The following is a 72,089-nucleotide window of genomic DNA, read 5'->3' on the forward strand; positions in this document are numbered from 1 at the left end:
CGGATCCTGCACAAACAACATCATATCGTCTGCATGTAATGCCAGCTGTTGGGGGGCTCCTCCTATGTCGATACCTGGCAAGATTTGGCGCAGCTTTACTGCCAGTGGCTCTAGGGCCATATTGAATAGGAGCGGCGACAGGGGGCAGCCTTGTCTAGTGCCTCGCCCCAGAGTCACATTGGGAGAAAATGTGTTGTTTACACATATGTTCGCAACGGGAGAGGAGTATAGGTTTTTGAGGAAGGCCGTGAAGGGGCCTGAGATATTGAACTTGGTCATAGTGTGGAACAGGTGACTCCATTCCACCCTATCAAAGGCCTTCTCTGCGTCCAGGGACAGCAGGAAGGCCTCTGGAAGCGGCTTGTTCACTACATTGTGATTTCCATCCCAGATATACAGGAGCAAGTGTAGCACTCGTCGGATATTAACTACTGATGATCTTGCATGCATAAAGCCGGTTTGGTCTTCATGTATCACCTCTGGCAGGATGAATTTGAGGCGCTCTGCAAGTAGTTTCGTAAGAATCTTATAGTCTGCATTAAGCAGCGATATCGGTCTATACGATTCAGGGAGGAGAGTGTCTTTTCCCGCTTTAGGGATAAGGGTAATATAAGCCGCCGAAAACTAACTGGACGGAGTGTCGGCCGCCGAAAAGTATGTCGTGAACAGGTCTGTCAACACTGGGACTATCTGTGGCTTCAGAATGCGATAAAACGCGATGGGCAGTCCATCAGGGCCAGCTGCTTTGCCCAATGCTAGTGATGCTATCATTTTACCTACTTCCTCCCTAGAGATGGGCGCATTCAGCTTGTCCAACTGATCGTCTGAGATCCGTGGTAAATGGATTGAGCTCCAGAAGTTTCTCAGGACCTCTTCAGAACAGTTTTGGTCACTGGTGTACAGCCGGGAGTAGTAGGAGGCAAATGCCTCTGCTGTTCTCTTGGGTTCCCTGACCACTTTGTCCCCGTCTCTGAAGGCAGGTATAAAGCGTTTTGAGGTTTTTAGATTGACCAAGGAGGCCAAAAACCTACCCGACCTGTCACCGTACCTGTAATATTTACCTCTGGTCCTTAAAAGGGTCTGAGATGCCTGATAAGCCAGGAGTGCATCATATTCATTTTTGACAGCAATGTATTTCTGATGGTGCGACCTCGTAGGTCCATTACGATAAGTTGAGTAGGCGGCAGCTAAGCTGGTTCTAAGTGCTTCCAGTCTCTCTGCATGTACTTTTCTTTTGCGGGAGAGAAAAGCCAAAATGTCCCCTGCTAGCACCACCTTCGCAGTTTGCCAAAAAAGTTCAGGTGTTGCCAGATGTTGCGCATTGGTCGAGTGGAAATCATCCCAGCACTTGACCATGTACTGCTGGAATTCCTGAGATGTGATTAGGTATTGTGGGAACCTGAGAGTTCGCCTCTCATTTGGTGGATCTACCGCATCAAGGAAGAGTCCCACAGGGGCATGGTCAGACACCATCACCTCTCCTATCTTGGCGTCTATGATCCGCAGGATCAAAGAGTTAGAGGTCAGAAACATGTCAATGCGGGACATTGTGGGCAAAGCCCGGGAGACACATGTATAGTCTCTTCCGTCTGGATAGAGTTTGCGCCAAATGTCAACAACATCCAGAGAGGAGGTTAGAGCTTGAAAAATTTCAGATTCAAATTTACCATCCGATTGAACTTTCGTTCCAGGGGCAGCCCTGGAGGCGTCCCTGAGCCTGTCACACCGCGGGTTGGGAGCCAAGTTGAAATCCCCTCCGATGATAAGGGCAGAGCCCAGAAAAGGAGTCAGGACTCCAATCAGGTTTTCCCAAAACATCCTATCCCTCTGGTTGGGGGCATAAACATTACATAGAACATATTTTTTATTGGCTATTGTGGTTTGTACAACAAGGTACCGGCCCTCTGGGTCTTTAGTCACTACTGTGTCCATGAGGTCTAGTTTCATCCCGAATAAAATTGCTACACCTCGGCTGGCACTCTTATATGAGGCAAACTCAGCTTTACCCACCCAGTCTCTCTCTAACTTAGAGTGTTCGATATCAGTCAGGTGCGTCTCTTGCAAGAACGCAACATCAGTTCTTTTTTTCCTCAGTTGAGTAAGTATGGTCTTTCTCTTTATAGGGGAGTGAATACCTCCCACGTTCCAGGAGTATATATTAAATTATAGTATTAAGTAAGATACCTCGTGAGAGAGAGACAAAAAAAAAAAAAAAAAGGAGGAGGGGGGAGGGATAGGGAATCTTCACGCTGTCACATACCTCTTGATAGATTTCAGTTTTCCAGTGTAAGACAGGGTCTTGTGAGCTACAAAAGGACAGCAAGATACAGAATGTCAAACAAACATCAACCTAGCTTATATCAGTGAGTAACTTATTACAACCTAATTTGCTGAACAAACATTCTACACCAGGTCCTAAGAGTCCCCGCTGCAGGACCAGGGGAAGGCTATTCCAGCCCCTTGGTAGCAGTTGTAAATGCAATATAGAAAGACCAGTGGATAGACCACCGTTGTCTAACATACAATATTCAGCGATCTCAGGAGACATAAATATAAGCAGGGTAAGCATCAACAGGTTAAACCTTGCATAAGAAAGTAAGCCCATGTTGTTGGGCCTTGGTCTCGGTGTTATTACTATAAGCAATTTCAGGAACTCAAACATTAAACTTATAAACAATCTAAACTTATACAATATCAACCTGGGTGTCCCAAGATTGGGCAACCACTTTCTAGTTTCGGCTGTTGCAGCCATTTAACGCATTATAATGGAGAAAATGTAAGCCTTGCGAATGTGCCAAAGTCTTCATCCCTCCCCACCTCTTGCTCTCCCTGGGCTCATTCCTCCATGTTCTACCTCTAGAAAAGCTTGCGCTGTCTCTGGTGAGTCAAAAAATTTGGGTCCCCTCGGGGTCGAGATTTTCAATTTGGCCGGGTACAGCAAGTAAGCCTGTCTACCCTCACGGTGTAATCTAGAGCATAGCGCGGAGAATTCCCTACGCCTTTTCATCAAGTCTACAGAGTAGTCCTGAAACAGTAGGAGCCTGGAGTTATCATAGGTTAGGTCCTACACTCTTCTATATGCCCTCAAAATGGTGAGTTTAGTTTGGAAATGGAGGAATTTTATCATTACTGGGTGAGCCTGAGCATCGCGATCCATGGCGGGTCTTTCTGGGCCTACTCTATGTGCCCTCTCAACACTCCCCAACAACCTTTCAGATGGGATATCTAGCAGTGTCGGGAGAACAGTTTCTACAAATTTTAATATTTCTGTTGGTTTAATCGATTCAGGGAGCCCTAGAAGGCAGACATTGTTGCGCCTCGAGCGATTCTCAAGGTCATCAATTTTTTGCTGCAAAGCCAGAGAGTGTTTTTCTAGGGCCTCTAATTTACTAGTGGTAGCAACCTGCGTGTCCTCGAGATCACAGATCCTGGTCTCTGCCTCAGTTACTCTAGTGGAGAATTGTTTCACCTCCTCCGCCAGGGTATCTACTCCCTTCTGGAGGTTCTCTATTTTGGGCAAAAACAGGGTGGAGATCTGCTTGACTATAGGGTGTGGATCAAGTAAAGTGTGGTCTTGCTGAACCTCATAAGAAGGTCCTTGGGCTACAGCCTCCGATCCCTGTCTGGCTCTGCGCTCTGCATTCTTATTGCGGTTTGCCATTGGGTCAGGTATAAGATATTTCTCCATGCACACACACAGCTATGTTTTAAGGTACACCATACATCAGACTTCTTACCAAGAAAGTAATGAATTCGTGAAGGTCACAACAAATGTACCTATATGACCACAAATATAAGGACCAGCAAAATACAATTCCTATTAAATATTGTACACCATAGCACACTTATTACAGGATATGATCGGTATATTTATCAGACCAAGACCTAGAAACAAAATTCAGCAGTGTGGTTAACAATTAGGTTACAAGATATACCTTTCAGTTGGTGCACTCTCCTTGAGTATAGATTATAGCCGTTACACAATGTATCACACACATTCATTCCATTCAGTTACAGCCACTCCCAACTGACCCAGCCACACACCATTCACAGACTTAATTATAGGCCTTCTAAAATCTTTCGGATTAGGCCACTATGTACTAGTATCACAGTGTTCGTGACAAGTCAGGTCAGATATCCTGCATAAATACGGCTACCAGTGAGGCAAAGTGCTGCAGTACGGGTCTCCCAGCCCCAGGTGTTAGTGTCCTTTTGCCCGTTATGTGAGGTTAGTTAAGAGGCCTCAAAGCTTGAGTAGTATAGGTGATAGTCCCAGTTGTCACCGAGCAAAAGAAGCAGTGAGAAGCGCTCAGCCTGGGTTCAGTGCTAGCCACGAGGTATCCTGCTAAGTGTTGGTGGTAAGTCCTGTAATTCTGTTAGGGAAGTATGGATGTCTTTGATACCTGATTCAGTACACTCAGTGGCAGCTTAGTTATAGTCCTTTCAATGCCTTCAGGGCCAAACCGCCAAATGCCACCCGCCTAACACCAAGAGGAAAAGAGTCAAAAGGCCCTGCAGATGCAAAACTGTATGCGGGACAAGGTGCTGTAGCAAGGGCCTCAGCGTGAGTAAGGCCCGTATCACCTTGTGTATGCTCTGCCAGATTTGCAGCCCTGAGTATCCCAGATGTATAGGAGTTGGGGACCGGGTCAACTCTGGGTGCAGGGATGGCCACAAGGTATTTTATTGAATGGTGTGTAACAAAAGCCCCAGTAGTTCCTCTAATGGGACCGGAGTGACTCCGTGTAGGGCAGAGGCTGAATGGCAAAACTTTCAGTGGCAGTCCGTATTTATAGTTCTGTGCAGCTTATTGCTTTTGCCACGGCCTTGCAAAATGGTGTGGGAGAATAAGAGGGGGCGACTGCCAGGGGCCTGGGAGTATTACTTTAGGCCCGGTATCAGCGTGTGTCGTGAGTGTTCCTCTCCCTCAGCCACCCAACATCCCAGGCAGTGTGCCTCAGTCAGTTCTTACCCTCCGATCTCGGCTCTGTGGATTTCACCTGACCGTCACCAAAGATGGCGCCGGCTTTCGCGCCAAAGGGGATTTCACTGCCTGAGAAGACCCGGAGCCCCCTCCGTTGGCGTCTGTTTCTTCAAGATCCTCGCACCAAGTCCCGCCGATCTTGCAAAGGATCCCACAGCTGAAGTGGAGGCTTGGGGAGCCCGGTGGCAGGTTTCATGGGACAGCGGTACTCCGGGTCTCTCACCCGCCTCTCTCTGCCTTTAACAAAGGCCGATCCAATCTCTTGCGTGTGCGGCACTCCAATCCCCTTCTCACAGGAAAGTGAAAACCTTTTATGCCTGCTCCAGGTGCGTTCTCATGTAGTCAGGGTTCACTGTGAGTCTCCGGTGGTGGAGCGTTGTCTTGCTCATGCAATCTATGTGGGGTCCAGTTAAGTTCTAGTCCCCCACTCCAGGCAGCAACTTCTACCAAGGAAAGATCGCTGGGCGCAGGGTCTATCAGCTTTTCAGTTATTTAGTATAAATTTTATGTTCCAAGCTGATTATAGTCCTTAATTGTGATATAGAAGCACGGAGCTCTCTGCTTCTGCTGCTTACCCTCAAGCCCGCCCACCGGAAGTCGGGCCTGGGGTTTTTATTCAAATCTGTTCATTGTATCAAAGAAGAGATTTTTTTCAGTCCAGTTCTGGATCTAAAAATATCTAAAAAAGTACTATTCTGCCTTTTGTTCAGCAAGGGCATTATATGTCTACAATAGACTTACAGGATGCATATCTTCATATTCCAATTCATCCGGACCACTATCAGTTCCTGAGATTCTCTTTTTTAGACAAGCATTACCAATTTGTTGCTCTTCCTTTTGGCCTAGCAACAGCTCCAAGGATCTTTTCAAAGGTTCTCGGTGCCCTTCTCTCTGTAATCAGGGAGCAGGGTATTGCGGTATTTCCTTATTTGGATGATATCTTGGTACTTGCTCAGTCTTTACATTCTGCAGAATCTCACACGAATCAACTTGTGTTGTTTCTTCAAAGACGTGGTTGGAGGATCAATTTACCAAAGAGTTTCTTGATTCCCCAGACAAGGGTAACCTTTTTGGGATTCCAAATAGATTCAGTGTCCATGGCTTTGTCTCTAACAGAAAAGAGATGTCTGAAAAAGGTTTCAGCTTGTCGAAACCTTCAGTCTCAATTATTCCCTTCGGTAGCTTTGTGCATGGAAATTTTAGGTCTCATGACTGCAGCATCGGACGCAATCCCCTTTGCTCGTTTTCACATGAGACCTCTACAGCTTTGTATGCTGAACCAATGGTGCAGGGATTATACAAAGATATCACAATTAATATCCTTAAATCCCAATGTTCGATCTTCTCTGACTTGGTGGTTGGATCACCATTGTTTAGTTCAAGGGGCCTCCTTTGTTCGTCCAACCTGGACTGTGATCTCAACAGATGCGAGTCAGGTTGGGGAGCTGTATAGGGATCTCTGACAGCGCAGGGGGTTTGGGAATCTCAGGAGGCGAGATTACCAATCAACATTTTGGAACTCCGTGCGATTTTCAGAGCTCTTCAGTTCTGGCCTCTTCTGAAGAGAGAATCATTTATTTCTTTTCAGACAGACAATGTCACAACCGTGGCATATGTCAATCATCAAGGGGGGACTCACAGTCCTCAGGCTATGAGAAATGTATCCCGGATACTTGCATGGGCGGAATCCAGCTCCTGTCTAATTTCTGCGGTTCACATCCCAGGTATAGACAATTGGGAAGCGGATTATCTCAGTCGCCAGACGTTACATCCAGGCGAATGGTCTCTTCCCAGAGGTTTTTCTTCAGATTGTTCAAATCTGGAGACTTCCAGAAATAGATCTGATGGCTTCTCATCTAAACAAGAAACTTCCCAGGTATCTGTCCAGATCCAGGGATCCTCAAGCGGAAGCGGTGGACGCGTTGTCACTTCCTTTGAATTTTCAACCTGCTTATATCTTTCCGCCTCTAGTTCTTCTTCCAAAAGTGATTTCCAAAATCCTAATGGAGCGTTCATTTGTATTGCTGGTAGCTCCAGCATGGCCACACAGGTTTTGGTATGCGGATCTCGTTTGGGTGGCAAGTTGCCAACCTTGGACACTTCCGTTAAGGTCTGACCTTCTGTCTCAAGGCCCATTTTTCCATCAGGATCTCAAATCATTAAATTTGGAAGTATGGAGATTGAACGCCTAATACTTAGTCATAGAGGTTTCTCTGACTCAGTGATTAATACTATGTTACAGGCTCGTTAATCTATGTCTAGAAAGATCTATTACCGAATCTGAAAGACTTACATTTCATGGTGTTCTTCTCATAAATTTTCTTGGCATTCTTTTAGAATTCCTAGAATTTTACAATTTTTTCAAGATGGTTTGGATAAGGGTTTATCTGCAAGTTCTTTGGAAGGACAAATCTCTGCTCTTTCTGTTCTTTTTCACAGAAAGATTGCTAATCATCCTGATATTCATTGTTTTGTACAGGCTTTGGTTCGTATCAAGCCTGTCATTAAGGGCTCCATTTATCATTGCAATTCTCCTACATTTACGCCTATGAATACGCCGGCGTAAATTCTCTCCTATTTATTAAAACAAAATACGACCAAAAAAACTGATTTACGACCGAAAAATCCGACCACTCTATTCTATCTCGCCAAGGCGCACATGTGCGCCGATTGAAGCTTAAAACAGCGCTTTTTCGGTCGTATTTTCAGCAAATCGACTAGCAGATCGGCAAATTTCATATTTATCATTATTTTGCACCATGGGAGAACCTAATATTCTCCTACAATTATGCCCTCCAAAGTTCTCCATATCCACTGAGGAGAACATTTCATTTACTTCATTTTTTGCGAGAGAGAAGTTGGAATATTTTCTACTGTTGGCTGCTATTTCTTTGGCAAGGGACCGTCTTGCTGATGGTAATATGCTTTTACGGAGACGCCAAAGAGTGCCTAGAGTTTTTTTACCCCGGTGTGGACTACAGGCATTGTCTGATAAAGCAAAGATTTTGTATAAATAGGGAGAGTATAATAAATCTTTACTCTCTGATCCAAAATGACATTGACCCTAGGACAAGAAGAACAAGGGCGATACCTGGACTTTTAAAATTATTAGCAGTTTTGCATTTCTTGTCAACTGGTTCATTTCAGGCAGTCTCTAGTGCTGTGGCAGGCATCTAAGAATTGTTTTAAAAGCAGTTTTAAAACATCTAAATAAGTTTATTTTTGTGCCCAGGAATGTGCAAGAATGGCACACAGTTAAGGCATCATTTTATCAAATAGCTGGTATGCCTAATGTTCTTGGTGCAATTGATTGCACCCACATAGCTTTAAGACCACCAGCTTTAAGGGAGGAGCAATATAGGAATCGCAAAAGCTTCCATTCACTGAATGTTCAGGCTGTTTGTGATGCCAACTTAAAAATTTGGGCTGTGCGTTCAGGATTTCCTGGTTCCTGCCACGATTACCATATCCTCAAACAATCAGCATTATTTACATTGTTTGAACGTGGAGACATGCCCCATGGTTGGCTATTGGGTGAGTTTAACTTTATATTTTTTAGTGTTATTGTGTTATGTTTAATTTTGGTTTTCAACTTTGAAGGACATTGATTTTTTGTTATATGTATATACCCTTTAGACAATTTTTTTTTGTTTTTTTGAAAAATAATTTTATTATCTTTTCATTTATTTTATTTAATTTCTGTATTGCTAAAAGTGCATATAGATTTCCGACTAATTGTTTTCCAATGTAATAATTTTTTTTATTTTTTATTTGTAGGTGACAGTGGTTATCCGTGTAGGCCTTGGCTTTTGACACCAGTACCATCGCCTCATACACGTGCAGAGATCAAATTCAATGAGTCACACCGTAGTACAAGAAGTGCTATCAAGAGAACCTTCGGTGTGTTGAAGATGAGATTTTGTGTGTTGGACAGGTCAGGGGGAGACTTGCAATACTCACCAGAGAAGTGCAATGACATTATTCTAGTATGCTGCATGTTACATAATATTGCAATATCTCAAGGAAACCAAGATGAATTGTGTCCTGAGGATCAAACAGATGACATCTATGTCCCCCAAGACATATTAAACAGGCACACTACTAGGGCCGGTGTTCAAAACCGTATGGAAATTATTAAGAGATATTTTTCATGTAAGTTATTTGTTTTTGTTTTTTTGGGCAAAGAATTAGTATTATATTTCTTAATTTCTAATTACCATTGTATTACAGAAACCATGGATAACACAGGAGTTGTTTGAAAATTGGACAATAATAATCCTCACTACTGTTATATAATCATACAGATGAAAAAAAAAGTTGTGTTTATTTGTTAATAAAAGAATTTAATTTTTATTCTTTTAATAAAAAATTTTTGAACAAACCAACAGCTTTAATTTATTTCTGAAATTTAAATACAATTTTTATTATTTTAATAACAAATACTTATTGAACACTTTGAAACATGTAAAACATTTTAAAATCGAACTTAAACTGTAACAAAATATGAGTGCTTAACTTTTCAACATGAAAAAATTTGAACATTAAAGTGCAAAAACAAAAAATATTAATAATTAATTATTGAGTAGGAAATCTTCGATTCAAAATTTCTAATTTCTTTTTGGAATAATACCTCTTAAATTCGGAATCAGCTTTTAAAATTGCATTTCTTTCTTCTTGTAATCTTATCATTACTTTAAAAAATGCACTTTGCTCATTCCTGAACCCCAATGCCATGTCTGTGAGGTTTTGTATATCATTTCCCCTGCCTGTTACATCTTCTGGGTTTATCAATTGTTCTGGTCTTTCATCTTCCTCAGAGTCATTGACCATGATATTCTGAGGAGTTTCTAGATTAGGTGGTGTTGGTCCCTCTGGTGTGTGTCCCTCAATCTGAGTCTCATCCTCATCTTCTGGACATACAGAATCCTCAACCAGAGGTTCCAAATTGATTTCAACATGATCTTCTGTATGACATGGAAAATATGTATTATTAATATGTTACATTCATTAATTAAAAAAAAAAAAATGAACATTACAATTAGAAGACAACCTACCCTCGAATAATAATATAGAAGTGTCCTGCATGGTTTGTAGTAATGCACGAACACCTACAACAACATAAAAATAACATTAGAATATCAACAGCATAGATTATACAATCAAAATATACATTACCCAACAATTTATCATCACTGCTCATCTGGTTGTTAATTATTTGCATACATATTGCATTAATATATATAACTATTGGTTGTTTTTTAAAAAATCACTTACTCTCCCCTTCTCTTTGTACTGTGGAGGTGGAGGGTTCTTGGTCTTGTGAGGTAAATTCATTTCCAAAAGGTTGATCCTCTTGTGCATCAATCTCCTCTTCCTGACGTCCCGAATCTTCTTGCTCTAATAATATAAATATACTTGTATTAAATTTGAATAATTATTGATAAAAACAAAATTTAAAATATACAAATGTTATCATAGCCCTCCAAAATCAAAATTTCTATTTCAAGATTTAGATAGACAATAGATATTTATAAAACAGACTAAATTACTTTTTTTTTTTTTTTTCAACTTTCCTGCATGTTTTATTATTAACACAGTCACAGACCACCCCACATCTGATGGTGAACACTGGGGTTTCCATTTTTTTTTTATTAATTTTTTTATTGAGGTAATTTCAAACATACATCATATGAAACATGCTCTTTCAGGTATAGAAAACAAGCACAAAATCTAAACAACCATATAACATTCCAGGGGCTGCTATACATTGTTGACAATCTATAGCTATGCATCTAGAGCAAATTTAGTACAAACACAAAAGTTAGCATATAGATAATTGCGTTCAATTGTCCTATAATATATTACTGTTCCTCGTTAGTCATAAACATTGCTTTTGCAATCGCCCTAGTCTTGTATGAAAGAACTTATGTAATTAGTACCTCATATTAATGTAAGGATTGGGGAAGAGTTAACAAGATCTTCAACATGTACACACATATATGTATGGGTTTTAAGGAATCACAAGAGGGATCTGTGTCCCATGGCTTGGCAAATAAACTATATAGGAAGGAATCGGGACCTGCAACACTCACAAAGACTGATAATTCTCATATATCTCGCTATCCTTAGGGGAAATGCATAGGAAATAAACTAAACTCAGCTGCTATCTTTTTACTCTATACAGGACTCTCTGAATCCTTTAATATTCTCTAACACTGACATATGTATCCTTATAGGCCTATACTCAAAAGCTTTGAGTGGCTATTACAATTATGGAATAACAATAGAGAAGGCTGTGCCATCTCGGCCGCGGATGGCACATCAGCAATTATAAAGAATAGTGAGTGTATTATCTAATATATTAAGAACAAAACTAGCCGCTATATAGCTCAGGATAACATGGTTGTACGCTTCATGAACTGCAAACTATTATATCTAACCTATATATATAGCGGAACAAACATGAGTGTATATTAGTCAGTAACCACATATCCTGTTGAGTACAGTCTAGGACTAAAAAAAAATGAAATATAATGAGTATCACTTCTAATAAAAGTAAACTATAAGGTTGGGGGTGCACGTAAGGCCTAATGACTGGCATGGGACTTCTCAAGTACAACAAGCTGGATAATAATATCCAGAGGGAACAACAAATAATGATCAAAGCAACATTGCAAGAGTAAACTACAGTGCCAATTTTTTACAGCCAATGCAAGATCATATCTTAAGACACAGACTAGTATGCTTTGTGGTTTCAATAAAACTGTACATTTGAACCCCAAAGTCACTGCCCAGTACCCAAGTAGGCAGCTAACTATAGTTAAGTGAGTGTCCCACATGTAGTCACAGATCCATGCTCCAAAACATCTCTGTCTTCATTAAGAACGTCAGTGGTTAATAGGTTACCATTATGAAGATAGGCACACAAGTCACCAAGTTCAAGAGATGATGCAGTTTCTTCCACATGGGGCAAATGCTCTCACGGCAGTAAAAACATAAACATATATTAAACATCATAATATATACATACAGTCTTGTAGCCCAAAACATCCAGCACACAAAGTAGAGCCATAGTTCTTTTGTCAGCATAAAGTCATCAGGCCCCTTGTTGCGTGGAGAACAATTTTTTAACCATTAGCGAAATAGGTAAAATTCCACTACGCCAAAACATGCTCCCCACTTGACTTTCAACCTATACCAGTTTTGAAGTGGGAGGGGAAAATGGGGTCCGTGTCCCACTTCGTTGTGTAGTCCCTCCTGCCGGAATACAAGTCTAGCCTCGTAGGGGGCACACCGGGCAACCTCCTAGTAGGACGCTCCATCCCACAGACCTGGGGGCCATCAGTCTTCGCGGCTACGCCACATTCAACGCTCTCTCTAATAAGGGGATTCTCTGCCCCTGGCTCTCTTCGGATCTTGGACATCTCCACCTGCGCCGCACTCTCTAACTGCTGCAGCCGCTCCACGCGTCCGGCCTCCCTCACCGGAAGACTAACCTTGGAAGACATCTCAGGAGTATGTGGTATGGTCTGATTTGCAGAATCGTCCTCCCGCAGAACAAATATCACAGCGGGTAGGGTCTCTGTGCTCCCATTTTCCTGTTTTTGCCAACAATGGAGCAAATAAGGTCTCAATGTCTCTGAGGAGGCTGTGGAAGTGCTCCTCTATGCTAACGTGCAGGTCCTCCAAAATCATGTCGATCCTCACTGCCATGGTAGGTAAAAATGGTCAGAGCTGTAACATATCTCAGCCTAATGTCACTATCCCTTTAAGACTTCCTTCTCTGACTGTTGCATTTGGGCAGTATTTACATTCAGCTTGCCTGCCTGATTAATCATTCATGCACCTGATTACCTCAGCCTCTTTTTAAGCCTTCTCAGGTCTAATGTGCTTTGCATTAACATTGAAGTGTGATCCTGAACAACAGAGGCTTGTGTCAGTTTCCTGCTTGAATTTACCAACTATTCCAAGATACAGCAATTTCTTTTACCTATGCTAAATATCATCAAACCGCAAGTATCAAAAATATCTCCATTCTGTTTCCTGGACACAGCTACTTAACAATCTCTGAACTTTATTATAAATCAACTATGCTTTTGCTTACCATGACTCTCTAATTACAATAACATCATCTTACTCAGAACTTTATAACTATTTCTGTGCTTCTAGTTGTCATTGCTGAAATAACCTGCAACAAACCTAGTTTGATCAAACAGTTATTAATGCCTGAGACTTGTAACTTGTCTATCACTTGCGCTGCTCTGATTATACTGATATACAGCTTTACATAATATAATGAACAGTGAACCTGCAACAAACCTTGGTTTGCATATAAATGCACAAAACAGTAATTAATGCCTAAGACTTGCAACTTGTCTCATTTGTGTTACTCTGCTTATACTGATATACAGCTCTACATAATATTATGAACTGTGAACCTGCAACAGACCTTGGTTTACATATATATGCACAAAAAAGTAATTAATGCCTAAGACTTGCAACCTGTTTATCACTTGTGCTGCTGTGTTTAACCCTGACATACAACCTTATAAAACATTATGTACTGTGAACCTACAACAAACCTTAGTTTGCATCTAAGTATCAAACTTCTACCTGTTTACTTTGGAGCCTGAACATTGCTATATATTTCTCTCATTGAATCCTGCAGGTACTCCTGTTAACTAATTATAGCTCACAGTGAAGCCAGAATATATTGTAAACAAATATTGCACCCTCCATTAATTCTTCAATAACTTCTAGCAACTATGAATCACAGAATATCATCTATCCACGTCCAGGATACTCTTCCCCGGGTCAGGGGTCGGTGTCTTCAAATCCCTACCACTGCCCCGAGGGTCTGTTTCCTGAGCGCATGTACACCGGATCATGACAAGAGCAGTATAAGTTCCCTCTTTGTGACCCTTTTATTTCAGCGATAGTATCTACGTACTTCTTAACCCAGAGATCTGGGGGGGGGGGTATATGCGGAAGCCACTGTCTCACAGTTTCACCTCCACAAATTAGTGAAGGCCCAGCTAGCCGAGGTCATGAAGACTTACTTAGAAAACATAGGTCAGGTATGTCAGTATCCGATCCTTAACTCTAGCACATTAGGTAAGCTATTTCACTTCTCAAGAATTGAGATAATATTGGTATAAAAGCCTATTTCAGTAATATATGAGCCGGAGCTTCATCAAGACACGTCCTGCCGTTCCAAGTATAGGCTCCGCCCCCAGACTAAATTACTTTTATTATAGTTCCTGCCTCCATTTTCTCCATAATCCTTAGTTGCCAACGAAAAATGTAAACTAATCACAATTTTATGATCCAATAGCAGAAATCTTCTTTGAGCATCCAAAAATAAAGAGATAGTGAGCATATCTACATATACTTTCCATAAAGGAATATCAATTGAATACAAATAATTACATAATAGATTTCAATCATAAAGATATATACATTTTCATTCTCTTTCTAAATCCTGAACAAAAAAATCTGGGTGTCATGTACATTTAACTTACCTCTAAAATCCATAGTGTCTGCTGGAACATCCAGGCCAACCACAACGGCATCACCCATCCTTGCATAAAGCATCTGTTCAAAGTCAGTTAATTCTGCCCTATATCCAGGGCCTCCACCGGTTCCTTTGGAAGATTGCTTTTCCCTGCAAACCTTTTTCTTTATGTTTTTTCTAATATCAGTTACTCTCTTACGACAAGCCCGTACATCCTTAGGAAAACTTCCTTCAGCTAAAACAGATCTACTGATTTGTGTCCAAATTGATCTCTTTCTCTGTGGGTTTACAGTTCTGGCTTGGTACCCAATGATTTCATCGTAGTGTTCGATAACAGATTCGACCAAAATACAATTTTGCCGATGAGTGAACATGATACTTCTCCCACTTTTGGTCTTTCAAGCTTGGGCAGATGCCATTGTAAGAATGAGATACTAAAGAGCGCAAAAAATAACTAAAGTTTTGATACAAATTAAATAAAGTTTTCTTTTATAACGGTTTCCAAACAAGTATCTAAAATGTAGTTGATGAAAAGGGGCGTATACTGTATGATGTTCTGGAAAGATCACTATGTCGCAGTTTCTATTTCATATGGAATACATGGATTTCCATTTTTGTTTTTAATAACAATTTTACATGTAAATAAAGATAATTTGGTTATGAATAACAATATTTAATTTAAATATCATTACATTGTGATATGTTTATTTTTATTTCACCTTATCAACGGATACATGTAACATTTGTTAACCCCTTAATGACCGGACCATTTTTCAGTTTTCTTACCCTTAATGACAATGGCTATTTTTAAATTTCTGCAGTGTTTGTGTTTAGCTGTAATTTTCCTCTTACTCATTTACTGTACCCACACATATTATATACCGTTTTTCTCGCCATTAAATGGACTTTCTAAAGATACCATTTTTTTCATCACATCTTATAATTTAATATAAAAAATATATAAAATATGAGGAAAAAATGGAAAAAAACACACTTTTTCTAACTTTGACCTCCAAAATCTGTTACACATCTACAACCACCAAAAAACACCCTTGCTAAATAGTTTCTAAATTTTGTCCTGAGTTTAGAAATACCCAATGGTTACATGTTGTTTGCTTTTTTTGCAAGTTATAGGGCAATAAGTACAAGTAGAACTTTGCTATTTCCAAACCACTTTTTTTCAAAATTAGCGCTAGTTACATTGGAACACTGATATCTGTCCGGAATCCCTGAATATCCCTTGACATGTATATATTTTTTTTTAGAAGACAACCCAAAGTATTGATTTATGCCCATTTTGGTATATTTCATGCCACCATTTCACTGCCAAATGCGAGCAAATAAAAAAAATTGTTCACTTTTTCACAAATTTTGTCACAAACTTTAGGTTTCTCACTGAAATTATTTACAAACAGTTTGTGCAATTATGGCACAAATGGTTGTAAATGCTTCTCTGGGATCCCCTTTGTTCAGAAATAGCAGACATATATGGCTTTGGCGTTGCTTTTTGGTAATTAGAAGGCCGCTAAATGCAGCTGCGCACCACACGTGTATTATGCCCAGCAGTGAAGGGGTTAATTAGGGATCTTGTAGGGACCTTGAAGGGTTAATTTTAGCTTTAGTGTAGTGTAGTAGACAACCCAAAGTATTGATCTAGGCCCATTTTGGTATATTTCATGCCACCATTTCACCGCCAAATGCGAGCAAATAAAAAAAAAAGTGACATTTTTCACAATTTTAGGTTTCTCACTTAAATTATTTACAAACAGCTTGTGCAATTATGGCACAAATGGTTGTAAATGCTTCTCTGGGATCTCCTTTGTTCAGAAATAGCAGACATATATGGCTTTGGCGTTGCTTTTTGGCAATTAGGAGGCCGCTAAATGCTGCTGCGCACCACACTTGTATTAAGCCCAGCAGTGAAGGGGTTAATTAGGTAGCTTGTAGAGAGCTTGCAGGGTTAATTTTAGCTTTAGTGTAGAGATTAGCCTCCCACCTGACACATCCCACCCCCTGATCCCTCCCAGACAGCTCTCTTCCCTCCCCCACCCCACAATTGTCCCCGCCATCTTAAGTACTGGCAGAAAGTCTGCCAGTACTAAAATAAAAGGTGGTTTTTTTTTGTTTTTTGTTTTTTTTAATTATTCAGCTGTGATGGACCCCTGCCTTAACCCCCAACCTCCCTGATCCCCCCCAAACACCTCTCTAACCCTCCCCACCTACCTAATTGCCACCATCTTGGGTACTGGCAGCTGTCTGCCAGTACCCAGTTTTCCCCAAAAAATAAAGTGTTTTTGTTTTATTTTTAAATGTTTTTTTTTTATTTTTTCTGTAGTGTAGCTGCCCCCCCAACCCCCCCCCCCCAGATCCAGATCCTGATCCTATTATTATTAAAAAATGTTAGTTTGCTGCCCCCCTCCCTCTTACCAAAATTCATTGGTGGCAGTGCCAGTGATTGCTGCGCGCGCGCGCACACAAACACACGCACGCGCGCGCGTGCACGCAGCCCCCCGCACGCTTCCGGCATCCGGCGTTCACAATGCACTTGAAGGAACCGGATGCCGGGTAGCGATGGGCCGCCCACCCTCCTCCCTGTAAGCTCCCACCCACCAACGAACGGCCCCATCGCTACCGGTGCAGAGAGGGCCACAGAGTGGCTCTCTCTGCATCGGATGCTTTTTAAAGGGTATTGCAGGATGCCTCAATATCGAGGCATCACTGCAATACCCTGAGAGCTGCTGGAAGCGATTGCGATCGCTTCCAGCACTCTCTTAGACAACTGACGTACCAGGTACGTCCATTGTCACTAACTGCAAGTTTTTGCAGGACGTACCTGGTACGTCAGTTGTCATTAAGGGGTTAATGTTGCCAAAAAAATAGTGCTGTTGTGGCGCAGTTCTATACAATGTTTCAATGTTATTATAATGGATAAAAAAAATACATCATGTTGTATACTAAAAAAAGAATTTTGATACTATTCAAAAAAATATGTATCCAATTTAGTGCTATATGTAAAAATAGGTATTAGCTTACAAAATTGCGCATTTTAAAAACAAAATTAGTCCCGTCAGTGAGTAGAGATTGAAGAATATTTTGAAAATGCCACGATCCAAGAAGATCTCTATTGGAGAATTATTGATTATTTCTTATACTATGGATAAATATTTTCCAAAAAAAAGGAAAGGGATTTTCACTTTGAACCAGGACACAAGAAACCGAATTCTCTGTGAAATGGTGTGAAGAGTGAGGAGAGTATCTGGGCAAAAAAGAACGAGGAAACAATGTCTGAAAAGATATAACGATTTGTACCGGAGGCAATCTAAAATGCGCACTTTGATAAAGAGTTATCTTAAAAAATGTAAGCAACATACATAGAAATGTAGTTTAAAAATATAATACTTGTACACATGATAAAAAAAATGTTCTATATTTAAATATTGTTATTAGCAAAGTTATTGGTGCTTTATCAAGATTCAAGAGGGTATTTAGTCTTCACTATTGTAATATATAAATGCATTACATCACAATATAAATTTATTATCTTAGAGTATTTAAATATAGTTATCTTAACTATTCAAAAAGTATACCTTTCATTTTGAATAGTTTCAATAAGATCAAAAAGTTAGACAATAATAGGATTAAAAGATTACCATTGACTGAAGATAATGTGTGATTGAATCAAGTTTTTATTGGATTTTCACACAAAGTATTTGTGTGTATGCATTTTTAAGAATATATTTTCAAAAATTTAGTATTTTATATTATTTAATAGTCAAAAGAAGAAGAGCTCCAAGGTACCTTCTTCCCATTTATATAAATTCTAGTTCTGAAGGGGAATCAGACCCATTGCCCACAGTTTTTATGGATAAAGATAGGACTCAAGACACAGGTATACATTTTTGAAAAAGTAAAACGTTCTAAGCCAGGTATTAATTAAATTTTATATTTTAACATTTTTGTAATGCTATAGATAATAGCACTGCAAATAATAATCTGATGGATGAGCAAGGAGAAGAAGATATGGATAACATTGCAGGTAATTTAAAAAAATAAAAAATATTTTACATTTTTTTAACATATATATTTTATATAAATATAAATTTATTTTAAATAATAATTTTAGGACATGAAGAGCCTACAGAGGCAGAAATTGAGGATACTAATCATAGTCAGGAAGATGAAGAACATTTGGACCAAGTGGACGAGGAGGGCCATGATGAAGAGGAGGTTCATCCTGGAACATCAGGTGAAACTTTTTTTATTTTTTATTGTTGATATAATATATATATATATATATATATATATATATATATATATATATATATATACAGTGGGACCTTGGTTAACGAACGACTCGGTAAACGAAATTTCGGTTTACGAATTTTTTTTCGCAACACGAACGAATTAATTGGTTTTCAATGCATTCCTATGGGAAACCGTGTTTCGTTTTACGAATTTTTTTCGCAATACGAAACAAGTGTCCCAGTTTTGGAGCCATTTGCAGCAAGTTGCTGAGCCTTTTGGAGCCATTTGCAGCAAGTTGTGGAGCCTTTTGGAGCCATTTGGAGCCTTTTGCAGCAGGTTTTGGAGCCTTTTTTCTCACCTCCGGAACGCATTAATTGGTTTTCAATGCATTCCTATGGGAAACCGTGTTTCGGTTTACAAATTTTTCGCAATACGAAACGTCCCGGAGAACGCATTAAATTCGTAAACCGAGGTCCCACTGTATGTATATATATATATATACACATATATTTTAAAAACATTATATATATTTATAATAATAGATATGTACGTATATATATTTATATACACACACATATATATATATATATATATATATATCAATTTTATTAATATGTGTATATATATATATATATATATATTTTAATACACAAATATCATTTGATGTGTTTATATATATATATATATATATATATATATATAAAAACACAAACACACATTTATATATAGTTGTTTATATATATCTATATATATATAGATATAGATATATAAATATATAGAGAGAGATAGATAGATATATATAGATCAAGAGACAGATATAAATATAGAAATCAAATTATTTGAAAATGTAGATATAAGATTATAGAGAGATACTGAAAACATACAGAGAGAGAGAAAAAAAGAGTGTAATATAGATATATTTAAAAGTTACATTATTAATCATTTGTATTAAAAAAAATTTTTTTACAGAAAATCAACAAAATAGAACAAACTTAGAGGTGCAAGATGAGGAGTCTCATTCACCTCAATATTATAACTGGGGTAAGTGTTCTAGCATTTATGAATATATGTTAATGCTGTTGCTAATTCCAGTGACAGATATGTTTTTTACTCTCACTGTCTAGAAATGCAATTCAAAAGAATAAAAATTGATGGTTAATATATATATATATATATATTTTTTTTTAGTTCCGGATGATGATAAAATTTTAATAAGCAAAAAAGAGCTCCTTGAAGTCCTGCTTAAAGCTGAAACTGGACTGATAAGCAGTTACTCAGCAGTCAGAAAAATGAGGCTGCAATATAAAAAAAATTAACTTTTTGATTTATGTGTTATTAACAAATTTATGAATGTGCTATCAACATTTTTTTTATTTATTTTATATAGAGAATAAATGAATATATTATTTCACAAATATAAACAATTGTCGTCCAGTTAATGTGTTTAATATATTGAAACATCTTATCAATGAAAGGGTAAGATTAGGTCAATGTAAGACGTTAATTTGAATAGAATAGTAGTGAAATGTCTACAGGGGGTGTGTAAAGTAGGTAAAGAAAAACAAATTAGTTTGTAAAGATAAAAGACGTGTTGAAAATCAAAAGGAATAGTAGTAAAAGGTCTGCATGGAGTGTGTAAAGTAGCTAAACAAAAAACATGGTAGGTAAAAATGGTCAGAGCTGTAACATATCTCAGCCTAATGTCACTATCCCTTTAAGACTTCCTTCTCTGACTGTTGCATTTGGGCAGTATTTACATTCAGCTTGCCTGCCTGATTAATCATTCATGCACCTGATTACCTCAGCCTCTTTTTAAGCCTTCTCAGGTCTAATGTGCTTTGCATTAACATTGAAGTGTGATCCTGAACAACAGAGGCTTGTGTCAGTTTCCTGCTTGAATTTACCAACTATTCCAACTATTCCAAGATACAGCAATTTCTTTTACCTATGCTAAATATCATCAAACCGCAAGTATCAAAAATATCTCCATTCTGTTTCCTGGACACAGCTACTTAACAATCTCTGAACTTTATTATAAATCAACTATGCTTTTGCTTACCATGACTCTCTAATTACAATAACATCATCTTACTCAGAACTTTATAACTATTTCTGTGCTTCTAGTTGTCATTGCTGAAATAACCTGCAACAAACCTAGTTTGATCAAACAGTTATTAATGCCTGAGACTTGTAACTTGTCTATCACTTGTGCTGCTCTGATTATACTGATATACAGCTTTACATAATATAATGAACAGTGAACCTGCAACAAACCTTGGTTTGCATATAAATGCACAAAACAGTAATTAATGCCTAAGACTTGCAACTTGTCTCATTTGTGTTACTCTGCTTATACTGATATACAGCTCTACATAATATTATGAACTGTGAACCTGCAACAGACCTTGGTTTACATATATATGCACAAAAAAGTAATTAATGCCTAAGACTTGCAACCTGTTTATCACTTGTGCTGCTGTGTTTAACCCTGACATACAACCTTATAAAACATTATGTACTGTGAACCTACAACAAACCTTAGTTTGCATCTAAGTATCAAACTTCTACCTGTTTACTTTGGAGCCTGAACATTGCTATATATTTCTCTCATTGAATCCTGCAGGTACTCCTGTTAACTAATTATAGCTCACAGTGAAGCCAGAATATATTGTAAACAAATATTGCACCCTCCATTAATTCTTCAATAACTTCTAGCAACTATGAATCACAGAATATCATCTATCCACGTCCAGGATACTCTTCCCCGGGTCAGGGGTCGGTGTCTTCAAATCCCTACCACTGCCCCGAGGGTCTGTTTCCTGAGCGCATGTACACCGGATCATGACAAGAGCAGTATAAGTTCCCTCTTTGTGACCCTTTTATTTCAGCGATAGTATCTACGTACTTCTTAACTCAGAGATCTGGGGGGGGGGGGGGGTATATGCGGAAGCCACTGTCTCACAGTTTCACCTCCACAAATTAGTGAAGGCCCAGCTAGCCGAGGTCATGAAGACTTACTTAGAAAACATAGGTCAGGTATGTCAGTATCCGATCCTTAACTCTAGCACATTAGGTAAGCTATTTCACTTCTCAAGAATTGAGATAATATTGGTATAAAAGCCTATTTCAGTAATATATGAGCCGGAGCTTCATCAAGACACGTCCTGCCGTTCCAAGTATAGGCTCCGCCCCCAGACTAAATTACTTTTATTATAGTTCCTGCCTCCATTTTCTCCATAATCCTTAGTTGCCAACGAAAAATGTAAACTAATCACAATTTTATGATCCAATAGCAGAAATCTTCTTTGAGCATCCAAAAATAAAGAGATAGTGAGCATATCTACATATACTTTCCATAAAGGAATATCAATTGAATACAAATAATTACATAATAGATTTCAATCATAAAGATATATACATTTTCATTCTCTTTCTAAATCCTGAACAAAAAAATCTGGGTGTCATGTACATTTAACTTACCTCTAAAATCCATAGTGTCTGCTGGAACATCCAGGCCAACCACAACGGCATCACCCATCCTTGCATAAAGCATCTGTTCAAAGTCAGTTAATTCTGCCCTATATCCAGGGCCTCCACCGGTTCCTTTGGAAGATTGCTTTTCCCTGCAAACCTTTTTCTTTATGTTTTTTCTAATATCAGTTACTCTCTTACGACAAGCCCGTACATCCTTAGGAAAACTTCCTTCAGCTAAAACAGATCTACTGATTTGTGTCCAAATTGATCTCTTTCTCTGTGGGTTTACAGTTCTGGCTTGGTACCCAATGATTTCATCGTAGTGTTCGATAACAGATTCGACCAAAATACAATTTTGCCGATGAGTGAACATGATACTTCTCCCGCTTTTGGTCTTTCAAGCTTGGGCAGATGCCATTGTAAGAATGAGATACTAAAGAGCGCAAAAAATAACTAAAGTTTTGATACAAATTAAATAAAGTTTTCTTTTATAACGGTTTCCAAACAAGTATCTAAAATGTAGTTGATGAAAAGGGGCGTATACTGTATGATGTTCTGGAAAGATCACTATGTCGCAGTTTCTATTTCATATGGAATACATGGATTTCCATTTTTGTTTTTAATAACAATTTTACATGTAAATAAAGATAATTTGGTTATGAATAACAATATTTAATTTAAATATCATTACATTGTGATATGTTTATTTTTATTTCACCTTATCAACGGATACATGTAACATTTGTTAACCCCTTAATGACCGGACCATTTTTCAGTTTCTTACCCTTAATGACAATGGCTATTTTTAAATTTCTGCAGTGTTTGTGTTTAGCTGTAATTTTCCTCTTACTCATTTACTGTACCCACACATATTATATACCGTTTTTCTCGCCATTAAATGGACTTTCTAAAGATACCATTTTTTTCATCACATCTTATAATTTAATATAAAAAATATATAAAATATGAGGAAAAAATGGAAAAAAACACACTTTTTCTAACTTTGACCTCCAAAATCTGTTACACATCTACAACCACCAAAAAACACCCTTGCTAAATAGTTTCTAAATTTTGTCCTGAGTTTAGAAATACCCAATGGTTACATGTTGTTTGCTTTTTTTGCAAGTTATAGGGCAATAAGTACAAGTAGAACTTTGCTATTTCCAAACCACTTTTTTTCAAAATTAGCGCTAGTTACATTGGAACACTGATATCTGTCCGGAATCCCTGAATATCCCTTGACATGTATATATTTTTTTTTAGAAGACAACCCAAAGTATTGATTTATGCCCATTTTGGTATATTTCATGCCACCATTTCACTGCCAAATGCGAGCAAATAAAAAAAATTGTTCACTTTTTCACAAATTTTGTCACAAACTTTAGGTTTCTCACTGAAATTATTTACAAACAGTTTGTGCAATTATGGCACAAATGGTTGTAAATGCTTCTCTGGGATCCCCTTTGTTCAGAAATAGCAGACATATATGGCTTTGGCGTTGCTTTTTGGTAATTAGAAGGCCGCTAAATGCAGCTGCGCACCACACGTGTATTATGCCCAGCAGTGAAGGGGTTAATTAGGGATCTTGTAGGGACCTTGAAGGGTTAATTTTAGCTTTAGTGTTTGTAGTAGACAACCCAAAGTATTGATCTAGGCCCATTTTGGTATATTTCATGCCACCATTTCACCGCCAAATGCGAGCAAATAAAAAAAAAAGTGACATTTTTCACAATTTTAGGTTTCTCACTTAAATTATTTACAAACAGCTTGTGCAATTATGGCACAAATGGTTGTAAATGCTTCTCTGGGATCTCCTTTGTTCAGAAATAGCAGACATATATGGCTTTGGCGTTGCTTTTTGGCAATTAGGAGGCCGCTAAATGCTGCTGCGCACCACACTTGTATTAAGCCCAGCAGTGAAGGGGTTAATTAGGTAGCTTGTAGAGAGCTTGCAGGGTTAATTTTAGCTTTAGTGTAGAGATTAGCCTCCCACCTGACACATCCCACCCCCTGATCCCTCCCAGACAGCTCTCTTCCCTCCCCCACCCCACAATTGTCCCCGCCATCTTAAGTACTGGCAGAAAGTCTGCCAGTACTAAAATAAAAGGTGTTTTTTTTTTTTTTTTTTTTTTTTTTTAATTATTCAGCTGTGATGGACCCCTGCCTTAACCCCCAACCTCCCTGATCCCCCCCAAACACCTCTCTAACCCTCCCCACCTACCTAATTGCCACCATCTTGGGTACTGGCAGCTGTCTGCCAGTACCCAGTTTTCCCCAAAAAATAAAGTGTTTTTGTTTTATTTTTAAATGTTTTTTTTTTTATTTTTTCTGTAGTGTAGCTGCCCCCCCCGCCCCCCCCCCCCCCCCCAGATCCAGATCCTGATCCTATTATTATTAAAAAATGTTAGTTTGCTGCCCCCCTCCCTCTTACCAAAATTCATTGGTGGCAGTGCCAGTGATTGCTGCGCGCGCGCACACACACACACGCACGTGCGCGCGTGCACGCAGCCCCCCGCACGCTCCCGGCATCCGGCGTTCACAATGCACTTGAAGGAACCGGATGCCGGGTAGCGATGGGCCGCCCACCCTCCTCCCTGTAAGCTCCCACCCACCAACGAACGGCCCCATCGCTACCGGTGCAGAGAGGGCCACAGAGTGGCTCTCTCTGCATCGGATGCTTTTTAAAGGGTATTGCAGGATGCCTCAATATCGAGGCATCACTGCAATACCCTGAGAGCTGCTGGAAGCGATTGCGATCGCTTCCAGCACTCTCTTAGACAACTGACGTACCAGGTACGTCCATTGTCACTAACTGCAAGTTTTTGCAGGACGTACCTGGTACGTCAGTTGTCATTAAGGGGTTAATGTTGCCAAAAAAATAGTGCTGTTGTGGCGCAGTTCTATACAATGTTTCAATGTTATTATAATGGATAAAAAAAATACATCATGTTGTATACTAAAAAAAGAATTTTGATACTATTCAAAAAAATATGTATCCAATTTAGTGCTATATGTAAAAATAGGTATTAGCTTACAAAATTGCGCATTTTAAAAACAAAATTAGTCCCGTCAGTGAGTAGAGATTGAAGAATATTTTGAAAATGCCACGATCCAAGAAGATCTCTATTGGAGAATTATTGATTATTTCTTATACTATGGATAAATATTTTCCAAAAAAAAGGAAAGGGATTTTCACTTTGAACCAGGACACAAGAAACCGAATTCTCTGTGAAATGGTGTGAAGAGTGAGGAGAGTATCTGGGCAAAAAAGAACGAGGAAACAATGTCTGAAAAGATATAACGATTTGTACCGGAGGCAATCTAAAATGCGCACTTTGATAAAGAGTTATCTTAAAAAATGTAAGCAACATACATAGAAATGTAGTTTAATAATATAATACTTGTACACATGATAAAAAAAATGTTCTATATTTAAATATTGTTATTAGCAAAGTTATTGGTGCTTTATCAAGATTCAAGAGGGTATTTAGTCTTCACTATTGTAATATATAAATGCATTACATCACAATATAAATTTATTATCTTAGAGTATTTAAATATAGTTATCTTAACTATTCAAAAAGTATACCTTTCATTTTGAATAGTTTCAATAAGATCAAAAAGTTAGACAATAATAGGATTAAAAGATTACCATTGACTGAAGATAATGTGTGATTGAATCAAGTTTTTATTGGATTTTCACACAAAGTATTTGTGTGTATGCATTTTTAAGAATATATTTTCAAAAATTTAGTATTTTATATTATTTAATAGTCAAAAGAAGAAGAGCTCCAAGGTACCTTCTTCCCATTGATATAAATTCTAGTTCTGAAGGGGAATCAGACCCATTGCCCACAGTTTTTATGGATAAAGATAGGACTCAAGACACAGGTATACATTTTTGAAAAAGTAAAACGTTCTAAGCCAGGTATTAATTAAATTTTATATTTTAACATTTTTATAATGCTATAGATAATAGCAATGCAAATAATAATCTGATGGATGAGCAAGGAGAAGAAGATATGGATAACATTGCAGGTAATTTAAAAAAATAAAAAATATTTTACATTTTTTTAACATATATATTTTATATAAATATAAATTTATTTTAAATAATAATTTTAGGACATGAAGAGCCTACAGAGGCAGAAATTGAGGATACTAATCATAGTCAGGAAGATGAAGAACATTTGGACCAAGTGGACGAGGAGGGCCATGATGAAGAGGAGGTTCATCCTGGAACATCAGGTGAAACTTTTTTTATTTTTTATTGTTGATATAATATATATATATATATATATATATATATATATATATATATATATATATATACAGTGGGACCTCGGTTAACGAACGACTCGGTAAACGAAATTTCGGTTTACGAATGAAAATTCTGGGAAAAAAATGCCTCGGTTTACGAATTTTTTTTCGCAACACGAACGAATTAATTGGTTTTCAATGCATTCCTATGGGAAACCGTGTTTCGTTTTACGAATTTTTTTCGCAATACGAAACAAGTGTCCCAGTTTTGGAGCCATTTGCAGCAAGTTGCTGAGCCTTTTGGAGCCATTTGCAGCAAGTTGTGGAGCCTTTTGGAGCCATTTGGAGCCTTTTGCAGCAGGTTTTGGAGCCTTTTTTCTCACCTCCGGAACGCATTAATTGGTTTTCAATGCATTCCTATGGGAAACCGTGTTTCGGTTTACAAATTTTTCGCAATACGAAACGTCCCGGAGAACGCATTAAATTCGTAAACCGAGGTCCCACTGTATGTATATATATATATATATATATATATATATATATACACATATATTTTAAAAACATTATATATATTTATAATAATAGATATGTACGTATATATATTTATATACACACACATATATATATATATATATATATATATATATATATAAATTTTATTAATATGTGTATATATATATATATATATATATTTTAATACACAAATATCATTTGATGTGTTTATATATATATATATATATATATATATATAAAAACACAAACACACATTTATATATAGTTGTTTATATATATCTATATATATATATATAGATATAGATATATAAATATATAGAGAGAGATAGATAGATATATATAGATCAAGAGACAGATATAAATATAGAAATCAAATTATTTGAAAATGTAGATATAAGATTATAGAGAGATACTGAAAACATACAGAGAGAGAGAAAAAAAGAGTGTAATATAGATATATTTAAAAGTTACATTATTAATAATTTGTATTAAAATTTTTTTTTTTACAGAAAATCAACAAAATAGAACAAACTTAGAAGTGCAAGATGAGGAGTCTCATTCACCTCAATATTATAACTGGGGTAAGTGTTCTAGCATTTATGAATATATGTTAATGCTGTTGCTAATTCCAGTGACAGATATGTTTTTTACTCTCACTGTCTAGAAATGCAATTCAAAAGAATAAAAATTGATGGTTAATATATATATATATATTTTTTTTTAGTTCCGGATGATGATAAAATTTTAATAAGCAAAAAAGAGCTCCTTGAAGTCCTGCTTAAAGCTGAAACTGGACTGATAAGCAGTTACTCAGCAGTCAGAAAAATGAGGCTGCAATATAAAAAAAATTAACTTTTTTATTTATGTGTTATTAACAAATTTATGAATGTGCTATCAACATTTTTTTTATTTATTTTATATAGAGAATAAATGAATATATTATTTCACAAATATAAACAATTGTCGTCCAGTTAATGTGTTTAATATATTGAAACATCTTATCAATGAAAGGGTAAGATTAGGTCAATGTAAGACGTTAATTTGAATAGAATAGTAGTGAAATGTCTACAGGGGGTGTGTAAAGTAGGTAAAGAAAAACAAATTAGTTTGTAAAGATAAAAGACGTGTTGAAAATCAAAAGGAATAGTAGTAAAAGGTCTGCATGGAGTGTGTAAAGTAGCTAAACAAAAAAACATGACATTGTAATATGTAAGACATGTGTTAAAAATTACGTGGAATAATAGAAAAAGGTCTGTATGGGGTGTGTAAAGTAGATAAACAAAAACACATGACTTTGTAATATGTAAGACGTGTTAAAAATAATGTGGAATAGTAGAAAAAGGTCTGCATGGGGTGTGTAAAGTAGATAAACAAAAAAACATGACTTTGTAATATGTAAGATGTGTTAAAAATAATGTGGAATAGTAGTAAAAGGTTGGTGTTTGTAAAGAAGAAAAAAAAAAAAAGAAGAATCTCGAACTTTGTTCAATTCATATTACAAATATAAATGTTTTAACCAATTAATATAACATTGTAATAAAAAAGATGGTTACATTAGAATACAGTAATAAAAAAGGAAAATACCAAAAATAAGCGCTTTTTTACGAAGATGGAATGGTAAATTAGGCGCATATCTAATAATATAGTCGAGATTTATCATTAATACGCAGCATCTCGACTTTGGAAAACAGCTGTATAATACGACCAGTTTTTTGATAAATATTTGCGCACAGGTGCGCCTCACAGAGGGCGAGCTGCGGAGAACTTATAGGAGAACTGAAAGTCGGATTTCTCCAAACAATGATAAATGGAGCCCTAAGTCAATCTCTCCTTCTTGGAGTCTCAATTTGGTTCTGAAGACTTTGCAGGCTCCTCCGTTTGAGCCTATGCATTCTTTGGATATCAAATTACTTTCCTGGAAAGTTTTGTTCTTTTTGGCTATCTCTTCTGCTAGAAGAGTTTCTGAGTTATCCGTTCTTTCTTGTGAATCTCTTTTTCTGATTTTTCATCAGGATAAGCGGTGTTGCGGACTTCATTTAATTTGTTTCCTAAAGTTGTGAATTCTAACAACATTAGTAGAGAAATTGTTGTTCCTTCATTGTGTCCTAATCCTAAGAATTCTCTGGAGAGATCTTTACATTCTTTGGATGTAGTAAGAGCTTTGAAATATTATGTTGAAGCTACTAAAGATTTCAGAAAGACTTCTAGTCTATTTGTTATCTTTTCTGGTTCTAGGAAAGGTCAGAAGGCTTCTGACATTTCTTTGGCATCTTGGTTAAAATCTTTGATTCATCATGCTTATGTGGAGTCGGGTAAAACCCCACCTCAAAAGATTACGGCTCATTCTACTAGGTCAGTTTCTACTTCCTGGGCTTTTAGGAATGAAACTTCTGTTGTTCAGATTTGCAAAGCAGCAACTTGGTCTTCTTTGCATACTTTTACTAAATTCTACCATTGTGATGTTTTCTCTTCTTCTGAAGCAGTTTTTGTTAGCAAAGTACTTCAGGCAGCAGTTTCAGTTTGATTCTTCTGCTTATGATTTCGTTTTTTTTCTTTATAAGATTAAAACTTTTTGTTTTGGGTTGTGGATTATTTTTTCAGCGGAATTTGCTGTCTTTATTTTATCCCTCCCTCTCTAGTGACTCTTGCGTGGAGTTCCACATCTTGGGTATCTGCTATCCCATATGTCACTAGCTCATGGACTCTTGCTAATTACATGAAAGAAAACATAATTTATGTAAGAACTTACCTGATAAATTCATTTCTTTCATATTAGCAAGAGTCCATGAGGCCCACCCTTTTTTGTGGTGGTTATGATTTTTTTGTATAAAGCACAATTATTCCAATTCCTTATTTTTGATGCTTTCGCTCCTTTCTTATCACCCCACTTCTTGGCTATTCGTTAAACTGAATTGTGGGTGTGGTGGGGGGCGTATTTATAGGCATTTTGAGGTTTGGGAAACTTTGCCACTCCTGGTAGGAATGTATATCACTAGCTCATGGACTCTTGCTAATATGAAAGAAATTAATTTATCAGGTAAGTTCTTACATAAATTATGTTTTTCTAACAGATTAATCAGCTAGCTGGACTGCTGCAGAAATCCAGCCTGTCTCTATGGGCAAGATTGATTGCCTTTCATACATGTGAGTACCCTGTGTTCTCATTTTATTGTAAGCCATCAAGATTCACCATTGATCTGCACCATTGTCGCCTCTATCTGTTGTGTCTTTTCTAACAAATGTTTAAAAGATACTGTTCGCTAGTTTAACCAATGATCTGCTATCTATTAAATAAAAAGGCCTCTACCTTATACTTTTTTCTAGACCTACTAATTCTCCATTACCTTTAGACACAACCCCTCCTGTTTTACTTTCTACTTATCTAATTGCCTCTTTCTGTACCACAAGGCTATATCATGGGTTCTTTATTTAAAGATCCTCTATTGGAAATTGTTTATATCTTCCTGTGAATTCCAGAAGTACCTGTTTACTGATGACGCACACATCCATCTCCCTTCTTCTATTATTATTACTTTGTTATCTTTCTCTACACAAAATGGTCAAAACTGTCTGTGTAATTTGTTCCTAGATGTACTCACCTTATCTCAAGTCAAGATACCACCAAACATTCACTCACTTGTGTTGTCTCATAATGACTACTATAACAAATCTCCAAGTGGCCTTGCCAAGTCCAGCCTATCCCACCTCCAATCTATTATTTTTCAACTAATTACTAATACATATCAGCTACCACACTCTAGCAGTCCCTGTATGCTTTAGAATGTAGTTCAAATTAGTGACCATGATCTATAAAACCAAACTATATTTATATGCCATAGCCATATATTCCCTGAACTACCCTCTTCAGTCAACCTCTGACCATCATTTCTATATTTTTTCACTTCTATGATTCCCGCTGTCTGGAACTTTTTTTTCTTCAAACTCCACACCATTAAATTATCTCCCACCTTGCATAAAATTTCTTGGAAATCCACTTCTATAGAGAAACTTAACATGTCTCATCTGAAATTTCCTTTCGCTGATGACAATAAAAATCTTGATCTGTGGGTGGATTTATGGGAAGCAGCCATGTCTGGACTCTATATTGTGAACTGCTTCAGCTATCCTGCTATTTTCATCTGATATCTCAAGTTATAGTTACCATCTAGACTTAGCTTTAACAGGTTTTTTGATCATGAGAGGATTTCCTCTCAGAAGATATTTTACTTTTACGGATTGCTGTTACATTTATAATCCAGAGCTTTACAGAGGTAGAGGCCTTACTACAACCCCCCCTCCAGTGGTTTCCCTTTGGGTTTCCACCTTCATACAGTGCCCTTTGTGTGCTGATCAATGCTTGGAATATAATATTTCATACTCCTGTCTAATGTCTACCACAGGAGTTCATAATGGAGACTGCTACGTATATATCATTAAAGAGCTATGCTGCTTGCTTGATAATTACTATGCTGCCCTTGAGGAGACGCTATGAATGGTGTTTACACATAATGGTGTTAATCTGAAAAGTGACTGATGCAGTAACGCTATAAGTACCAATATAAGCACAATTAAACTGCCTTAAACATGAAGGGTAAGACAGCAATATTAAATTATTATAAAGAAGAAGAGTATTTAGTTCTTTTAACCCACTCCGACATGGTCATGTAGGGTAATCATCCAGCACAGACTATCCATCAAATCACTAGTAATCAGTCCAGCAGCGTTTACATTGAAGCAGTGTAGCTGAGCAAGTGGTATGGTGTTGCAGAAGTATTGCAGTTTCTCAGAAGCCGCTGCTAAACAAAAATGCAAACCCCCAGGATCCCATTTCAAATTTGAGTCCACATAAAAAGGGATAGTAAATGGTTGTGGAGCTGGAAACAATCTGATAATGAAGCACTTCCCGGCTAGTACTGTCTCAGGACTCAGCAAGGTTAGTACTAGCAGATGTTTATTGCCTGCAATTTGAGGAAGGGTTCCAACTGAGATCCCCATAGCTGTAAATTTTATAGCCTCCTAGCTTGGTGTAAAAATTGACCAGCTTACAACGGCAGAGCAGTCACAAGTCTTCAGCAATACTGAAAATGTATCTGTGTTACATCCATTTCTCTTAGTCTCTGCACTGCTATCCTTCCCTTAAGGCTCCTCATTTGCAGACTCTGGATCCCTCTTAAGATTACTAGCACTAAGTGGAGCACACCAGAACCCCAAAGCACCACCAGATTTTAACTGGGTAGATTGCTCAGAGTCATAATTACCATTATGTGTAAACACCATTCATAGCGTCTCCTCAAGGGCAGCTTAGTAATTATCAAGCAAGCAGCATAGCTCTTTCATGATATATACGTAGCAGTCTCCATTATGAACTCCTGTGGTAGCCATTAGACAGGAGTATGAAATAGTATATTTCAAGCATTGAACAGCAAACAAAGGGCACTGTATGAATGTGGAAACCCAGAGGGAAACCACTGGAGGGGGGTTGTAGTTAGGCCTCTACCTCTGTAAAGCTCTGGATTATGAAAGCAACAGCAATCCATAAAAGTAAAATATCTTCTGAGAGGAAATCCTCTCAAGATCAAAAACGTGTTAAAGTTAAGTCCAGAGGTAACTATAACTTGAAATATCAGATAGAAATAGCAGGATAGCTGAAGCAGCTCACAATATAGAGTCCAGACATGGCTGCTGCCCGTAAGTCCACCCACAGATCAAGATTTTTATTTTCATTACCAAAAGGTATCCATACAAAGGTAAATTATTTCAGCAAATAACCTTATACATCAAAGAAAAATAAAATAAATATATATTACCCTGGCTATAAACATTCAATTCTTGAAGCACCAAGCCCTTATCAAGGCCTTCTGACTTGAAAAAGGGTCCGATCTTCCTTCTGCAGTGAAACTGGAAGTCTTAAGAAGGCAAATAAATAATAGGGGACCACTTTTGTATGCCAATATGTGGTAAATCCTAAATTTTATGTTTTTAAATTATATATCTTAGAAGCAATGTTTTATAGCATTAACAATTAGGAAAAACACTAACACCTGCCTTTTAAACTACATATGAGGAACAAAAATATCTGCTATAATGGTTAAGTGTAAGCATAAGAGCTAATGAAAATAACCTAGGGAACATAGGTCCATAATATATCTAATCCATCAAACCTTAGGCTATCATCAACAGAGATTATGGCAATTGACAATAACTCCCTGGAGCCCTAAAATAGCTGTAGCAGCCACATTAATTACATAAATGTAAGAATACAAAGGCAAAATAAAATAGCCCTAAAGTAAATTATATACAGATTGGCAATTTACATCTTTATATGTGATAATCTCAAAAGTGACTGATGCAGTAAAGCTTTAAGTGGAGTTTGCCAAAACTTACCGGAGGAAGCCAAAATCCTTTTGCGGGAATGTGCTATGGACAGACAAAACAAAATTACAGCTTTTTGGTAAAGCATATCATTCTACTGTTTTCAGAAAAAGAAATTAGGCTTTTAAAGAAAAGAATACAGTCCCTACATTCAAACATGGTGGAGGTTCACTAATGTTTTGGGGTTGCTTTGCTGCATCAGGCACTGGATGTCTTGACTGTGTGCATGGCATTATGAAATCTAATGACTACCAAATAATTCTGTAATGCAATGTAGGGACCAGTGTCAGAAAGTTAGGTCTCCATCAGAGTTCATGGGTCTTACAGCAGTACAATGACCCAAAGCACACGTCAAAAACACACAGAAATGGTTTAAGACAAAGCGCTGGAGAGTAATGAACTGGCTAGCAATGAGTCCAGATCTCAATCCCATAGAGCACCTGTGGAGAGATCTCAAAACAGCAGTTGGGAAAAGGAAGCCTTCCAATCTGAGACACCTGGAGCAGTTGGTGAAAGAAAAGTGGTCCAAAATTCCAGTAGAGAGGTGTAAGAAACTCATTGATGGTTACAGGAAGCCATTGATTTCAGTTTTTTTTCCAATGGGTGTGCTACCACATATTTAATTGAGGGTGCCAATAATTTTGTCCAGTTCATTTTTTGAGTTTTGCGTCAGATTTGGCTTTTTATCTCTACTTTTGTGTGTCATACCAATACAAACAAAAGAAATAAACATGAGAATGCCTAAACATTTGTAATTGCAACAATGTTCTGGGCAAAGTGGTGCATTATCTGACAGAAATGCAGGGGTGCCAATATTTTTGGCCATGACTGTATTATTATTATTAACTCATTCAAGCCTGGATACCACAAGGTGAGGAAGGAGAGAGACAAGTAGCCCCAGACCTACCATGGAATCCATGTTCCAAGTTTTTGTTACAGCCAAAGAAACAGTTTGAGGATAAATGGTCTGCAATGCCTACTTCACAAATAACCAATATATATACGTGTGTTTATGTGTGTGTATATATATATATATATATATATATATATATATATATATATATATATATATATATATATATATATATATATTATATGTATGTGTATATATATATATATATATATATATATATATATATGTGTGTGTGTATATATATATATATATATATATATATATATATATATATATATATATATATAAAGTGAACAAGAGTGCTTGGTACTGGACATGTGGCGATATATACTGTATATATATATATATATATATATATATATATATATGACACATATATGTACTCCACAACTGAAATCTGTGGTTAAACAAGATTCTGCTCTAGGTATCACAGGTTACTTCATATCAGATGCAATTTAATATAAGAGTGAAAGACTGGAGACTGAGACAAGAAAGAAGAGGGTATTCATGCAAAATTATTTGGAAGGCTATTAAAGATCATTACATACAAACAGGGATCAGCTTATTTATCCTAAGAAAAAATATAGGGCTAGAAATGTAAATGTGCACTGGTATTACAAGTGTGGCACCTCGCGTTCACATTGCCTGGAAGCCAAGCGCTCACAAGAGTGTGATTCCATACGCTAGAACGGAAGCCTCATTTTCATGCCAACAGTCACGCCAAATCGCGCAGTGTTGGGCAGCAATAAAAAAATATATATGTATATGGTTATATACATATATATTTATGTATTTATATGTGTATAATTTCAAGTAACAAATGTAGGTAGCAAGAGTATTCACTGTAAGTTTGTCCTGTACGCTAATAGTTGCGTTGTGTTAGTGAAGCTTCTTAGCCTTAAGGTACAGTTAGGATGGCGGTCTTAGAGCAACTAATTAATAGTATGGTAATCAGTCCTGTTTATCAAACAGCAGATACACTGTTTACACAAAGTTCATAGGTGGGTCGGTATGTAGCGGACACAAGCTCATGTGCTGGCTGTAACAAACAAATCCCAAAATTTGGGCTCGGCGGCCCTCCCGGATAAATGCAGTTATCAAGCGCTGTGCACCATACAGAGATATATTGCCACGGCAGGCCCTCGCTACATACCTGTTCCCATACTTCAGTTCCGTGTCAGGATCCTTCTCTAGGTAGCGTGTACGGGTGTTTGCCGGAGACTCGCAGGGAAACCAGGTTCCGCTCCTTGACCCTTCCACTTGCTTACGCTCCTGAGCCCCAGATTCCTCTGTTCGATCCAACTTGCGGTACGTCAGTGACGTCACGGACAGGTGTGTGCTTGCCAGCCAATCCTATTGCGACTTCGATAGACCTGATTCGGCGTGGTGCAAATGGCAAGTAGATAATTTTCAAAGAACAAGAGAGCACCAACGCCGTTAAGTAAAACAAAATTCTTTATTTCAAAAGGTTAAAAAATGTTACAGGACAGCAGTACCCTGTAATTAGTTAGATCAAGTGTAGAAAAATTGGCTTACGCGTTTCAGCATATAGCCGTAGTCATAGCCTGTCATTTTGTAATACACTTCGGTTTAAAAAGTACTGCCTAAAATATTATTGGTTATCCAAACTCCACCTCTAACTAATTTAGCCAATGCCAGGTTGGGATTTTGTTGTTAGTGTTCAGCACAGTCATTGATTGCGAAAACATATGTACACAATAAACCCTATTAACAGGGCATATGTGCTGACAAATAACAAAACAAAACTCAATATGAAAGATACATTGTGGATATAAGTGAATGATGTATTCTAAATAAACTGTGTGTCCTATTACCCTCCGTTAAGCTATGTTGCTATTATAGTGGGTAAGTTAGTATTACTCTCTTGTAACATATTCCCTAGTTACTCTCAATCCTTGTTGGAGTATAGCAACCATTGTATATAGTAGTTGGTTGCTTGATACAATATACAAAATACTCGGTTAGTAAGGATAGGTACAATGTAACATAGTTAACTATTAGATTTCTTTGTTTTAATATTTGTGGGAAATTGTTGTAAGAAAGATATAGAGTAGATAGGATGTTATAATTCTCAAAAAATGTCTGAGTATAATGGGAAAGGGGTGATTCTATGTTATCACTGTTTTGACTAGAGAGAAATTATTATATGAATATACATAACAAGGACCTCAAAGGAATGGAATACTGTCTTCTTTCTTGTTCAGACTATAAAGATAATTGACACAGTTACCAAATTTATTCCCAGTAATTTATCAAGTCGTATTTGGAGTTCAGACCCTCTGGATATCGTGTTCTGAGTCTGAACATCCAAAATGCTTCTCTTTTAGCCAACAATTTCTCAATATTACCTCCTCTTTTGGGAAGTTTTACTTTTTCTATCGCACACCATCGCAAGGTGTGTATAGATCCCTTGTGTCTGTTTTTAAAGTGACATACCAATGGAGTGCTAGACTTTCCTCTTGTGATGGTTGATAGATGTTCCCTTATTCGGGATTTTATGTCTCTAGAGGTGAGACCCATATATTGCATTCCACATTCTATGCAATATAGTAGATATACAACCTCTGTAGACATACAGTTCATACATGACTTTATCTTAAAAGTTTCTCCTGTCACATTGGAGGAGAAAGTTTTTGTTCTAGTCAAATGTTCACATGGTTTACATTTATTATGCCCACAGGGGTACATACCATTATTGGTTAACCATGAAGAAGATCTGGCAGTCTCAGTTTTTAGCATTGTTGGGGACAGCAGTGATCCCAATGTTGGACATTTTTTGGAGCTGCATCTAATACCTGTTTTGACAACTTCCACCAGTTTTTCATCAGCTTCCAAAATATGAAAGTGTTTCTTAATTATATTTACAATCTCAGGATATTGATTGCTATAATTGGTGGTAAAGTTGACCCCCTTAAACATTTCTTTGCCTGTGCCTTTTTCAGTTAGTAGGGATGACCTATTTATTTTGTCTACTTCTTTTCTCGCTTTCCTGATTACCATATTGGAATACCCCCTCTCTTTGAGTCTGTTTTCCAAAGCAATTGCTTCCTGTGAGAAATCACTTTCAAGAGTACAATTTCTCTTCAGGCGAATGAATTCACCTTTAGCTACCGCATGAGCTGTATGCTTCGGGTGACAACTCTTACCATGAAGCAATGAGTTGCCTGTTATTGCTTTTCTATAGATCTTAGTAACAACCTGTTTGTCATGAATGCCTTTAAGAGTCACATCTAGATAGTTAATTTCATCAAGACCAGTTTCAAAAGTGAATTTTAAACCTATTTGATTCTCATTCAGTCTATTGACAAATTTTACCACATCCCCTGCCTCCCCTTTCCATATAAAGAGGAGGTCATCAATGTATCTTACATACAAGAGGATGTCTTTTTTGTATTTATTTCCATCTCCAAAGATGTGGAACTGCTCCCACCAACCTAAAAATAGGTTGGCATATGAGGGGGCAAATTTTGCCCCCATAGCAGTTCCACATCTTTGGAGATAGAAAATATCCTGGAATTGGAAAAAGTTATGGGAAAGTAAAAACCGTGTAACCCTGATGATATATTTCTGAAAATCCAATGAGAATTCTGTGTAGTATTTCAAGAAAAATTCTATTGCTCTTATACCATCGTCATGGGGTATCGAGGAGTATAACGCCACTGCATCCACAGTGACCCAACAATAGTTCTTACTCCATTTTGTGTTTTTCATTATATTCAATACAGATTTGGTATCCCTGATGTAAGAGGGTAGAGTCTTTACTAGTGGATTTAAGATAGAATCTAGCCACTTTGAGAGATTTTCAAAGATTGACCCAATTCCACTTACTATTGGGCGTCCCTGGACGTTGTCCAAAGATTTGTGCACCTTTGGAAGGTGGTGGAACTGGGGTATTTTAGGATGTTCTACATACAGACATAATGCTGTCTCATTATCAATACACCCCAGCTCTACACCATCGTCCAATAGGTGACCAAGTTCCTCTGCAAATTGTTTAGTGGGATCCTTTCGTAGAACAGAATAATTGGCCCTGTTATTCAATTGTCTCATTGCCTCATCTATATACATAGATTTATCCATTACCACTACTGTGCCGCCCTTATCTGCATTTTTGATGATTATATTATCATCTTGTTGCAGTGTCTTTATAGCCATTCTCTCTTTAAGAGAGATATTGTGTTTGGGTGCACTGTTATTGGTTTTCAAATTAATGAGATCTCTCTCTATTCTTGAATGAAAGGTTTCAATTATGTCCCCCCTTGATTGAATGGGATACAATTTAGATTTAGATTTCATATGTATTCCCCTTGTGATGTTACCTTCATCATTAGTTGTCTCCATTCTTAGTTCATCTAGAGTTGTTACATCACATGTTTCTAAGAAACTAAGTCTATTTGAACTATCACTAATATTGATGTTTGTAACAGGAATGTCTTGGCAGGTATTATCCTGTCCAGAGAAATGTTTTTTTAAAGTGATGTTTCTCACTAATCTATTTACATCTATCATTGTTTGAAATATATCAAACTCCTCAGTGGGGGCAAAAGTTAAACCCAGACTCAATACTTTTATTTGTTCTTTACTCAATATTTTCTTAGAAAGGTTAATTACATTCCCTATTTGTATTTGCTGGTGGCCTTCTGTCCTCTCAATTGATACCTGTCCTTTGACTTGTGTTGTGGCCCTGGAACTGCTGATAGTGCTGGATCCCTGGGAAAAACCTGTTCTATATCAGAAGAGTGTGACCCTTGCATATTAGTAGCTGTAGGACTCTGTTTTTTGTTACTATTCTTGTTAGGATTTTGTCGTTGTTCTTTTGGTCTAACTACTAATGGTTCTGAAACTTGCACAGTGTTAACATTTTTAAGTATTCCTACAATGGAGTCATGTTGTCCCTCACTACCAGAGGATCTATCTTCAGAGGAATAATCAGGTTCGCTGTCTGAAAATGACACTGTCTTTCCTAATTTATTAGATTGTGTATTTTTGTTTTTATTCTTATTTTTGTTGTTGTTTCTACCCTTACTAGAATAATTGGATCTCTGTCTGAAACTGGCCCTTTGTTTTTTATTCCAAATATAAACAGTTTTTGTGTCATAGTCTTCCTTATCCCTAAGATACTTGGAATGTTTGTTTTCCATTACTGCTCGCTTATTAGTGGCTAGTGTCTGCCTAAGTAAATCATCATATTTGAGAAAATTCACATCATCCATTCTTTTGTTCATTTCTAACTGTAAAATATCAATTTCTTTTCTAACATGCAATAACTGATTTTTCTTATAATTGACAAGCAACAACATTAATCTGGATGCACATTCTGAGAGGATTTCATTCCAAGTGTCTACAAAGTCAGTGTCATTCACATCCACTTCGAAAGTAGGAAATTTATAGACTCTCAGTCCTCTGGGTATCATTTTCATTTGAATGTACTTTTCTAAAGTCCAGAGATCCCATTGCAGCCTTGTTTCTTTTAATAGCAAATTCTCCATGCAATCAAACAGGTTGCCAAGGGTTAAGATGCCTTTGTCGTTAGAAAAGATTAGTTCACAGTCCACAGTGTTAGCATTTCTGTCAGATGCCGGCATAAGTGAGAAAAAGTTAGGGTTACTGCTGTCCATGTCTATATATATAGTCGCAAAAAATAGTCTTGCTGAGGTGTTTGCCAAGACACCTAAGAATAATTTCAAGTAACAAATGTAGGTAGCAAGAGTATTCACTGTAAGTTTGTCCTGTACGCTAATAGTTGCGTTGTGTTAGTGAAGCTTCTTAGCCTTAAGGTACAGTTAGGATGGCGGTCTTAGAGCAACTAATTAATAGTATGGTAATCAGTCCTGTTTATCAAACAGCAGATACACTGTTTACACAAAGTTCATAGGTGGGTCGGTATGTAGCGGACACAAGCTCATGTGCTGGCTGTAACAAACAAATCCCAAAATTTGGGCTCGGCGGCCCTCCCGGATAAATGCAGTTATCAAGCGCTGTGCACCATACAGAGATATATTGCCACGGCAGGCCCTCGCTACATACCTGTTCCCATACTTCAGTTCCGTGTCAGGATCCTTCTCTAGGTAGCGTGTACGGGTGTTTGCCGGAGACTCGCAGGGAAACCAGGTTCCGCTCCTTGACCCTTCCACTTGCTTACGCTCCTGAGCCCCAGATTCCTCTGTTCGATCCAACTTGCGGTACGTCAGTGACGTCACGGACAGGTGTGTGCTTGCCAGCCAATCCTATTGCGACTTCGATAGACCTGATTCGGCGTGGTGCAAATGGCAAGTAGATAATTTTCAAAGAACAAGAGAGCACCAACGCCGTTAAGTAAAACAAAATTCTTTATTTCAAAAGGTTAAAAAATGTTACAGGACAGCAGTACCCTGTAATTAGTTAGATCAAGTGTAGAAAAATTGGCTTACGCGTTTCAGCATATAGCCGTAGTCATAGCCTGTCATTTTGTAATACACTTCGGTTTAAAAAGTACTGCCTAAAATATTATTGGTTATCCAAACTCCACCTCTAACTAATTTAGCCAATGCCAGGTTGGGATTTTGTTGTTAGTGTTCAGCACAGTCATTGATTGCGAAAACATATGTACACAATAAACTCTATTAACAGGGCATATGTGCTGACAAATAACAAAACAAAACTCAATATGAAAGATACATTGTGGATATAAGTGAATGATGTATTCTAAATAAACTGTGTGTCCTATTACCCTCCGTTAAGCTATGTTGCTATTATAGTGGGTAAGTTAGTATTACTCTCTTGTAACATATTCCCTAGTTACTCTCAATCCTTGTTGGAGTATAGCAACCATTGTATATAGTAGTTGGTTGCTTGATACAATATACAAAATACTCGGTTAGTAAGGATAGGTACAATGTAACATAGTTAACTATTAGATTTCTTTGTTTTAATATTTGTGGGAAATTGTTGTAAGAAAGATATAGAGTAGATAGGATGTTATAATTCTCAAAAAATGTCTGAGTATAATGGGAAAGGGGTGATTCTATGTTATCACTGTTTTGACTAGAGAGAAATTATTATATGAATATACATAACAAGGACCTCAAAGGAATGGAATACTGTCTTCTTTCTTGTTCAGACTATAAAGATAATTGACACAGTTACCAAATTTATTCCCAGTAATTTATCAAGTCGTATTTGGAGTTCAGACCCTCTGAGAATCAAATAGGTTTAAAATTCACTTTTGAAACTGGTCTTGATGAAATTAACTATCTAGATGTGACTCTTAAAGGCATTCATGACAAACAGGTTGTTACTAAGATCTATAGAAAAGCAATAACAGGCAACTCATTGCTTCATGGTAAGAGTTGTCACCCGAAGCATACAGCTCATGCGGTAGCTAAAGGTGAATTCATTCGCCTGAAGAGAAATTGTACTCTTGAAAGTGATTTCTCACAGGAAGCAATTGCTTTGGAAAACAGACTCAAAGAGAGGGGGTATTCCAATATGGTAATCAGGAAAGCGAGAAAAGAAGTAGACAAAATAAATAGGTCATCCCTACTAACTGAAAAAGGCACAGGCAAAGAAATGTTTAAGGGGGTCAACTTTACCACCAATTATAGCAATCAATATCCTGAGATTGTAAATATAATTAAGAAACACTTTCATATTTTGGAAGCTGATGAAAAACTGGTGGAAGTTGTCAAAACAGGTATTAGATGCAGCTCCAAAAAATGTCCAACATTGGGATCACTGCTGTCCCCAACAATGCTAAAAACTGAGACTGCCAGATCTTCTTCATGGTTAACCAATAATGGTATGTACCCCTGTGGGCATAATAAATGTAAACCATGTGAACATTTGACTAGAACAAAAACTTTCTCCTCCAATGTGACAGGAGAAACTTTTAAGATAAAGTCATGTATGAACTGTATGTCTACAGAGGTTGTATATCTACTATATTGCATAGAATTTGGAATGCAATATATGGGTCTCACCTCTAGAGACATAAAATCCCGAATAAGGGAACATCTATCAACCATCACAAGAGGAAAGTCTAGCACTCCATTGGTATGTCACTTTAAAAACAGACACAAGGGATCTATACACACCTTGCGATGGTGTGCGATAGAAAAAGTAAAACTTCCCAAAAGAGGAGGTAATATTGAGAAATTGTTGGCTAAAAGAGAAGCATTTTGGATGTTCAGACTCAGAACACGATATCCAGAGGGTCTGAACTCCAAATACGACTTGATAAATTACTGGGAATAAATTTGGTAACTGTGTCAATTATCTTTATAGTCTGAACAAGAAAGAAGACAGTATTCCATTCCTTTGAGGTCCTTGTTATGTATATTCATATAATAATTTCTCTCTAGTCAAAACAGTGATAACATAGAATCACCCCTTTCCCATTATACTCAGACATTTTTTGAGAATTATAACATCCTATCTACTCTATATCTTTCTTACAACAATTTCCCACAAATATTAAAACAAAGAAATCTAATAGTTAACTATGTTACATTGTACCTATCCTTACTAACCGAGTATTTTGTATATTGTATCAAGCAACCAACTACTATATACAATGGTTGCTATACTCCAACAAGGATTGAGAGTAACTAGGGAATATGTTACAAGAGAGTAATACTAACTTACCCACTATAATAGCAACATAGCTTAACGGAGGGTAATAGGACACACAGTTTATTTAGAATACATCATTCACTTATATCCACAATGTATCTTTCATATTGAGTTTTGTTTTGTTATTTGTCAGCACATATGCCCTGTTAATAGGGTTTATTGTGTACATATGTTTTCGCAATCAATGACTGTGCTGAACACTAACAACAAAATCCCAACCTGGCATTGGCTAAATTAGTTAGAGGTGGAGTTTGGATAACCAATAATATTTTAGGCAGTACTTTTTAAACCGAAGTGTATTACAAAATGACAGGCTATGACTACGGCTATATGCTGAAACGCGTAAGCCAATTTTTCTACACTTGATCTAACTAATTACAGGGTACTGCTGTCCTGTAACATTTTTTAACCTTTTGAAATAAAGAATTTTGTTTTACTTAACGGCGTTGGTGCTCTCTTGTTCTTTGAAAATTATCTACTTGCCATTTGCACCACGCCGAATCAGGTCTATCGAAGTCGCAATAGGATTGGCTGGCAAGCACACACCTGTCCGTGACGTCACTGACGTACCGCAAGTTGGATCGAACAGAGGAATCTGGGGCTCAGGAGCGTAAGCAAGTGGAAGGGTCAAGGAGCGGAACCTGGTTTCCCTGCGAGTCTCCGGCAAACACCCGTACACGCTACCTAGAGAAGGATCCTGACACGGAACTGAAGTATGGGAACAGGTATGTAGCGAGGGCCTGCCGTGGCAATATATCTCTGTATGGTGCACAGCGCTTGATAACTGCATTTATCCGGGAGGGCCGCCGAGCCCAAATTTTGGGATTTGTTTGTTACAGCCAGCACATGAGCTTGTGTCCGCTACATACCGGCCCACCTATGAACTTTGTGTAAACAGTGTATCTGCTGTTTGATAAACAGGACTGATTACCATACTATTAATTAGTTGCTCTAAGACCGCCATCCTAACTGTACCTTAAGGCTAAGAAGCTTCACTAACACAACGCAACTATTAGCGTACAGGACAAACTTACAGTGAATACTCTTGCTACCTACATTTGTTACTTGAAATTATTCTTAGGTGTCTTGGCAAACACCTCAGCAAGACTATTTTTTGCGACTATATATATATAGACATGGACAGCAGTAACCCTAACTTTTTCTCACTTATGCCGGCATCTGACAGAAATGCTAACACTGTGGACTGTGAACTAATCTTTTCTAACGACAAAGGCATCTTAACCCTTGGCAACCTGTTTGATTGCATGGAGAATTTGCTATTAAAAGAAACAAGGCTGCAATGGGATCTCTGGACTTTAGAAAAGTACATTCAAATGAAAATGATACCCAGAGGACTGAGAGTCTATAAATTTCCTACTTTCGAAGTGGATGTGAATGACACTGACTTTGTAGACACTTGGAATGAAATCCTCTCAGAATGTGCATCCAGATTAATGTTGTTGCTTGTCAATTATAAGAAAAATCAGTTATTGCATGTTAGAAAAGAAATTGATATTTTACAGTTAGAAATGAACAAAAGAATGGATGATGTGAATTTTCTCAAATATGATGATTTACTTAGGCAGACACTAGCCACTAATAAGCGAGCAGTAATGGAAAACAAACATTCCAAGTATCTTAGGGATAAGGAAGACTATGACACAAAAACTGTTTATATTTGGAATAAAAAACAAAGGGCCAGTTTCAGACAGAGATCCAATTATTCTAGTAAGGGTAGAAACAACAACAAAAATAAGAATAAAAACAAAAATACACAATCTAATAAATTAGGAAAGACAGTGTCATTTTCAGACAGCGAACCTGATTATTCCTCTGAAGATAGATCCTCTGGTAGTGAGGGACAACATGACTCCATTGTAGGAATACTTAAAAATGTTAACACTGTGCAAGTTTCAGAACCATTAGTAGTTAGACCAAAAGAACAACGACAAAATCCTAACAAGAATAGTAACAAAAAACAGAGTCCTACAGCTACTAATATGCAAGGGTCACACTCTTCTGATATAGAACAGGTTTTTCCCAGGGATCCAGCACTATCAGCAGTTCCAGGGCCACAACACAAGTCAAAGGACAGGTATCAATTGAGAGGACAGAAGGCCACCAGCAAATACAAATAGGGAATGTAATTAACCTTTCTAAGAAAATATTGAGTAAAGAACAAATAAAAGTATTGAGTCTGGGTTTAACTTTTGCCCCCACTGAGGAGTTTGATATATTTCAAACAATGATAGATGTAAATAGATTAGTGAGAAACATCACTTTAAAAAAACATTTCTCTGGACAGGATAATACCTGCCAAGACATTCCTGTTACAAACATCAATATTAGTGATAGTTCAAATAGACTTAGTTTCTTAGAAACATGTGATGTAACAACTCTAGATGAACTAAGAATGGAGACAACTAATGATGAAGGTAACATCACAAGGGGAATACATATGAAATCTAAATCTAAATTGTATCCCATTCAATCAAGGGGGGACATAATTGAAACCTTTCATTCAAGAATAGAGAGAGATCTCATTAATTTGAAAACCAATAACAGTGCACCCAAACACAATATCTCTCTTAAAGAGAGAATGGCTATAAAGACACTGCAACAAGATGATAATATAATCATCAAAAATGCAGATAAGGGCGGCACAGTAGTGGTAATGGATAAATCTATGTATATAGATGAGGCAATGAGACAATTGAATAACAGGGCCAATTATTCTGTTCTACGAAAGGATCCCACTAAACAATTTGCAGAGGAACTTGGTCACCTATTGGACGATGGTGTAGAGCTGGGGTGTATTGATAATGAGACAGCATTATGTCTGTATGTAGAACATCCTAAAATACCCCAGTTCCACCACCTTCCAAAGGTGCACAAATCTTTGGACAACGTCCAGGGACGCCCAATAGTAAGTTGAATTGGGTCAATCTTTGAAAATCTCTCAAAGTGGCTAGATTCTATCTTAAATCCACTAGTAAAGACTCTACCCTCTTACATCAGGGATACCAAATCTGTATTGAATATAATGAAAAACACAAAATGGAGTAAGAACTATTGTTGGGTCACTGTGGATGCAGTGGCGTTATACTCCTCGATACCCCATGACGATGGTATAAGAGCAATAGAATTTTTCTTGAAATACTACACAGAATTCTCATTGGATTTTCAGAAATATATCATCAGGGTTACACGGTTTTTACTTTCCCATAACTTTTTCCAATTCCAGGATATTTTCTATCTCCAAAGATGTGGAACTGCTATGGGGGCAAAATTTGCCCCCTCATATGCCAACCTATTTTTAGGTTGGTGGGAGCAGTTCCACATCTTTGGAGATGGAAATAAATACAAAAAAGACATCCTCTTGTATGTAAGATACATTGATGACCTCCTCTTTATATGGAAAGGGGAGGCAGGGGATGTGGTAAAATTTGTCAATAGACTGAATGAGAATCAAATAGGTTTAAAATTCACTTTTGAAACTGGTCTTGATGAAATTAACTATCTAGATGTGACTCTTAAAGGCATTCATGACAAACAGGTTGTTACTAAGATCTATAGAAAAGCAATAACAGGCAACTCATTGCTTCATGGTAAGAGTTGTCACCCGAAGCATACAGCTCATGCGGTAGCTAAAGGTGAATTCATTCGCCTGAAGAGAAATTGTACTCTTGAAAGTGATTTCTCACAGGAAGCAATTGCTTTGGAAAACAGACTCAAAGAGAGGGGGTATTCCAATATGGTAATCAGGAAAGCGAGAAAAGAAGTAGACAAAATAAATAGGTCATCCCTACTAACTGAAAAAGGCACAGGCAAAGAAATGTTTAAGGGGGTCAACTTTACCACCAATTATAGCAATCAATATCCTGAGATTGTAAATATAATTAAGAAACACTTTCATATTTTGGAAGCTGATGAAAAACTGGTGGAAGTTGTCAAAACAGGTATTAGATGCAGCTCCAAAAAATGTCCAACATTGGGATCACTGCTGTCCCCAACAATGCTAAAAACTGAGACTGCCAGATCTTCTTCATGGTTAACCAATAATGGTATGTACCCCTGTGGGCATAATAAATGTAAACCATGTGAACATTTGACTAGAACAAAAACTTTCTCCTCCAATGTGACAGGAGAAACTTTTAAGATAAAGTCATGTATGAACTGTATGTCTACAGAGGTTGTATATCTACTATATTGCATAGAATGGGGAATGCAATATATGGGTCTCACCTCTAGAGACATAAAATCCCGAATAAGGGAACATCTATCAACCATCACAAGAGGAAAGTCTAGCACTCCATTGGTATGTCACTTTAAAAACAGACACAAGGGATCTATACACACCTTGCGATGGTGTGCGATAGAAAAAGTAAAACTTCCCAAAAGAGGAGGTAATATTGAGAAATTGTTGGCTAAAAGAGAAGCATTTTGGATGTTCAGACTCAGAACACGATATCCAGAGGGTCTGAACTCCAAATACGACTTGATAAATTACTGGGAATAAATTTGGTAACTGTGTCAATTATCTTTATAGTCTGAACAAGAAAGAAGACAGTATTCCATTCCTTTGAGGTCCTTGTTATGTATATTCATATAATAATTTCTCTCTAGTCAAAACAGTGATAACATAGAATCACCCCTTTCCCATTATACTCAGACATTTTTTGAGAATTATAACATCCTATCTACTCTATATCTTTCTTACAACAATTTCCCACAAATATTAAAACAAAGAAATCTAATAGTTAACTATGTTACATTGTACCTATCCTTACTAACCGAGTATTTTGTATATTGTATCAAGCAACCAACTACTATATACAATGGTTGCTATACTCCAACAAGGATTGAGAGTAACTAGGGAATATGTTACAAGAGAGTAATACTAACTTACCCACTATAATAGCAACATAGCTTAACGGAGGGTAATAGGACACACAGTTTATTTAGAATACATCATTCACTTATATCCACAATGTATCTTTCATATTGAGTTTTGTTTTGTTATTTGTCAGCACATATGCCCTGTTAATAGGGTTTATTGTGTACATATGTTTTCGCAATCAATGACTGTGCTGAACACTAACAACAAAATCCCAACCTGGCATTGGCTAAATTAGTTAGAGGTGGAGTTTGGATAACCAATAATATTTTAGGCAGTACTTTTTAAACCGAAGTGTATTACAAAATGACAGGCTATGACTACGGCTATATGCTGAAACGCGTAAGCCAATTTTTCTACACTTGATCTAACTAATTACAGGGTACTGCTGTCCTGTAACATTTTTTAACCTTTTGAAATAAAGAATTTTGTTTTACTTAACGGCGTTGGTGCTCTCTTGTTCTTTGAAAATTTATATGTGTATATATATATATATATATATATATATATATATATATATATATATATATATATATATATATTGAAAACACAGTCCCCATTGACATCCATGTAAAGGCACTTTCAGTGTCGGTACATGGATATCCCCTCACTTTAACATATCCCCTCACTTTAACCACTGATAACTGCTTTGTGCAGTTTTTATTAAAAAAAATTAAGATTCTCATATTTTTATTTAATGTTATTCTACATTTTTTGGGGGACAATTGGGGTAACTTTTTTCATTAACCAGAGATTTGATCTCTGGTTAATGATTTCTAGCACAAAGTGAAACCACAAGTTCGCGGTCACGTTAACAAGCGACTTGTAATAGCTGGTTATTTAACATGCACCCGTAAATGGGAAAATCTGGCCCTTTACGGGTGCACGTTACGATAGCGCTCCACTCCTAATTTGGCCCATAATATAGAAGATAAAACTAGATTGGTTTGTACATTTAATCTGAATTCTAAAGAAAACAATGAGATTGTCAAACATGTGCATGTCCTTAAAGCTGATGATGCTATATTAACTTTAATAGGGGATAGGATTTTCATGTGTTGGAGGAGAGCACCGTCTCTAAGTGACCAATTTGTTTGCAGTCATCTGCAGTTTATGAATTTATGCTAAAAGAAAACATTAATAATACAAACAATTCCTCCGGGCATTAGAAAACATAGTTTAGTACACTTTTCGACAACTTTAAGGTATATCATGAATCAAAATGTCCAAGAGAAGAATAGAAAGCCTTCTGCATAGTCCAAAGCTTGTGTTTTTTTTTTTTATTTAAACCAAACCAATCAATAAACAAATAACAAGAAACAAGAAGGAAAAGAAAAACATGTTACGTAACTCATATGCTTATAATAACACTTTATAAGATGAGAATTGCAGTGTGGGGAATAATATAGGTCGTGCGTCGTTGTATATAATGAACCTAGAGTAGCACCAGAATGGAGCACACTCTTGAGCACAACCTAGAAATCCGTGTATCTCCCAGGACTCAACCCCTGTTAAAAAGTTATAGTGATGTTGGTTATTCATGGAGTGGTCGCCCCTACCCTGTGAGTATAGGTTTCCCAGTAGAAAGACATTGCGCAATAAAAATCAAGTCTGTTGGTTTGAATATAGTGGTATTTTTCAAGGGATAAGAGGAACGTAACATTTTGTGTCCAGTCCTTTGTAGTTGGGACAGCTCTCTGTTTCCATTGTCTCGGAACTAGTTGTTTTGCGCTGCTAATCATGATGTATAGTAGCTTGGACTTATATTTGCTCATTGAGGTGCTTTCCCAATGTGTTGAAAAATGGAGTCCCACGTCTCCGGAGAGACACTGAAACCCAGTTCTGATTCCCAGACTCGGGTGTATGATGGGAGGTTTCTAGAGTGTATGGTTGTTAAAATTTTGTATGTCATTGAGAGGGCACCTTTTGTTGACTGTGTGGACCAGCAAAGCATTTCAAAAGGGTTTAAACTCCTAACTATGTTAGCCCTGTCCGTATGATGCGAGATATAGTGTGACAGTTGGAGATATTCAAACCACTTGTTGAAATGTGGAATATTTCTCTCTACCAAGGAGGACTTAGGCAAAATGCTACCCCCCTCCAGCATAGAAAAGCATGGTAGCCCTGCTGCAATGCCATATGCCCCATCTGCCAAAACTTTTTGGGAAGGGGGAAGTCTTTATTGTGGCATAAGGGGGTTTATGGAGAAGGTACTGTAGACACACCCTTTAGGGATCTAGTAAGACAATCCCATGTTAAAAATGTATCTTTTACAAAGGAGGTGGGGGATAACAACATAGTCCTATCACACTTGTGCAGCCAACATTGTGATCCTAGACTTTTTGAGCCAGCTAGATTGTGTTCAAGTTTCACCCATTCTTTATCTTTCACATTTTTGCACTAGTCTATTACCCTATTGAGAAAGGCCGCTTGTTGATAAAGCAAAAGATTAGGTACTCCGAGACCTCCTCTATTACGGAGCCTATAAAGTGTAGCTTTTGCTATCCTGGGACGATTGTGTGCCCATAAAAAGGCATTGACTTTATAACCTGAGAACGTGCCATAGTCCTCCAAAGCTTTTAGGATAAGTGGAATATTCATCTTTGAGTCTCTTAAAAAGATCAATAGATCGTCTGCATATAAAGAGAGTATTACCTGGGTATGCCCTATAGAGATACCCTCAAGTTCCTTTCTAAGAAGTACTGCTAGTGGTTCAATGGCAAGATTGAATAAGTAAGGGGAAAGTGGACAGCCCTGCCTGGTCCCTTTTTGAAGGAGAATAGGTGTAGTAGGAAGTCCATTGACTAAGACAGAAGCATTAGAATTATTATAGATTAGCTGGATAAAATTTAAAAAAGCACCCTTTAAACTAAATTTTTCTAATGTAAATAACAGATGATCCCATGTAATTGTATCAAACGCTTTTTCCGCGTCAATCGTTAGAATGGCAAAATCAGTTGGTAATTTTATACTCTCTTTTCTATGTTTTTCCCAAAAAAATTCTATTACAGACTGCAACTTCGGTTTCCTTTGTTTGTACTTAACCAAATTCGCTAGGAATTTCCCCACCCTTCCTCCATGTCTATAGTAGAATGACCAAGATCTTAGATCTTCAGCTTTGACCTTTTGATTTAAAAAGATATCTCTTTCCTGTCTTCTCTGAGTGTATTTCTCCCAGTTTTCCTTGGTTGGGTTATTAATATATAGATTAAAGGCATTGCAGAGTTGGTTAGATAGCTGAACATCACACGCTTGTGTTTTTTGCTTTTTTAATATCATATATGCCTTGATCTCTCCCCTAATAACAGCCTTAAAGGACCCCCACAAAATTTAAATTTTATTTAAATAATGAGAATTAAATTTATAAAATTCTCTCCAACGAATCTGTAACCAACTTTTAAAATGAGTATTAGAAATTAAATGCCTAGGGAAAAAAAATCTTCCAATATTATTTAGAGAATTCGCCCTAATGTCTAAATCTAATAAGATAATCACATGATCTGAGAGAGCGATTTCTTTAATATCAGCTCTGGATTTTAATCCCAGAACTTTCCCTTTTACAAAAAAAGTGTCTATTCTGGACAGAGTCTGGTGAGATTTAGATTCACATGTATACATTTTACTGTCTGGATTTTGAATCCTCCATATGTCCTTTAAATCTATATTAGTAGTAAAATTTCTTAACAGCCTTGCTTCCAGTTTGCTGTTGCGGCTTTGAGTCGGTTTGAGTCTATCCAAAGCTGGGAACATAACTGCATTAAAATCACCTGCTACAACAAGGTATTCAGAGCAAAACTGCAAGAGCTTAACTTGCAGGCTGTCCCAAATTTTTTTATCTGGTTTGTTTGGTCCATATAAATTACATATAACCAGCTTCATACCTTCTATATCCAAATGCAATATAATATATCTTTCCTCTTTATCCAGTTCCTGGGAGAGGATTTTGTAAGTCAAATGTTTATTAAATAGAAAGGCCACGCCTTTCTTCCTTGCACTACATGGGGTTGCTATCACCTCACCTACCCAACGTGCTTTTAATTTAGGAATCTCTTGGATTTTTAAATGGGTTTCCTGTAACAGGACAATATCTGAATTATATTTTTTTAACAAACTCAGAATACCTTTACGCTTGATAGGTGAGGTGATGCCCCCTACGTTCCATGACGCTATTATAATGCTATCCTTCATCTATAAGGTTTTACATAAGTATAGAAGCAGGGAAAATGTCTGTGAAAAACAACTGAAGAGATGGGCAGAAGAGAGGGAGGGAAGGGGGGGGAAGAGAGAGAGGGAAAAAACAAACAAAAAAAATCAAAAACAAAAAAAACACAGACACAAAAAAACAAATCAAATGAACAAACAAACATTAAAACATGCTTGCAAAACCTAGCTTTCCGCATTACTGCTATACAATTAGAGTAACCTTGCCTACAGTCTGTTCCTACAGACTGTAGAATAGTTAAAAAACAAGAAAAAATATGCCTAGATTGCTCAAAACTAATCCATTTGTATAAAAAAAAATATAATTGTTTAAGCTTACTTTTAAGAAAATAATATCCTCTTCATTCTTACTCACCAAAAAGTAGACAAGTGTAAAACAAATATATTGATAAATCCAAATGAATAAATACCAAACAATAAAAGAAAAAAAAAACAAAAAAAAACTGGCCTTTGCACAAGGCCTATTTTAAATATGAAGACAATCAAAACAGTAGTATAACATCCTAAACCAACCTTATCCAGTTTTAAAACATTTTTAAGGATCCAAATGTGCATTAAAAAAAAGAAAAAAACATAACATATTACTTATCGGCTCTGGTTTACCAGTATTATATTTCTTAGTTTGAGTACTACTCAAAATCTTCTAAAATCGTGAATTTAGCCATACCCTCATAGTGATAAAGTGAAAACTTTGAGAAAAAAGGCTGTATTTAACACAAAATCCCAACCTATTGAAAAATATTTGTGTGTTGCTTGCTTAGCATATATAAAATATCCGAAAAAAAGAGAACCAACACTTTTACAAAATTGCATTTTAAATATATAAGTGAACACAATACCTCCAGAATAACTACGAGGATCATTAAATAATACCCTCAAATGATAAAGAGTTAACTGGATGTTAGTGATATTAAAATAAAAAAAAAAACCAAAACCTAGCCATAATGACTAACATTTTTTCACATTCAAAATTATAGCCATTAAACTACAAGTTGAGGAAAGTTTTCCGCAATAAATGCATTCGCCTCTTCAGCATTATTTAGCACAATTGATCTATCCTTATCTATGAGTTTAATCTTGGCAGGATACAGTAATATTGCTTGAATACCAGCTTTAATCAGCTTAGTACATATAGGTGCCATGTTACACCTCTTTTGAGAGGTTTCTGAGGAATAGTCTTGAAATAGCAATAACTTATTAGTGCCAAGCATTAGTGGAAATTTCTTTCTATAACTCCTTAGTGTGTTAACCTTGTCTTGAAAACTTAAGTATTTAACTATTACTGGGCGTGCTCTTATATTCCCATCCCTGGACTCTCTTAAAGGGCCTATCCTGTGAGCTCTTTCTATTTGCATAGAAGACAATCCCAGAATTTGGGGTAGGTGGACCAACACAAATTGTAACAGATCTTGAAACTCTGGGGTTTCTGGAACACCAATAATTCTGAGGTTGTTTCTGCACGATCGATCTTCAAGTTCATCTAGTCTTATCTGGGTTATTTTATTTTGTGTTAACTGAGATTCCAATACCTGCTCTATTTTATGATTAGTATCCTCTAAGATAGATATCCTATCTTCAGCCTCCTTCATTCTTTTAGTGAATTGTTTAACCTCCTCAGATAGTAATGAAAAATCCTGCCTGACCTGGTCAAACTGGGGAAGTAGGAGCTCAGCTATTTGTTTAACAATACTTTGGGAATCCAGATTACTTAAGACTATACTCGGGGTGTCAGCAGGACTTTCAGAACAGCTATCATTAATATTTTTACCCTTCTTTTATTTTAGTTTAGCTGGCATGGCAGGGGATTTTTTTTTACCTGAGAGAACAAACTTTTCCATGAGTAAACATCAGAAAAAATAACCAATATGCAAAAAAAAGGAATTAGTATAGTTTAAGCATATAATATTAAGCAGTTGACCTGCACCCTTTAAGGAGAGAAAAAATAACATTTAGCAAAGCAGAGCAATAATACTCAAAAAACAATTTATATAGAAATGCAAAAAAAAAGTCCCTGCTTTAACTTGAATGTCTCTTTTTAGATATAATACTTAAAACATCTCCGGCATTAATCTTCCAACAAAAGATAATATGCAGAACTTATTGTTCAAAGGCCAGTTGACATAAGGGAGCAGGTACAAAACAATAGCACTCAGATCAGCCTTGACAGCTAATAACAGCTAGTGACCAAAGAGATCTTATTTAGTGTAGAGTTCACTCTCCTTCCTTCTTCTCCTTGTAGTACATTAACCAGCAATAAAGGGTGACCACACAGCAGATCTATCCTCAAACGAGACCATAAAGCAAGATCAGTCTTTTTTAAGCAAGATTTTTGAGTAGTAGTGCTCAAATTCAGTCATAAAAAAAAGAAGTTCCAACTTATGCTGGCATGTAATTCTTAACTGCAGTATACTTGGCAAATAGGTTCAGCAGCATATTCAAGCTTTCATATATATGTTTAACCATAAACAATATTAGAAACAGTTTGGCCAAAATTGGAGCCAGGTGACATAACTTTGTGCTTGCTTAAACTTTTTTCTCCCAGGAGGGAGGCAGTGATAGCCCTTGTTGTAGCTCAAAGGCATATAGCGTGGAACGGCAAGTTCCCTCCTTTGGGGTAATGGTTCAGAAATGTGAGTTCCCACAGACCGCTACAGCATTTTTACTGATGACTCTGGGTTTGCATCACAGAATAAAGCAGCACAGGAAGAAAACATAACTTTTCTGAACAGTTAAAGCATACACTGAGTATTTACTGGGCAATTACTGCAAACCCCCCCCCCCCCCCCAAATTTTTTTTTTTTAGCTGAGCTTCTCCTTTCATGTATTTAAAAGCACTGGTTTCAAAACAACCCTTTACTATTATAAAGCAGTTCTTGAGCTGTTGGAATCCTGCTAATTTATCCCGGAACTTATATTCCCCACACAGAAAGTATTTAAAGTCTCAGGGAAGCATCTTAACAGCAACAGATGATAATAAAATAGGAACAACTTGTGAGCATGTTTAGCCCTAAGCTGTCCCAAGCTGCTGCTTCCACTACTTCCACCCAGGGCAGACAAATCATCTGTAGACAGGTAGGCAGGAAGATGGAACAAGTTCTATACCCAGAACCGGCTGGGGTTTGAAGCTATTAGATGGATTCTTTATGTGCAGTATTTTCAGCCTGCCTGTGAGGGATTCACAGGTTGCGATAGCAGGTTTTGCAGATGGCCCAGACCATGTCTAAAATGAGATCCGGATAGCAGCAGCCGTATAACAGAGGCTGCTCAATCTCCTCTGCGAGGAGACCCCAGGCGCTACAAGAGCCAGATAGCGACAAGGGGATACAGTGTTTGGCGGCAATGAAGCTTCGTGCTCCGGCCTTGCTCAGAACACCTTCACTACACGCACAACGTGTAGTACCGCCCATTCCGGACACCTAAATCAATCGTCACAAATCTGAAATATTATGGCTATATAAGCACAAAAATGGTTTACAGGAAATCCCCTTTTCAACAGCAAATAGCTTTATTAAATATTTAGGCATTAGAATAATTAAAAACCCTAATGAGTGGTACAACTTGAATTTTACTCCATTATGGGACGAAATTCACAAAGATCTGTTAAATTGGTCGAAATTTCCTCTTTCACTTTCCGGGAAGATTAATCTGATAAAAATGATGATCTTTCCTAAAATTCTCTATGTAATGCAGAGTATTCCTCTGTTTGTCTCTAGGAGGGATCTTGTGTTTTTTAGACAAATATGTACAAAATTCCTGTGGAATGGAAAGAGGACAGCACTGTCGCATCACAGACTGACACTCCCAAGGGATAAAGGTGGGTTAGCCCTTCCTGATATTGAAATCTATAACTGGGACTGTTTAGGTAAGTTCGCTCTTGACTGGATTACAGATTCTGATTACTATACCCCTTTATCTCTGGATCAGCAATCTCTTAAACCCTATTCGTTGAAAGCTCTGTTGCATCTGGAAAAGGTTAAACTGCCAGAAAAGATTAAATATTCTATAAGTACAAGAAATATCATCCTAGCCTGGAAAAAAATCTGTAACTGTCTGGGGATTGACTCCTCCTTCTCCAAATTTCTCCCTATTAATGGAAATAGTGAATTGCCGTATGCACTAAACTCCAAGATTTTTAAAAGCTGGGAACATAATGGTTTGGTATATACTACACAACTTCTTGATTCTGAGTTGGTTTGTAAGCCTTTTAACGAGCTTCAAAGGGAATTTAATATTCCCAACAAACAATTTTTTGCCTATTATAAGTAAGACACTATCTCCATGAGTTATTACAAAATCAACCCAATCTAAGTGCCTGGGATAGATTATCCCCCATTATAGAACTCTATAGAAATGGAAAAAGAGCGATATCTGCCCTATACAAAACGATAAAGGGTTATCAGGGTGCAGTTAATCTAAATCGAATTGTAAATAAGTGGGATTTTCTGAGGATAACGCCTCAATTGGATACAATCCAAAACAGCCTTGCCCTGGTGGATTCCACCACAGCCTCCATCTCTTGGAGAGAATCACATGTAAAGATTCTGAATATGACATATATTACACCAGCACTAACAGCTAAACGGGGAAGACAGCTAACAAGTGATTGTAGTAAATGCAGATTTCCAGCAGCAGATATATATCACTATTTCTGGAAATGTCCTAAAATCCAAAAATTTTGTTGTAAAATAAATTTCTGGTTTGAAAAACTGTGTAACTGCACATTTAAATTACAAGATGTCCATATATTTTTTCTTATAAACAACTCTACCCAAACAGGTGCTAATACATTTTTGAATATTGTAATTCTATCAGGAAGGAACCTAATTTTAAACAGTGGATTTCTAAGAAAAGCCCACAGATGGCTGAATTTAAAAATATCTTGTTAAACCAAATGACTCTAGAGCAATATGATACTACTGATAATCTGGAAAGGAAAAGTAAACGGTTCTTTTCAAGATGGTTGCCCCTTATCTCGTCATTTCCAGAGGAAACTCAACTGCAGATAATGGGCCCATTTCATGGCTCCAATTTTTTTGGAAGAAGCTATGTTAAGAGGCGAGTTACCTAGTAGGTACAGATAGGATGTCTTTGATTCTCTCTTTGTCTAAAGGAAGCCAGTTATGGATAGAATACTCTTTTCCTAGTGCATTTGTCCCTGGTTGAATCCTTATTGAGAGGTAACCTGTGGGGGTGTATGGATAGGTGTGAGGGGGAGGGATTGGGGGAGAGGAGGAGGAAGAGGTTAGGGGGGTTTTCTCCCCTATTCCCCTTTTTTTTTTTTTTTGTTCTGTCCGTACGTTTGCTTGTTTGTTTGTATTTTTGGCTAAGTTTTAATAATATTAAAAATTCCAATACTGTGGTACTTTTTTATATTTATTAACCACTTGAAGATGTCTATTAAAATAATTCCAACTGTATGCTAATTGAATGTATCCTATTATTGTTGTTTGTGTCTGTTTTCACACCCTGCGAGGTGGATTGATAACACGATTTGTATCTATTTTTTGTACCTTTTATTGGTTATAAATAAAGATTTTTTTTAAAAAAAGGCATTGACTAATTTTTGTGCTGAACTGATATAATGCTGGGAAAGATAAATAGGAACCGTCTGAAACAAATATAAAAAGCGAGGCAGAATACTCATCTTGAATGCATGCGCTCTGCCGAGCCACGATAAGCATTTGTTCTGCCAACCTTTCAATTCTAATTTTACAGATTCTAACAAGGTCTGATAATTCAACTGATATAGAGAGTCACGCGTGCTTGGAATTTGAATCCCTAAATATTTGATGGAGGTATGCTTTTGCCGGAACTGATATTGCTCTGTGATTTGGTTGGCCGCTTGTTCTGGGAGTTCCACACTTAAAAATTCTGACTTTAACATATTAATTTTGAAATTGGATAGGGAGCTATATATCTCTATATCCGGTATTAGGGAAGAGAGTGATTTTAAAGGTGAGGTAAGGGTAAAAAGGACGTTGTCTGCATACATCGTTGTTTTATATTGAGTATCGCCCAATTGGATCCCCTTTATTCCCGAACGTTGGCAGCTAGAACCTCCATGGCCAGGACGAACAGTAAAGGGGAAAGAGGACAGCCCTGTCTTGTGCCATTGAGGATGGGGAAGGGATCTGAAATAGAATCATTTAATTTAATACGGACTTTCGGGGTATGGTATAAAGCAAACATTTTCCCTATGAGTTTTTCTCCTATTCCGAATCGCGCTAATGTAAGTTTTAAAAATAGCCAATCTAGTCTATCAAATGCCTTTTCGGCATCGATGGCTAGGAAGATAGAGGGGATATTATGAGTTTGGGCATATTCGAGTAAATTTAGAATCTTGGTAGTATTATCTCTTGCCTCTCTGTGAGGCACAAAACCCACTTGGTTTAGATGAATTAATTGGGGCAGCAGTTTATTGATTCTTAAGGCGATGAGTTTTGCATACAATTTGATATCTACATTTAAGAGCGAGATAGGGCGAAAGTTAGCAGGGGAGTTAGTAGATTTGCCCGGTTTAGGGATTACTGTAATGTTGGCCTCTAACATTGAGGAGAGAAAGGGGTGCTCCTGTTCGGCTATATTAAATAATGTACATAAGTGCGGAAGCAGGAAGGGTGCAAATTTTTTATAATAGGAAGCCGTGAACCCATCAGGTCCTGGGCTCTTACCCGATGGTAATTGTTTAAGGGCCGCCGCGATTTCTGTGACTGAAAAAGGTGTCTCTAGGTCAGCTGCCTGAGCCTCTGTTAGCTGAGGCAGGGGAGTGTCTATTTGGTATGCTTTTATGGCATTTTCTCCACCGTCCGTAGAGTTGAGCCTCGGGAGGTTGTAAAGTTTGGAGTAAAATGCTAGGAACTGAGAGAGTATTTCCGGGGTCGTATTGACCGTCTTATTTGCAGGTGTTTTAATTTCATGGACAAAGGTTTTCAGTTTTTTAAGTTTTAGGGAACATGCAAGGAGTTTTCCCGCTCTATTGCTCTCGAAATAAAATTTTTGCTTTGTTTTCAGTGCTAGTGTATTGGCCTATTGTATTAACTGGTCTTGTACTATTTTTCTAGCCTTATCCAAATCCTCTAGCTAACTTAGCTAAAAGATCAGTTGATGATTTATAGAGCAACCCTGCTTTTTGTCTAACATGTGCCTTATACTTGATGAATTCTCCTCTAATGTAGCACTTATGGGCCTCCCAAACTATAAAGGGGTCAGTCTCGGGTAGTGATTTAAATTGAAAGTATTCCGGCAGCATTTTCTCTATTTTATTTTTAAAGTCAGGGAAGCTTAATAAATTTTCGTCTAATTTCCACTGGAAAGTAGTCTTTGGTGCTGTGGGCCATACAATTTGTGTCATCACAGCAGAATGGTCTGACCAGACTGTGTGGGACAGCTTGGAAGTGAGAACATTAGAGCCTTTTTGATTTGTCAGGAGGTAATCGATTCTACTATATGAACGGTGCGGGGAGGAAAAAAAAGTGTAATCCCTTCTAGTTGGGTGTTTAAATCTCCATGTGTCAAATAATGTCTGTTCATACATGAGTTTCCATAAATGCTTAAGTGTATGCTTAGATGTAGAAGGTTTAGGGTTAGTGGTGTCCATGTCTGGGTGGATGGGCACATTGAAATCACCTCCAATGTAGAGTGTTCCTATGGTGTGATCTAAAATCTGAGCAAAGGATTTTTTGAAAAAAGGGAGTTGCTTATTATTCGGAGCATATAAGTTTACTAGCGTAACAGGTGAACCAAACAGTAAGCCAGTCACGCATAAAAACCTTCCCTCCGTGTCGGTGTGTGTGTGTGGATTGGAGTAAAAGAGATGTGCCTGCTTATGAGGATGCTCACACCATTTCTTTTATGATCAAATGAGCTATGAAACTGTTGTGTATAAAAGCCCCTGAAGTACTTCAGTTCTTTAAGTTTTAGGAAGTGCGTCTCCTGTAGGAATAAAATATCACCTCCCTTCCCCCGGAGGTCGAGCATAGCAATGGAGCGCTTCTGAGCAGAGTTAAGACCTTTCGTGTTCTGACTTATCAATGTAATGTTCTTGCTGTTAGTAGTCATGATTCGTCAGTAAGGGGATATCTGTCATTTTGTGTAAGAGTCTAAACAGTGATTTCACATAAGTAATCTGTGTGTGCATACTCGGTTTCAATTGCAACCCAAAAACTGCATTTCTCATACGTAACATTAACATCATAAACAAGTAATAACATAGAAATAAACAATATAGATTATATCTTAACAAAGAATATCTTAGTGTAATTAACGCCATAAAACGTTTATCAATTAGGAGGAGATGATAGCCAGCTCCACATAAAGTTGTATACAATTAAGTCTAACAAATGCCTATAAGTCACACTTACCGAACATAAATAAAGATAAACATGCAGGTCTAAAACATTGTTTTTAGGGCTCAGGTTATATTAATGTGTCCAGTGAAGGAACTCTAATAGCTATAGTTCTGAAGAAAAAAGGGGGGACACTCCTCGGTAACCAGTAGGACAGGATTCAGAAAATTGGGCTAAAATAACACCTAAGGCACTAATGTACAGGCATACTTTACCAAATCACCGTCCCTTGGCCTCGAGACCCAATAATTATCCCAGTCTCACAGATAAGGTCACTTGTATGCGTATCAAGAAAAAGAGCTTGGAGACCTGTTCATAGGGCGAGCTCCCTGCTTAGAGACAACTTTTTGCCAAATACTTAGATCCGCCTTAGCCGGCCTTTTCTTTGGAGGCTCTTGAGGTTCTTCTGCAGGTAATCCAGTGGGGGCCTCAATCTCTAAGGCTGAGCAAAAGTCCCCGATATCTGCTATAGATTTACAATTTAATTTCCTATTTCCATGCAGAACGTATAGATGGAAAGGGAAACCCCATCTGTATAGAATCCTCTTTTGGCGTAGGAGTGTGGTTAGTGGAGCCAATTCCCTTCTTCTCTGCAATGTCCTTTGCGATAGATCCTGAAAAAATTGTAGGACGACACCTCTAAACTTAACTGGTTGGTTCTTGCGGGAGAGGTTCAGAAGTTCCTCCTTTTCTCTGAAGTCCTTGAACTTCATGATAATATCCCTTGGTGGTGCTGAGTCGGCAAGTTTGGGCCTCAGGGCCCTGTGGGCTCTGACCCAAGGGATATCTGTAGTCGGTGAGGAGCTCTTAAGATGAGCAAAGAGGGCTGGGAAATAAGTCGGAAAGTCTTTCGGGAGCACCGACTCAGGAATGCCACGTATTCTGAGGTTTTTCCTGCGGCTACGATTTTCAAGGTCCTCTATCTTATCATGCAAATCCGATAGCAGCTCAGTATGGTGGTTTGTGGCATCCTGAGTCATGTTAATTTCCCCCTGCAGGTGGTCTGTAAATTCCTCTAGTGCTTCCACTCTATTGCCCAAAGAGTGCAAGTCCTGCTTCATTTCTGTTATTTCCTCACGAATGCAGGAGCGGATTATGTCTGCAATGTCCTGTTTAGACGCTAGTGTGGAAAGGATAGTATTTGGCACAGAGGTACTTTCCCCAGGGGCCTCCACATTTTTTTGTGGTGTCACCACCTTTTTATAGGCGACCTGATTATTTCTGAGTTCATTGTTGCTTTAGTTCCCGTGGGGGAGAAAAACTGATCCACCACGCTGTCCCTTTGACTATTCATTTTCTGTGGCTTGTTGAGTTTTGCTGAGCGTTTAGAGATCATATTTTAAACTTCTGGAGAGCTCAAAGAGCATGCAGTGGGCACCCTTACCAACTCCGCTGCAGAGATGTCGCAAGAATAATAGGTAACTTGCACAGATTAACCCCATATTAAAAATTAAGGTTAAATGTGAAAACACTTGTCTGGACAAAGGCGACCCAGGGGAGAACACAGTAGTAGAAGCTCAGTCCAAAATTTATAATGTGGAACACTGTAATGGCAACATAATGATGAAGCTGTGACTTATAGTTGCAAAAATAGCATGTGTACCTGAGTTGTCCCAATATGCTATCCTGAGCTTTTCTGAGATTTCAGCTAGTCCCTGCTCCTACAGTCCTCCCTTCTTTCCTTTATGCCTCCCAATAACACCTAGCCGTTAGCTAGTTATATACCAAGCAGGTTAAATACACATTTTACATTGAACTTCTTATTTTTTCCCGCCACGTGTGGCCTCTGGCTGCGTACAGTGTTAGCAATATGGCGGTTTGTTACGGGAGGACTGATCCAGCAGCGTGTGGGTAAGTTAGCTCTTGTGGGGAGGATGCGGGAGGGTTCCCCCTCTGTCACTGCCGTTTACCTGAGGTTTTCTGAATCCGGCAAGTCTGAGCGTTGCTTTCTTCTCTCTACTGAGACCCTCTGTTGTTTATTGCGCTGCAGCGTCTCAGGGATTACAGCATGCAACGCAGGCCATGAGAGTGCTACTGGCCCCGCAGCTGAAATGAGCAGATTGTGATCTCAAATTCGGCCCCTAGCCTCCCTGGGCAAATATCTGTCGGTCCTTCACAAATTTAAGAGCATATTAGCAGAAGTGTGACTTTATAAGGCAGTGCTAATGGAGCTGGTTCCCAGAGCTATGGTGTTAAGCAGCCATCTTAGCTGCGGCCAGCTCCGCCCTCCGAGATGCTACTTTTTTATAATAAAAAAAAATATTATTATTTATAATATTAAAAATATTTTTGTTACATATATTTTGTTTTGCATCTAGGACTTCCCATATTAATAAGGATTGGATTATATAACTGTCATAATTAGTAGATTGTTAAATTGTAATATATATATATATATATATATATATATATATATAAATAAATAAATAAAAAGAACAGATACAGCGCTAAGTGGAATAACTTAATCTAGATCTCTATGGATCTTTGTAAGGATTAAGGCTGTCATGTACCGATGCCCAAGAAAACCTGACAAATAACCAATAGGGTCCCCACCACTAAAGGGAATATATCAAGGGAAGATTAATAGATAAGAAGAATGGTTTATAGGCGCAGAACTTGACCAGTCCTAGTTCTCTAATAATAATAATTAATAGATCCGTATATACAGATGTCAATTACTCATAAACAATATTTGTCTCTTTACTGCAGTAAGAGATCAAAAGGAAAAAAACACTCAGGTGTTTCTAATTTATAGTAACATTCGTGTAAATATAGCAATCTTATTAATATGAGTCCAAAAAATCATTTTCTTGTATAGAAAATAGAAAAAAGTCCCAACAAGTGAATTGTAATAAAGCAATTTTCAGAAACTCCAAGTGAAGACAATACGATTCAAAATCAGTGGTAAGTTGGTGTGCCCAAACACCCGTGGTGATATGTAAACTTTCTACTTGCAATCAAATACCTCAATCAGAATGAGGTATGTGCCACACAGATTTGTTACGTAGAAAAGCCTCTCTAAATTACTGACGTCTCGCTATTTAAACAACCCTTTTCTCCAATCCCTTTGTCCTTATCCTTTCTCACGCTTGTAATGGTCTCATCAAATGTCAGAGTGTGCAGAGATAAAGAAAAAGCAAAATAGTGCAATATTGTTTTTTCAAAACACACTTAGCATTTATTGTTTAAAAAACACACACTAGGTAAAAGCTTGCTTACAATTTTTAACCTCAATCCATATATGAGGTATCAGAAATGCTTATTCAAATAACAGTTCAACCATTCAAGTCAAGCAGAGTTCATAGGGAAAGCATTTGGAAAACACAAATTTTATGTAGGGATGAAACAAAACTCACTCGTGGATCTCACCCAAAATACAGTTCCTAACGCGTTTCAAAGGCTTTTTATAAGTAAATACTGGCCTTCTTCGTCAGAGGATAAAATGAGAAGTGCAAGTAACTCTTTACAAATGAGAATACATGGGCGGTGCGGCCCTCCCCTAGAGAAACTCCCTTCATTATTGGTTCATAGCATGTTTACTAAGTGACGTGCAAGAGGTGTGGTTGAAAATACACTCCCCCGTATCCACCAATGAAATGATCTTGGTGACATAGTTAGGAGGTGTGTGAAGAAAACTTTATCGCTGTTGTTAAAAAGACATATTCAGACATATACTGTATATAAATTCTGCTCATATTAAGTGCTATAGGCAGGGATCAAAAATAAAAAAACTCTATGTATTTATACATTCAGCGCTGTTTAGCATCAGCGATCCCTGCACATTGCAATACTTATGTCACAATAGTTACAGAAAAAAAAAGGGAGGGTTAGTACTCATTGAAAAGTATTTCTTTTAAGTGGGAATTCTGTTTTTTTTATCATTCTCATCAGTATATAGTATGATGTAAGAATTTTGTTAGATATTTTTTCTAAATCTTTTAAAAAGCAAAAACATGAACATAATCTAAGTACATATACACTTGATTATAACTGGTAAAAATGAGTCAATTAATATAATTTTCTGAACTTATGTTCACACATGATACAAAATAAAAGTTACATGTTAAAATCAATAAGTTGGATAATAAAATCACGTATGTATACATACATTTATATATCGAAAGAGTTAATATATTTGCTACTCCTAGTAGTCAGAAAAAATTCCTGACAAGTATAAACAAGATTGAGTACATATAATGTATATTCTTATTTATGACAGACAATCTTATCTAGGAAGTATCCCATAATGTAGAATGTTAATATTCTGTATATATGCATGTATAACATTATTTTCTAGGCAACATCTAATATATAAAACAGGGACTCTTAAAAGACTTTACTAAAAAGTACTATACTAAAAAAGAAACCATGGAGATATAAACATTTAAAAAAGAATTAAAGATTAAAATACAGGATGAAATATTACTAGCTGGAAAATACACATATAGAAGGACTAACCAGAAAACTTCATCCTTCTATTAAAAAAGCTGCTAGGTCTATATCTTTGTTAAGACCATATGGAACCTGGTTATGAAGAGCATGAATCCAATAGGTCTCCCTCTTTCTTAAAAACAACTCTCTATTACCCTTTCTATCTTTTATTGGTATAAATTCTAGGATAGTGGCTTTGAGGGATCCATGTTATGAAGGGCTTTGAAATCCGCTGAGACATTGTGTTTTTAGACCTGCTTTGATATTCGTCAGATCCTCTGCCAATCTTTTCTTGAAAGGCCTGGTGGTACGTCCTACATATTGTAGCCCACATGGACACTCTAGCAGATATACAACATAATCTGTTTTGCAGTTATATGCTACATTTATCTTGCAGATTTTCCCATTTGTATTGAAATTAATTATTGTTGTAGATTTTGATCCATTATAATGGTGATCTCAGTCTACGCAATTGAGGCGATTACATTTGAAAAAACCTATTGCCATCTTCCCAAGCCAATTTTGTTTGGTTGTTGTTTTCAATTGGCTTGGTGCCAGTGTGTTCTTCAAATTCTTATTCTTTCTAAAGATAATTTTTGGCTTCTTAGGTATAGTTTTCCTTATTAATTCATCTTTTAACAAAAGGTGCCAATGTTTTTTCATAATTGTTCTAATCTCCTTAGCGCCTTCATTATAAGTTGTAATAAAATTGGTAGTATCTTCCTTTAGATTTTTACCTCTTTTGTTACCAGTATCTAATAATGAATGCCTATTCAAATTGTTTCCATTTTTGAGCAGCTTCTTCTAATTCTCTGAAACTGACCATATGGGATATTCCTAATCCAGCTCTGGTTATAGTTACTCGTCGCATATAAATAGCCATTACTATCAGTCTTTTTTTTATATAGTTTTGTTTGAATTTCATTATTTTCATGACAGAGACTTATATCCAAAAATTCTATCTGGTCCTTGTTCTTATTTCCTGTGAAAGAAAGATTGAATTTATTTGTGTTTAGTCCTGCAACTAATTCATCTAAAATATCTTCTGGTCCTTCCCATATCATAATAATATTATCTATATATCTCACCCATCTCTGAATATATAGTTGGAAAGGGTTATTATTCCAGATGGTCATCTCTTCTCACAGCCCCATGTACAAATTAGCGAAACTCAGGGCAAAACGTGTCCCCATTGCTGTTCCATGGAGCTGTTATTAGAAGGTTTTCTCAAATAAAAAATAGTTCCTTTCTAGGATAAAAGAAATGGCTCTTAATAAGAATTCTTGAGTATTCTTTGGTAAATGTGTTAAAGTATCCAGCCAGTATTCCACCGCCTCGACTCCCTTCTTATGAGGGATGTTAGAATACAGTGCACTGACGTCCATTGTTACCCAAATTGCATCTGAACTCCATTTTATTTTTGATAACTTCTGGATGGTATCTGGGGTATCTTTTAAATAGGATTTCAATAAGGGTACTAGAGGTTGAAGAAATTAGTCAATATACTCCGAAAGTTTGGAGGTTAGGGAGTTAATGCCCGAAACTATCTGTCTACCCGGTGGTTTCTTTACATTTTTGTGCACCTTTGGGAGGTACAATCCAAAAAAGGTAGGAAATCAGCACCACTGTAAGTGCACGGTATAGGGGGGTAACTGCAATGCCCCAAATCAATATCAAGTGAACGTAGATACCAGCACTATATGGTAAATAAATATAATCTTTATTTTAGACCCATGTTTTAAAAATAGCAACGTTTTGGGGTTAACCCCTTAGTCATATCATCTCTGAGATGGCATGACTAAGGGGTTAACCCCCAAAATGTTGCTATTTTTAAAACATGGGTCTAAAATAAAGATTTTTTTTTTTTTTTTTACCATATAGTGCTGGTATCTACGTTCACTTCACCTTTGGGAGGTGATAGAAAATGGCAACCTTAGGGGTCTCATTCTCCATAAATGCATTCTCTTCTTCATTAAGTATGCTTTCTTCTCTAGCATTATCCAGAATATGTCTATATTATTTTAGAAATATATTTGTAGGGTCACTTGAAAGTTTCTTGTAATATTTCTCATCATGTAGGAGATTATATGCTTCCTGTATGTAGTCCACCCTATTTTGGATAACAATTCCTCCCCCTTTATCCGCCTCCCTAATAACAATATTGGGGTCTTCCTCCAATTCCTTGATGGTCTTCTTTTCTTTCACTGTCAAATTATCCTTTTTGATTTTATAGTTGTTACACATCTCCGTGAATTCCTCCTGTACTAGATTGGAGAAGACTGCAATTAGACTGCCCTTTGGATGAATTGGATAGTATGTGGAGGGAGGTTATAGTGATGTATGTATCGGTAGATTCTTTTTTGTTGTTATCATTTCTTCTTGATTACTCTCTTCCTCCAGTTCCTGTAATATCTTTATTAATGATTGTTCTTTCTCTTCATCTCTATTTTTATTTTCAGATGTTATAGAGTTCTTCTCAAAATGTCTCTTTAGAGTAATTTTACGTGTAAACTTATTTAGATCTATGAAGAGTTGGAAGGAATTGGGTCCTTTGGTTGGAGCAAAAGATAGTCCTTTCTCAAGATTTTTATATAATTTTCCCCCAAAGTTCTACTAGATAAATTAAACACCTTCATTTTCATATTTTTGTTTCCCAGGTCATTAGTGAATTTTGTCTCTTTTTTTCCTATGTTTGTGACCTCCTCTTCGTCCTCTAGGTTTGGTCTTTTTAAACCCCTTGTTTTCCATTGGGGTTCTAATCTTGGGGTAACTATTATTCCCCTGTCGATACCCTCTTATTTTCGATTCATTCTCTGTGTTTCCCTCTGTTCCTCTAAAAAAGGATGATATTTTCTTTCATCCACATCCTGTCTTCTTATATGTTGATTATTGTGGTAATTCCCTTTCTTGGAAATAACATGTTTCTTTCAACCACACCTCTTGCACGTCGCTTAGTAAACATGCTATGAACCAATAATGAAGGGAGTTTATTTAGGGGCAGTCCGCACCACCCATGTATTCTCATTTTTAAAGAGTGATTTGCACTTCTCATTTTATCATCTGATGAAGGCCAGTATTTACTTATAAAAAGCCTTTGAAACGCGCTAGGAACTGTATTTTGGGTGAGATCCATGACTCTGAGTTTTGCTTCATCCCTACATAAAATTTGTGCTTTCCAAATGCTTTCCCTACGAACTCTGCTTGACTTAAATGGTTGAACTGGTATATGAATAAGCATTTCTGATACCTCATATATGGATTGAGGTTAAAAATTGTAAGCAAGCTTTTACCTAGTGTGTGTGTTTTTTAAACAATAAATGCTAAGTGTGTTTTGAAAAAACAATATTGCACTATTTTGCTTTTTCTTTATCTCTGCACACTCTGACATTTGATGAGACCATTACAAGCGTGAGAAAGGAAAAGGACAAAGGGATTGGAGAAAAGGGTTGTTTAAATAGCGGGACGTCAGTAATTTAGAGAGGCTTTTCTACTTAACAAATCTGTGCGGCACATACCTCATTCTGATTGAGGTATTTGATTGTAAGTAGGAAGTTTACCTATCACAACGGGTGTTTGGGCACACCAACTAACCACTGATTTTGAATCGGACTGTCTTCACTTGGAGTTTCTGAAAATTGCTTTATTACAATTCACTTGGAACTTTTTTCTATTTTCTATACAAGAAAATTTTGTGGACTCATATTAATAAGACTGCTATATTTACACGAATGTTACAAAATTTCGAAAAACCTGAGTGTTTTTTTTTTTTTTCTGCAGTAAATTAAGAGACAAATATTGTTTATGAGTAATTGACAACTGTATATACAGATCTATTTATTATTATTAGAGAATTAGGACTGGTCAAGTTCTGCACCTATAAACCATTCTTTGTATTTATCTATCTATCTATCTATCTATCTATCTATCTATCTATCTATATATCTATATATATATATATATATATATCTATATATATATATATATATATATATATATATATATATATATATATATATATATATATATATATATATTTCATGACTGTGAGAATCCACAAGGTCATCACATGTGAAAGTACACTTCAGTCCACTAGGAGGGAAAAAAAATCCACTTCATATAAGATATTTAATCCATCCCACTCTCCCACAATATCTCAATTATATATATATATATATATATATATAATATATATAGACCACTATCTGTCTAGTATAGAAGGGTGTGGTTCATGGACTCTCACCATAATGAAGGATACATTTTTTTATCATGCAAGCATAAATATTGTTTTCTTTTATAAGCTGGTGAGAGTTCACAAGGTCATCACATGTGCGAAGTTCACGAGACCAGCATGTTTATAGGGGACAAAACAGTTAAGGCAGGAATGTTATTGATTATTCAATGTGGCCCACAGTACTTTCCTGCAACAACCATTCACATCAAAGTGACAAAGCTAAAGTTTATAAAGAAGACCAAGTAGCTGCCTTGCTTCTCTGTTCAATAGAAGCCTCATGACAAAGAGCCTAATAAGTGGCTTAATAATGGTTCACCTTTTTTTTCCTCTTCTGAGTGGTTATTTCAGAAATAAATTGTATTAAGGACACTCCTCCTTTTTTTTCTATTTCCTTTCTGTCTTGACCCTTTTCCTGCATTATTAATATGAAGACAAAAGGGGAAGAAAATATGTAATGTATTATCTTTATGTTTATTTTAGATTTGAAGTAGAATTATAAGGTAATAACTTGTATCCATTTATTATTGATTTTAGAATTATATATTACACTCATTTATTATTTTTTTGGTAAAAGAAGAAATTAAAAAAAAAAAAAAAAAAAAAGAAGAAAAAGTGGCAACTGCCCTAGTGGAATTAGCAGTAACGCCTTCAGGAGAGTCTCCCTGTAGCTAAATATTCCCTCAAATTAAGGCCTTAAACAAAGTGAATAAAGTAACTGAAGTAGCTTAATGCCCTTGGCAAGGTCCAGATAAATAGATAAACAGAGAAGAAGAAAGTTTAAAATATTTTGTGGGTGCAAATTTAATGTCCTTAACGCAAGGTTGTGAAGAAGCTGTTTCTTAGAAATATTAGGAGTGAGTACATGAAGAAGGAACCACAATTTCTTGTTTGCTAGTATCATTATATTATATTAAATTGGGATGTAAACAATAGTTTGTACAGCTTTGTCCCAATATGGAAAGGAGAATGAAAGGATAATACTGAAAGCTCGTAAATGTCTAAGAAAAAACAAAAAACTTCCAGGATAAAGGTTTAAAGGGTCACAATAGTAAAAAAAAAAGACATAATTTAGTTTGTTAGAGCATGCCATTTTAAAACTACATACCTTGCACTAACCCCTGCATGAGGCCCACAGACCACTGCTGTTCCAAGCAGAAAATACTGCTGATCCAATCAGCAGTGCTGGTCGCAGAACTCAGATTTGAAACTAGAACTGTTGATTGGATTAGAAGCATTTTTCACTTGGGACCAGCATTTCTCTGTTGGTCCCAAGCGGTTATTCCACAGTGTGTTTGCCCACTTTGTGGGGGCTAAACACACAGTAGTGCAGGGTCGATAGTCTCAAAATAACAGGATCTAAATGAATAAAGCATGTCATTTTTTGATAACTATGGCCATTTAAGGTCTAAACCATGTATAGGTTCAAAAGGAGGGACTTGAAGAATATTCAAAACCAGAACAAGGCTCCAAGGAGGAGTAACTGGTTTACTGGTCTGATGATATAGGATGGATAAGGCTGAAATGTGACCAATAAGAATTGCAAAATAATCCTAACGGTAACCTTTGTTACTACACCAGGACAAAAAGGTTACTTTCTGAGTGGAAGACGCAAAGGCGGACACAAGGACAGTTAAAACAGATATTTTTTTATAATGCCGGCTATTACCTTGGATAGGAACACAAAGGGAGAAAATAAATTAAATGGCCAGGGAACCTCTAGTGCATCTATCAGATCTGCCTAAGGATCTTGAGACATAGAACAATAGCAGCACAATTTGTGATTCAAGTAAAAGTTATGAGTTTAATCTCTGGCCAAACCCAACTCTTCACTAACAAGTCAAATACCTCCTGGTTCAGAGACCACTGCCACAAGACTGAGAAAGTCAACTTCCCAATTGTTCACTCCTTTATGTGAATCACTAAAATCAGTTCCTCCATGATCATTTATGTGATGCCAAATGAGATCCAGCACCCAAGCAGTCAGGTTGTGCATGACAAAAGGTTACTGCATACCTTATAATATATCAAAGTTCCAGAAAAATGTATCTTTCATTTGTGTGAGCCACTGCAGTAATATTGTCTTCCTGAAATCATAGGAAGGATTCCTGCCTGAGGTTGGACCAATTTCGAAGACCCCTGAATATTGCATAGAGTATTGGTAACCTTTCCTGCTTATGAGATCAAACTCCTGAGACCCTCAGACTGCTCCCAAAACCTTTAGGCTGGTGTCTGTGGTGATCACTGTCTAAACTGGCTGAAGGAAGGATTCCCCTTGAACAAGGGGTTGATGAGTCTGCCACAATGTAAAGGACTGTCTGGTCTTATAATCTAATACGATCTATTAATGCTGGTCCTTATAGTCTCCATTTCACTGTTGAAGTATTGACAGTTAAAGATTCCAATAATGAAACCTGGCAAATGTAAATGCATTTGAGGTAGATACTATGAGGTCCAAACCTCCATTCATTGAGTAATGAAAGAAAGGGAAGTGTGTCGGAAATAAACACATACCTATTGCAGTTTGACCCTGCATTGTTCTGTTACTGACAGGCACATAAGATTGTCTATAGGAGAGAAATACAAGACTGAGAAATTAGAGAAATCATGGTAAATTGATTCTCCAACTGTGACTCCAAAGCAGTTGAAGGCCCAAATAAAGCTTGAGAGCTTAAACCAATTAACAAGGCTGTGGCAAGACCAAATTGAAGAGCCTTTTTAGGAAGGCAGATCTCAAGAATTTGACATGACCTTTGTGAATGGGTATATGTAAAAAGGCATATTTTATGTTGATGCTAGACATAAATTGACCCTCCTGTACTAAAGGAAACATAGTACAAATTGTCTCCATTTTGAAAAAGGACACATTCAGGAATTTGTTCTTGAGATCCAAGATTAATCTGAGAAGTTCCTTCTTTCTTTGGTACTATTAACATATTGGAGTAAAATCCTTGGTTCAGTTCTGAGGCTGGAACTGGAACAATTATTCCCATATATTATAAAGCACTCAAAAAAGCAAGTAAAGTCTTGGCCTTTAGAGGATCTTAAGGAACTCGATACA

This window comes from Bombina bombina, chromosome 6 (assembly GCF_027579735.1).
Source record: "Bombina bombina isolate aBomBom1 chromosome 6, aBomBom1.pri, whole genome shotgun sequence".
NCBI lineage: Eukaryota > Metazoa > Chordata > Amphibia > Anura > Bombinatoridae > Bombina > Bombina bombina.